Genomic DNA, 57876 nt, shown 5'->3' on the forward strand with positions numbered 1-57876 from the left:
TTCAAGGCAAATGGAGGAGTCCCTGGAGACACAAAAGGGACGTGGCTGAAGGACAGCAGAAGTGTAAAGCCACCAGAAACAAGCCGCAGCCTTCTGGAGGGACAATGGTCCTCAAGCGTTTTGGTGTCAGGACCCCTTGAAGCTTGTAAAACTTACTGAGGACTGCAAAGACCTTTTGTTATGTTAGTGCTATCCTGTTGAGAAATTACAACTGATAATTTTTTAAAATTATGTATCAACTTTTTAAAAAATAACAAAAATAAACATTTCATTTTAACATAAATACGTTTTTTGAATATAGCTATATTTTTGCAAACCAAAAAACTTTCCTGAAGACTGGCATTTGTTTACATTTTTGCAATTCTCTTTACTAGAATAAATAGAGTATCTTAATAGAAGAGAGCTGGATTCAGCCAGGTGCAGTGGCTCACTCCTGTAATCCCAGCACTTTGGGAGGCCCAGGTGGGTGGATCACCTGAGGTCAGAATTTCAAGACCAGTCTAGCCAACATGGCAAAACCCCATCTCTACTAAAAATACAAAAATTTGCCAGGCATGGCGGCGGGCACCTGTAATCCCAGCTACTTGGGAGGCTGAGGCAGAGAGAATTGCTGAAAACCCAGGAGGCGAGGTTGGGCGTGGTGGCTCACGTCTGTAATCCCACCACTTTGGGAGGCCGAGGCTGGCAAATCACCTGAGGTCAGGAGTTCGAGACCAGCCTGACCAACATGGTGAAACCCCATCTCTACTAAAAATACACAATTAGCCAGGCATGGTGGCACATGCCTGTAATTCCAGCTACTCTGGAGGCTAAGGCAGGAGAATCGCTTGAACCCAGAGGCAGAGGTTGCAGTGAGCTGAGATCACGCCACTGCACTCCAGCCTGGGCAATAGAGCAAAACTCCATCTCAAAAAAAAAAAAAAGAAAGAAAGAGAAGACAGCTGGATTCTCATATCTGCTTTTGTAGTCAATCCCTTGTGATATCACATATCATATCATGCAGCTTCTGGACAACTCCTGTGTATACTTGTAATAGAAGGAGAATGGGAACGCAATGTTGTAGTTTTATTACAAAATAGTTTTGACCTCATGGGCCCCCGGGACCACACTTTGAGAAGCACGGCTGCAAAGTTTAAGCTAAGAACTAACTCTGGCTCAGGGTCCTCCATCAGCTCATCTGATCCTTGGGCAGTGACAAACCCAAGGTAGGGGGCCCCAGGCAGGGAGGCTGCTCCAGACCACCAAGAGGTCGATGCCCACCTGCAACCTGGTGAAGGAAGAGTCTCTGTATTCCTGCCCTCCCACCCACCCTCACCATGTTCAGGCTGAGTGGCACTGCCGGTGGCCTTTGCTCCAGACTTCCCGGCAGAAATGGTAAAATCAAGTTTTTCTTTTTTCTTTTTTTTTTGAGACAGAGTCTCTGTCTGTTACCCAGGCTGGAGTGCAGTGGCGTGATCTCAGCTTACTGCAGCCTCCGCTCCCCGGGTTCAAGCAATTCTCCAGCCTCAGTCTCCTAAGTAGCTGGGATTACAGGCGCGCACCACCACACCTGGCTAATTTTTGTATTTTTACTAGAGATGGCATTTCACCATGTTGGCCAGGCTGGTCTCAAACTCCTGACTTCAGGTGATCCACCCGCCTCGGCCTCCCAAAGTGCTGGGATTACAGGCGTGAGCCACTGCGCCTGGCTGGAAGGTACATTTTCTTAGCTGAATGAGACGGTAATTAGTAAAGGGTGACATTGGCTAAACTAGAGCAGGTCCTGTTTCAATTTAGTCCCCAGCAGCAGAGCTGAACAGGAACTGAGTGCAGGCAGTTCCCGTGCACCACAGAGAACACCCCAGAGGGACAAGAGGACATGGCCTGGGATCAGGCTTCCCTCATGCGGCCAGCAGGTGAGGGAATGAATATTTACTGGATGATACTCTAACCCACCGCCAGACTGACATCTGCCAAGGAAAGTCACTCCAGACACCTGATCTAGTTCTTCATTTATAAATGTGAACAGTCAAGCAAGGATCACCAACCATTTTTGAAGAGTTATAAAACAAATAAAAGGACTTAAGATGAACAGATAAACAAAAAGGCTAAAGAAAACAGACAATTAATCAAACAGAAAACCTTTCAAGAACTATTTACTCATTTCTCACTACGAGCTGAGAAGATACTGCCTCCATCAAAAATAACAACTATGAGAGAGGAGCAAGCAAAGATCATGAGTATTTGGAAATTTAAAAAAAAAAAAAAAAAAGATTGTCAAAAAATAAAATCTCAAAAGGCTAGAAGAAAAATTCTAGCATACAGAGGGGGGAAAAGACAAAGGGATGCAGAGTAGGAGACAACACTGAAGAGAGACTAAAAAACAATTTCCGAGATCTGACACCAGTCTTGAGGGAATCCCAAAAAGAGAAAACAGAGAAAATAGATAAGGGGAGAAAATTTCCAAGATCTGAATAAAGACTCAAATATTCAGATTGCAAGGACCCAGGGAATGGTGAGCAGGATGGGTGAATGAGAATAAAATCCACATCCCTGACTCTGTGAGTTATCTGTGAATAGTCACTATTTCAGGGTTGGACTGACTTGATCAAAGGTTTTGGGAGCTCTTGGGGCAGAGGTTACTTACATCATAGTGTGTGGCCACCTGCCTCCTATTGGCTCCTTTTCCTTCTACATCAAGTGGAGGCCAAATCCCTCTCCAAGTATTATTATACAGAGATATTCAGCTCCCCTTGCTTAACCAGACCCTGTACTCAGTAGAAGAAAAGCCACTAAACAGGACCCTTTTAAAAAGCAAGGGTAATAAATAGAAAAATATATATAACAGGTGTGTAATAATCTTGTGTTTCCCTAAGGCAGTCTAAGTGGCTGTCTGTTCCTTCTAATCCAATGAAGGCAGGCAGTATTTGGTACCAGCAGTGGGGATGCACAGAACATACCCTCAGAAAGAACATGTAAGTGACTATGGCACCATGTTCTTTTGTGGGAGGGGGCTGAGCGAGCAGCGTCCCATGCAAGGGTGAAAGTTGATGGTTTGTGATGATGCAGTGTCTGAGTAAACCACCTGTGACTCTGGGGGATGGAGAAGCTATTCCCACCGAGGATGAAGCTTTGGAGAACTCTGTTGACATTCCTTAAGAACCATCCCAAGATAATGAGGAATGCAGTGAGGAAGGAATGGCTGCATTGCTACAAGAGAAAAGGGATGAATTCTGCTCCCAGCTTATTTACCTGGAAACAGATGTGAAAATATTACAATATCCAGCTACAAGAAACACTTTCTTCTCCTTACATCCCCTAGCCTCAAGATCCTGTTCCAATACAATTTTCTGATACACGCCCTTAGGGCTTCACCTTTGACTTGATGCTTCTCATCAAAATGTTTTCTTAAATAAATACACCTCCTTTTTTCTTTTTTTTCTTTTTTTGAGATGGAGTTTCATTCTTGTTGCCTAGGCTGGAGTGCAATGGTGTGATCTTGGCTCACTGCAACCTCTCCCTCCCAGGTTCAAGCGATTCTCCTGCCTCAGCCTCCCGAGTTGCTGAGATTACAGGCACCTGCCACCATGCCCGGCTAATTTTTGTATTTTTAGTAGAGACGGGATTTCACCATCTTGGCCAAGCTGGTCTTGAACTCCTGACCTCAGGTGATTCATCCACCTTGGCCTCCCAAAGTGCTGGGATTACAGGAGTGAGCCACCATGCCCAGCATACAGCTTCCTTTCTAAGAAGAATTCTGGAGAAACTACTTAGACAAGTTTTTTGGGGTGTTAAACACTGGAGGAGCAGATTTGGGGTATTGGTGGGAGAGAAGAACAATGTTTTGAGAACACCTAAGTGGAAGAGATAGCAAGTGAGCAGAGATGTCTGACTGAAAGGTAGGCCAGGCTTGCATAGGGCTGCATGTACTAGAAACCCAACTATAGTAGTTTAACCAGATAGGGGTTTCTATTAATAACATAAAAGAAGCCCAGGCCAGGCACGGTGGCTCACGCCTGTAATCCCAGCACTTTCAGGAGGCCTAGGTGGGCGAATTACTTGAGGTTAGGAGCTCCAGACCAGCCTGGAACTGGTGAAACGCCATCTCTCTAAAAATACAAAAATTAGCAGGGCATGATGGTGTGCGCCTGTAGTCCCAGCTACTCGGAAGGCTGAGGCAGGATAATCGCTTGAACCCAGGAGGCAGAGGTTGCAGTGAGCCAAGATGGCACCACTATACTCCAGCCTGGGTGACAGAGTGAGACTCCATTTCAAAACAAACAAACAAACAAACAGAAAAGAAGTCCAGGGGTGGCTGGGGCAGCTACTTACGGAAGTCATCAAGTCTTCAGCCTCTTTGTGGTTTTCTTCTGTCATACATGCTTTGCCTGTGACTTTCATCCTGGTGGTCGCTAAGCAGCTGTGACATCTCAAAGCATCACACCTGTGTCCCATGCAAGGAAAAATGGCAGATTACGACTGAAGCGCCCCTCCCCGCCTTTAAAACCGGGGAAATAGCTTTTCTGGAAGACCCAAGCACTAGACTTTGGCAGAGCTGAGCCACATGGCCACTCGTAAGTGCCCAAGACCCTGGGAGGTGAGCAATGCTAAATGTGCATGAGGACACTGTGAGCACAGCAGGCTCTGCTAGGAGGGAGAGATACTGGGGAAGGCAACCCACATGTGAAAGGCACGTGAATGGATAGCATCACACTGGGAAGAGAGGAGGAGCAAGCAGAGAAGAGGAATCAGAACTGAGTCCTGAAAATCTCCTGCATCTAGGGTAAAAGTAGAGAAGCAGTTGGAATATGGCCAAGGAATGAGCAGGAGGAGGGAAGAAGAGTAGGAGGAAATTGCCAAACAAAATAAAATTGGAGCTGGGTGCGGTGGTTCATGACTGAATCCCAGTGCTTTGGGAAGTTGAGGCTGGACGATCACTTGAGGCCAGGAGTTCCAGACCAGCCTGGGCAACATAGCAAGACCCTGTCTTGACAAAAATAAAAAAAAAAAAAATTAGCAAGGCATGGTGGTGCATGCATGTAGCCTCAGTTGAGGCAGGAGGATTGCTTGAGCCCAGCAATTCGAGGTTGCAGTGAACTGTGATCATGCCACTGCACTCCAGCCTGGGTGACAAAGCGAGACACTGTCTCTAAAAAAATTAATATTTAGGAACTGGATTTAGTAAGGAGAGACTTTATTCAAAAGGATTATTGCAAGGATGGGAAGGGGCAGGAAAGGGGACCATTGCAATAGGGGGAACCCCTGACTGTTAAGATCTTCCAGAGTCTCAAGATTAGGCAAACATGTTTTTTGGTTTTGTTTAATAGGGGAGTAAACACGACCAGAAAGAACAGATGTGGAGAAGTGGAATGGAAGGGCGGTAGGATCAGATAGATCAGAGGATGTTTGACTCTGGGGCCAACCTCTTCTCCAGAGGGGATGTCTGCCGGCTCAGGAAAGTTAGGGACCTGGGGAAAGGAAGGAAGTTTGGTTAATGAGCATTTGTTCCCATTAGTCAGTGGGGAAAAGCACCTCAGCTAATCATTTAGAAAACTAAGAATGGGAATTTGGAGGGTCTGTGTGTGTGTCCTTGTCATAATTAAACAAGGGAGACATCTAAGAGGCCTAAGTGCTCTGGGAAGATGGCTCTTTGCAGGAAGCTGTCTGCTAGAACACAAAGCATTGGGGGTTTTCTTAACCTTGGCTGTTTCCAGGAGCAAGCGCTGAGACAAAATCCAACATTTTCAGAACCAGCAGAGAGAGGGTCTCACGACAGCCTTGGAGACGAAAGTATTTCAAAATGGAGACCACCCATGGTTAGAGTAAGTCACGCTGGAGTAAAAAAGAAAAAATCAAAAAATGAAAGAAAAAAATCCAGTGTTTTAGTATGAGAACAATATGACAACTTAAAAAAAAATTATTTTGATAATTTCAAGCCTATAGAAAGGTTGCAGGAATAGTACAAATAATTCTTCCCGATTCCCCAAATACTTTACTATATTTGTTTCCCCATGTGTGTGTGTTCAGCCTCTCAGGTTTCTGTTCCCCTCCGAGTAGGCTCTGGAATACTGGAGGGTGGGGTAGGCAGAGGAGGGTGGCTCTGGGTGGCCAATTGGGGTCTCCTGGCTGTCCATCTCTGCTGGCACCTGTAGGCCCTGCTGGCAGACCTTGGAGCCTGATTTCTTGGTTTGGTTATAACAGGTGCTTGCAAGCCAGCCCGGCCTCCCCAGCTCTGACAGACCCTTGGCTCAGCCGACACCTCAAACCACTCCATTGCAGTCCAGAGAGGGACTGCTGGCTCTCCACTTGGGGACCTACCACCTGCCCCCTCAGGAATGGTGGGAAACTTCTGTCTTGTGCCGTGGCTAAGAGAAGATAACCCCTGCCTACCTTCCAACCCCACTGACTTCCCTTTGGAAGATCGTGCAGGATCAGGTGCTGTTGAGCCTGAGACCCGACTTTCTCCCTGAATCCCAAATGGGGAGCAAGGGGAGAAGGTCTTCCCTACCTCCTCTCTTCTCTCCATCCTTCCTATTCCCAGAACACCCCAGGGCCCAGGGTAAGCCATGCCCTTACTTCCTCTAAATCAGGGGTCCCCAACCCCCAGGCCATGGACCAGTACCAGTCTGTAGCCTATTAGGAACCAGGCTGCACGGCAGGTGGTAAGTGGTGGAGATGAGCATCACCACCTGAGCTCTGCCTCCTGTCAAATCAGTGGCATTAGATTCTCACAGGAGCTCGAACCCCATTGTGAACTGCACATGCCAGGGATCTAGATGGCACACTCCACATGAGAATCTAATGCCTGATGACCTGAGGTGGAGCAGTTTCAGCCCCAAATCATCCCCCCAACCCCTATCTGTGGAAAAATTGTCTACCATGACACCAGTCCCTGGTCCCTAAAGATTAGTGACCGCTGCCCTAAGTCATATCCTCCTCTCTCCAAGGATGGGGCCCCTTCCCTGCCTCCTGGGAGAAACTCTAAGGAGTCTTCCAGGTTTCAGTTTACAAACCTACCACTCTTATGAAATAACCCAAGTCCCTACGTCTCCTGCCCTGAGGTGATAAGGCTCTTCCTTGGCCTTCTTTAGGGGAAAATTAAAATGCATGGGTCATTTGCAAAGTAGTAGCTTGCTACAACTGTATTTTTCTTAGAGGCCTTCTCTCCAAGAATTAATGTTATCTTCCCCTTTTTTGGTCATTTTAAAAGTCATTCTCATGGGGCAATCTTTGACTTTAAAGTTTAAAACGTAATAAAATGTAACAAAAGAAAGATATCTGACCAGTCAGCACATGAACAGGTGCCCAACGTCATTAGTCAGCATTAGGGAAATGCAAATCAAAGCCACAAAGAGACACCACTTCACACACATGAATAGCTAAAATTAGACTATGTTTTTTTAGTTTTAGCCGAGATGGGGTCTTGCCATGATGCCTAGATTGGTCTGAAACTCCTGGGCTTAAGTCATTCTCAGGACTCAGCCTCCCAAAGTGCTGGGATTTTAAGATTATACTTTTTTTTTTTTTTTTTTTGACAGAGTTTCACTTCTGTCACACAGGCTGGAGTGCAATGGTGTGATCCTGTCTCACTGTAACCTCTGCTTCCCTGGTTCAAGTGATTCTTCTGTCTCAGCCTCCTGAGTAGCTGGGATTACAGGCACCCGCCACCACACCCAGCTAATTTTTGTACTGTTAGTAGAGACAGGGTTTCACTATATTGGCTAGGCTGGTCTTAAACTCCTGACCTCAGGTGATCCGCCCACCTCGGCCTCCCAAACTGCTGGGATTACAGGTGTGAGCCACCATGCCTAGCCTCTATTGGGTGTTTTGAGTGGCCTTGACAGAAGGATGGCAGCCCATGCTATCCATTACACACTGCACGGAGGACCTATTTCTACTAGTCAAGAGCACCTATTCTACAAACCACATACCATGGGTTAGTATACCAACTACTCCCTGCTTGATTTTGGGCAAGTCAGTGATCTCTGTGCCTTCGTTTCCTCATCTGTAAAATGGAAATTAGAATAGTAGTTACCTCCTATTGTTACAAGAATTGAAGGTAAACTCGTTTAGTGTGAGCCTAGCACAAGGTTGGCACTGGGTAAGGGTTTGCTACTGTCACTGTTACTCTCTAGAGAGTCCACAAGCACTGTCTCAAGGTCCTTCCTAAGGTGTCCAATGTTGCACACAGCAGCACAGCACTTCTGCTTATATCCAACTGGCCATTAGTCAGACGTACTGACAAGTATCTCCTGGCTGCCTCCAGGGAGCTCTTGTCCAATGTCCTCAAAGCTTCCCCACAACTTTCTGGCCATTCAGTCAGACTGGACCCTTCCTCCCTACCACTGTTCAAAGCTGTCCCAAAATCCACTGTCCCTCACACCACCTTTCCCAAGTAGCTAAAAGAAAGGTGGTGATTACAGGGCCCTACTTTATCAATGGGTGACCCCAGGTCCCTGCCTCCCCATTCAACTCACATAAGCATAAAACACATCACCAAATCACAAACTACAGGCATGCTTCTACTTTGGATAGTTTGATTGACTTGCAATCCACATAGACTGTGCTATCAGCCATGAAAAATGTCCACAGAGGGGGCAGGGAGGTGCACATGGATCTGCACCTCATCCTTGGCCACTGTAAGCTACTCGCAGGCGTTCTGTACAGAGCTGATGGTGGCAGCCGTGGGGGGCACAGGGTCTCCTAACCACTGACCGCTCTGACTGCTGGTCCAGCTCCATCACCCTCCCCTCATTTTAACCCCAGGATGGAGGTCTACCTTAATCCCCACTGCTCTCATCTGCTGCCTCTCAGGGCCCATTTCCACCATCTTTGAAGACATCAGCTTATGGTTCACATGATCCCTCATGATCCCATTTTCTCGTTTTTTTGATAACTTCATCATCTATGTTGTGAACCAAAAGACACACCATAACCACGTATCCCTTATCTTGTTTAGGTAGATATATGGTCACTTGAAATAAAGACATTTCCCCAGTCTCTCAGTCTCAGACAGGTATGGCCATGGGACTAATGGCCAACTGAATATAGGCAAAAGTGCTGTGTGCAACTTTGAGACGTGTATTTTAAGAAGAGGAAATGCATCATTTTCTAACCTCCTTTCACGTTAGATGGAGTGTGACTTGACAGACAGCAGTCAGCCTAGGTCATGAGGTGAAAGCCACTTACTGACCTTGAAAGAAAAAGAGGCGTCTGGCCCCTGATACCATGCACTGTTGCACCCTCTCCAAGCTGCCTGTGCCTGTGAGAGGATTCTAGCCCATCTTGTTTAAACCACAGCAGTGACCTAACCCTTATTGACTCCCACCACCATTCCACACTATTATACCTCTGTAGCTTTATACTATTTTAGGAGATCTGGTGTAGCTTCAGATTTACATACCCTCTGCCTCTAGAATCTCAGGAATAGATTTATTTAGGAGAGGCCCCATCTTCTCTTTTCACCACCTAAGTTTCTCTGCTTCAGTCACCTGGTGAGGCATTGGCCTGCGAGAGAGCAAGCTCTATTAACAGTAGAGAGCTCAGGAACCCATCCACCCAGTTACGGAAACTTGGTATATGTTAGGAGAGTTCTACAGACCAGCGAGAAAGGAGAGACTGTTGAGTAAACAGTGCTGGGACAACTGGTTACAAACAAAGAAAAACAAAGTTAGGTCCCTACTAAATACAATCATAAAAATACATTTCAGATGAACTTATGAAAAATCTTATTATGAGATTAAAAATTCAGAAAACTTTGAGGGTAGGGAAGGATCTCTTAAAACTATATGGCATAAGCCATATAGGCAAAACACTGATACATTTAACAACATTAACATTTAAAAATTACTTGGGTCCAGCAAAACACTCCTAAAGGCAGGGAAGAGAGACAAGCCACAATGTACCAGATATTTGCAATGCATATAATTAATCAAAGACTAGCATCTCTCCAGAATATATATTTTAAGAGGCTTAAATACCTTTAAGCCAAAAAATTCCAAGTGAAAAATGGGCAGAGGATATGAACAAGTAACAGAAGGAACCTCGGGCTGGGTGTGGTGGCTCACGCCTGTAATCCCAGCACCTTGGGAGGCTAAGGTGGACGGCTCATGAGGTCAGGAGATCGAGACCCTCCTGGCTAACACAGTGAAACCCTGTCTCTACTAAAAATACAAAAAAACTAGCCGGGCGTGGTAGCAGGCACCTGTAGTCCCAGCTAAGCTACTCGGGAGGCTGAGGCAGGAGAACGGTGTGAACCGGGGAAGTGGAGCTTGCAGTGAGCCAAGATCGCACCACTGCACTCTAGCCTGGGCAATAGAACAAGACTCTGTCCCAAAAAAAAAATAATAAAATAAAATAAAAAACAGTGAAGGAAACTTGTACAGTCAATACACATATGAAAAGATACTTATAAAACCTAAAGGAAATGCCACCCATTCAATCAGATAAGATAAAAAGTCTGATGACACCAAGTATTGCAGAGTTAGGGAACTCTCAGATTGCTGATGGGAGGATAAACAGACACATGCTTAGAGGGCAACTGGGAATGTCCAGTCAATTAGGGGAATTCCAATACCTCCTCGAATCTACACAATGTGATGGGATGCTCACTGCAGCACAGCTATAATACAGAAACACCGAAAAACCCCTACAGGTCCATCAATAGCATCTAAACAGTAGAACTCATACAATGGAACACTATACAATAGTTAAAATAACTGGGCTGGGCAGAGTGGCTCATGCCTGTAATCCCAGCACTTTGGGAGGCCAAGGTGGGTGGATCATCTGTGGTCAGGAGTTTGAGACCAGCATGGCCAACATAGTGAAACCCCGTCTCTAATAAAAATACAAAATTAGCCAGGCATGGTGGCGGGCACCTGTAATCGCAGCTACTCAGGAGACTGAGACACAAGAATCATGTGAACCCAGGAGGTGGAGATTGCAGTGAGCCGAGATCACGCCATTGCACTCCAGCCTGGATGACAAGAGCAAAACTCCATCTCAATAAATAAATAAATAAATAAATAAATAAATAAAAATAACTGAATTGGAGCTACATTTATACCTGCCTCCGGAATGCAATATTTAAAAAAATTATCAAATATGTACAATATAACATTTCTGTAAAGTTAAGAAAACATGCCAACATACAAAACAAAACTAAAACTAACCATAGATGGGAAGGACAGAAATCGACTTCAGGACAGGAGGCACAGGCAACAGGACTGGTGCCACATATGAACAGGACTTCAGAATGTGCATTTTATTTCTAAAGACAAATCTGGAGCAAATATGGAAAGATACTAGTTGACTGGTTACATGGGGGAGATACAGGTGTTTGAACACCAGTGCCCTGCTCTTGTTTGGCATGTTCGAATGCTATCTTTTACAAATTATCTCATTTTTCTTCTTTGTTGCTTGTGTTCTGGGTTCCCTCGTTTCCCAGTTCTCTGGGGACCACCAAGTAGCATCTCCTCTGGTGTCTTTGCTCTCTCCAATGCTCTTCCCTCGTCTTCTCACACGTCCTTGTTTTCTCAGTCTTAACACTTCACCCTAACCATCACTGGGCCCCTTCATTTCTTCCTCCCTCGCTGTCTACTTAAGGGCCCCCCACTTCTGCCTTTACCTCTCAATGTGGTCTCCACCCAGCACCCCCTGGCCAGGCCTGTGAAAGACCTCATCAAGCTTAATGATTCAAAACAACATCCAATCCCATCTTTGGAAACCCCACCCTAAAACTGCTCTTCTGAAGATAAACACTGCCATAATTGCCAAATTGAATGGGCTTTTCAGTTTTTCTTTCCCCATAACCTCCTGGGAGCTGTCACCATCAGGGACCATCCCTGTCTGCTTTACCTGCTCCCTGCTGTGGCTTCCGTGATGGCAATGCCCCCCATCCCGGGTCTCTGACCTGCACTACTAATCAGTGGGATTCCACCTGCCAGTGTTCGGCCTTCTCCGTCCTCCCTTCTTAGGGCACCACATTTTCCTCTGCCCTTCCTCAAACAGCCTGGGGGAAAGCAAGCTCCTGTCAAATGTCAAGATATACAATTCTCATTCCTCTCATAATAAAGATGCATTGCCCTGGCACTCATGCTATTCCTGGAACAGGGAGATGGGGCTACCAGTTTGAACCCCAAGGCACACTTGTGTCTTCTCAGCTGTCTGATATACGTAACACCTGCTTGATCTCAGCTCACTGCAGCCTCAGCCTCCTGGGCTTAAGTGATCCTCCCACCTCAGCCTCCAGAGTAGCTGAGACTACAAGCGCACACCACTATGATTGGCTTATTTTTAAATTTTGTTTCGTACAAAGTCTTGATATGTTGCCCAGGCTGGTATCAAACTCCTGGGCTCAAGTGATCCTTCCGCCTTGACCCCCCGAAGTATTGGGATGACAGGTGGCTCAGGAAGAGGCACTTCTGAGATTCTCTTTACAACCCATGATTGATGCACGGAGAAGGCAAAGCCCACCTGTCCACTCTCCTGCCACAGCGCCCAGGGCCACAGCCAGAGAAGGAAAGGAGAGTGGTTTCTGAGCTCAGGCCCTCACAGGCTTCTACAGAGGGTGAACACTTGCTGAAGGAACCACTGGATGTTTTGGCAACCACCTGGCAGTGTTCGTGCTGTCATGCACAACTGAGTCCAGGGACCTGCTTGGCACCCGCAGCCTTACAGCCCAGGGCTGGCAGATATCAGGCCTCCCCGCTCTCCTAACGCCTCTGCTTAGGAAACTTTCTAGTTAAAGAAATGTGTGCAGAGAGGTGAGGTCATTAAAAGCTCCTTCGAATGGGGCAAACTGCCTCCCTCCTGAGCTCACAGCACAGGTTATCCCAAAGGAGCCCAAGATGCAGGGAGAGGGGTCAATATTTACAATGGACCAAACTCCAAGATTCCAACAGGACTCATCCATTTATTGATATTACTATTAAGCCACTTCCCAGCAGTGTGACTGCCATAACAAGAACAGGACTCGGTTTCTAAAGGCAATAAAATAACAAGGACATCACGGACAAAGTATTGGAACACTCCTCGTAGGGAACTGGCTTTTCCTCTCCAGCCAGAGGACCCAGGTGCCAGGCGCCACTCCCGAGCACTCGGTCCTGGTCCCGAACAGAGGCACATCTTTATGTATCTCGGCCCTCATGCCGGATGCTTTCCCCGCCCTGATCTGATCTTCTCAGTTCATCTGGATAAACCCGCTGTGCTTCCTGTCCATGAAGTGAGGCGCTCCCCAAAGAGGGATCCAAAGTCTGGTGATGAAACAGCTGGCACCAAAGAGCTGGTTCTGCTTCCTCCTCACCAAGTAAATACGCACTTTATTTTTTTTAAGGAAAGAAAAGTCTTAAAAATATATGGCACTAGAGTGTAAAACTATACAACCGTATCCAGTGAAAATTCCAGGCAGCTTGCGGCCTGTGGCGCACCACGTCCCTCAGATGTAGAGCTGATGGGAGGCCAGGGTGTCCATGAATGGTCGCACCAGGTTGTCCGTGGAGAAGTAAAAGATGAGCCCAAACGTGATGGAGATGGGGAGGGCGGGCAACGCCTTCTTGAAGACAGCAAGCAGCAGGAGGGTCAGACACAAGCCCTGCAGGACACGGAGGGGAGGGTGAGCGTGGTGATCCCTGGCGTGGACGGGAGCTGTGAGTCATGGTCTAGTCCCTGGGCGCAGAAGCTTGTTCGAGGACCAGTCGGACAACGGCGCTAGACACCCCATTATCTTCCCCGGTCCTCCCACAGCTCTTGAGGTGTTGAGGGCAGAAGTTCTCCCCCCCGTTGGATCACCCCACCTGTTAGTGAGTGAACCAGAAGGCAGGCCTCCCGACTCCTGGCGCAGTGCTGTGCCCCCAGGTCGTGCTGCCTCCCCTGTCTGGCTAGAGTGGTCACATGGGATGGTAAGATGCCCTCAGGGAACATGTATTTATATGAGAGCTAGGTGGGCTCAACTGAAATGGCAGTGAGGTTCTCAGCAGCTGGCACCAAGGGAATCAGAGCTGCCAGCCAACCTGCCCCTGGGAAGCAGGTGTGGGGGCTGCCCATCCTCCCCTGACCTGGCTGATGCAGGCAGTGGTCCAGGTGAGTACAGGGAACCAGGGTGCCTTCTCTATCCTTGGGGGCAGCAGGGCTCAGGTCAGGCAGTCTGGTGGTGGAGCAGCCTAGGTCGATCATCCCCCATCCCTGATGTACTTGTGGGCAAAAGCAAAATCTTCTGGACACTAGAGCATCAACTTTAACCATGCCATGCCCAGGGTTTTCACCAAGGGGCAGACACCAAGCGCACAACTCAGACACTCCACCTCCTCTAACGTGACAGGGAAATCTCTGAGATGAAGTCACGGCAGGACATCTCCCCATTATGTGTATTTGGCCAGGTTAACTGACTATGGGGCCTGCACATTTCACTGCTGCAATTCACAGTAACAGGGCCAGCCCTAGTGCCCCAGATTCAGACCCTGTGGTGTCTCAGTGGCATGGAGGAGAGGAAAACACGGTCCTCACTAGCTTTGTGCCCACAGGCAAGGCCCTTAAGCAATTTTCTTTTCTGCAAATCTGATGTCATCACAACCACCTCAAGGGTATCATCACTGCACAAAGCTGTCAGCTGGGTCCCCGGCCTGGAGGCTGTATGCTCAGCCACGCTGAGGCCAGTGCTCTCCTCACCCTCCCCTGCACTGTCCTCCGCAGGCTGGAGCCCACCTAGGGGCGAGCACACCTCCTGTGAGCCTCGGTCTCAAGCTGACCCTTCCAGCCCCGCTCCCTGGTCTTGTCCCTCAGAGGGAAGAGAAGAAATGAAAAATCCCCAGGGATCCTGGGACCCGCCCCCACCACAATGAGGACTCTGGGGGCCCCACCACCAGGGGGCAGTCAGACACATCCCCAGCCACTCACAATGAGGATGGCCACGAAGCAGGCCAGCGTGGTATTCCAGTCCCCGCTGCCCGTGGCCGCCGCCTTGCCCACCAGCACACTGTAGAAGATGAAGTCCCCGAGGCCAAGCTTCACACCCCCTGTATGAGGAGAGACAGTGAACCCGTGCTGAGGAGGCGTGCACGGAATGGAAAAAGAAGAGAAACCCTGGTCCAGAAGGCCCAGCCAGTCTGCCCAGCCCAGCCCACCTGGCCTCTAGAAGCTGCCATGTGGACTGGGGACAAGGACAGCTGCCTCCCCAAATCAGTGGCCAGTGGGAAAGCAGGGGACACCTGTGAACTGGGTGACTTACAACCTGGGCAGAGAAAAGCGGGCAGTTCTGAAACTCAGGTAAAACCGGTGTTGGGCACTCAGTGAGTAAAGAACAAATAGGAATGCATGGCCTGGGGCTGGGCACTGCTGTACAATTTAGTATGAAGTCTGAATTACAAATTTTTACGGAATTTAATTTCAGTGCATTCAAAAGCACATATAACACCAAGACAGAGGTCCTCTGAAGACCCTTTCACCTTACGATAGGTAAATATAACTGGGAATTAGTCTACCCATTACTGATCAGAAAATTAGAGCTTCCAAAATGCTCTCGGGTTTGTTTTCTTTAGTGCAATGGTCCCTGACACTTATTTATAGGATAACTTTGCTCACTGTAGACAATAAAAATGGTTATGCAATAAACATAAACCATGGAGACCCACGTCCCCTGCCCTTCCAGCCCTGCAGGTGTCCCTCCCGCTCCTGGCCCCAGCGTCCATCCTTCCCCCACCAGGTCCAATCCATCAGCATCACTTCCTCTTGGATCCCAACTCCTCCCCTTTAGCTGGTTCCTTCTCAGAGCCTAACAAACAGGTTCCAGTCTTGCCATCCTAGAAAGACAGCTCTTCCTGTCCTGGGCCCTTGCTCCTGGCTTTCATGTGCTGGCTCCCCTTCCTTATCACTCCTTCTTCCATCAGGACTCTGAAAAAAAACCCTGCACTCATCTCCCAGTCACCTTGGAAACCTAGAGGCACCAGGTCCCATGTCCTGACCAATGCTCTCTGGTCCCCAGGGGACACCTGCAGTCCTCACACCACCTGCGGCACCCATCTGCCTCTGGCTACGCCTCAGGGTCCTCCAGTGCACCTTCCCTTCCTCTGTAAATGTCACCGACCCTGACCCTGCACCCTCCCTGGCTACTCTTCTCGGGCCTCATTTTGACAACATGTACATGCTGATGGCTCCAACGTGTCAAACCCTGAGCTCTTCCCTGGCTCTGGTGCCTGCTGGTATGTCCCTCCAGATGCCCTGCAGCCCCCACCCCCTCCCACATGGATGCTCTCCTGAGTAAGTGTGGTAAGCCACACCACCTTCCCGGTGGACCCCTCCACACCGTCCTTGGCCTAGTCCTGACAGTCATCCCTTCTCAGCCCATGGTGCTGCCTTGTTTCTCTACCCCCGGACAACAAGAGGGGGTAACGTGTCCTGCCCCCAAAGAGAGGACACAGGAAACACGTGCTGGGGGCCCTCTCACATGCTCTGTGTTTCTTCATTTGGCTGGTCCTGAGTTGCATCTCTTATAATAGAACTAATTTTGGCTGAGTGCTGTGGCTCAGACCTATAATGCCAGTACTCTGGGAGACCAAGGCATATGGATGGCTTGAGCCCAGGAGTTCGAGACCAGCCCGGGCAACAAGTCAAAACCTTGTCTCTATTAAAAATATAAAAATGAACCAAGTGTGGTAGCATGTGCCTGTATCCCAGCTACTCAGGAGGCTGAGGTAGGAGATCACTTGAACCCAGGAAGTCAAAGTTGCAGTGAGCCACGATCGTGCTACTGCACTCCAGCCTGGGCGACAGAGCGAGAACCTGTCTCCAAAACAAAATGACAACAATGACAAAAACAAACAAACAAACAAACAAAAACCAACCAAACAAAAAAAAAAAAACACTGCAATTTTAAGTGTAGTGCTTTCCTGAGTTCTGTGAGTCATTCTAGCAAGTTATTGAACCTAAGGGGATCATGCAGCCCTAAATTTGCAGCCAGTCAGAAGCACAAGTGGCATCTAGACCCTCCAGAGCTTGTGGCTGGTGTCTGGAGGGAGGCCGGTCCTGTGGGCCCCGTGGGATCTGTGCTAACTCCTGCTCTGCAGCACACCACTTGGCCTTGGAATAAACATCTCCCACAAGCCTGCCTGGGGGTGTGCACCTGCTCCTCCTTCCAGACCCACCGCAGAGCGATCTTAGCTTGCCCCTCCCGCGTCACTGGAGTCCTGTATGCCAGGCCACTGTTACCAGGTTGCTCCCATAAGGCACCTCTCAAGGCAGGGGCTGTTACGACACCGCAGCATCTCCCTGCTCCAGGCTGCCGCCTGGCACGCTGCAGTGGGCGGGCACTGGGTATTGGGCAGGCACTGGGTATTGGGCAGGCACCGTGTACTGACGCCAGGATGAACCCCTATCTCAGTGTGTCTCCAGGCCTGTCTGCAAGGCCCTCCCACACTTCTGCTCTCTGCATCCCGCTCCAGCTTCCTCTGACTCCTGAGTCTGCCTGTTAGGAAATGCTCCCCACCCTGTGCTCCTCTCCTCTAGGGACTGCTGTGACTCAACCTTCAGAGCTCAGCTCAGCAGTTATTTCCTCAGGTGACTTTCTCTAATTCCTGTCAACCAGGTCAAGAAGCCCCATGGCATGCTCTCCTGCCCCCATGGCCTGCTTCACAGTCCCTGGCTTCTGCAGTCTGCGTGATTACTGCCCACATCTCCTTAGTCTGCAGGTCCCACTAGGGCTGGGCCTCACCCAGCACAGCACGGGCACATGGTCCACACTCAATACACGCCAGACAACTACATGGGGTCTGCTGAGAAGACCTCAGCGCTGCAGATATCTCCTACTTCCACAGAGATGCCTCCGATGGGAAAAGGGGCCCCTCCCCTCACGCCCTCCTCCACCCAGGCTGCAGGGAGCCTCCACCCTCCGTCTTCACTCCTGCCCCGGGCTGAAGCAGGCCGTGTGAACATGGGCACCTTACTTTCCTCCTCTTCCTCCAGTTCCTCCCCTGGGTAGCCAGTCAGGGGAGGCTCAAAGACTTCTGGGTATGAAGGCTCCCCAAAACTGTCATAGGAGTCTTCTTCTGGGTGTCCAGGAAGAGAAGATGACCATCATTGCCATGAGGAGGGGACAACAAGGGAGACAGACAAGAGCTGGTCAGAGTGGTCCCTGGGAACAAAGCTCCAGGAAGGGGTCCCCTTGAGCACCAGTGCCTGATGCCAGGGCTTCCCCTCCCCTGCCCCACCCATGCCCAGCAGAACGAAGCAACAGAGGTTGGCAGAGGACCAAGGGTCCAACACTCGCTGAATCTTCAAGCCCCATGTGTCCGGCTGGTTTTCAAAGGACCTTTCCCTCTGCTCCTCCTGAACTCATGCCTCTCAGAGAGGCCAGGCCGGGCAGAGCTGGGTGCAGGTAGGGAGCTGCCCCCCAGTGATGAGAGGCTGTTAGCTCCCCTGGATACTCACCCATCTCCGGGTCATAGGGGAGCTGGAGGGCACCCTGAGAGGAGGGGTCCAGCTTCGCCATGCCGACCGTCCACACCATGGCGGCTGGGGGAGGGGAAAAGGTTCACGCCTCAGGCGGTGCTAACAGTGGCTGCCTGCAGGGCCTGGGGGACGTGACCAGTCTGCGTCCCAGAAAGCCTGCACAGGACCCTCCATCCCGCCATCCTGCAGGTATCTGTTCATGCTCCATTGTTAGGAGGCCGTTGTGGGAGGGGTCCGGAGTCACTCCCTCTTGACTCCTGCATTTGTCTATTCTGTTACTGTTTGTCTCCCCTCCTAGAGCGTAAGAAGAACCAGATCTATCAGAGCCAGGACCTCACTGTTCACGGGTGAATTCCCAGAGCCCTGGGACACTCACAACAGTCCTAGCACAGACTTTCCATACATGGTCTTTGCTCATCCTTGGAATGTGCCTGGAATGTGCTTTCCCGTGGGGCCGCGCTGCGGGTGATTCTCCTCTACTGCTCGATTCCTCAGCTGCATGGAGATACCTAGCACTCTGTAGCTGTTCCATAAACTCTTTCCCAGGCCACCCTGCAGAAACCACAGCTCCAGAAATTCAGGCCCTATTTAAGCTCTGCCATTAACAAACCGAGGGCATCACAATCCCAGGGCTGTGAGCTCCATGAGGCCTGGGACCCTGTGGTCTTCTTTCCTGCTGGGTCCCTCAGTGCCTAGCACAGTGCCTGTCACAAAGTAGGGACTTGATGTGCTTTTGCTGACTGCATGTGTAAGTCCAAATCTCTACACACTGACCCCGAGGCCAGGGGCCATCCCGTGTGCCTTCCCTTCAGTTAGGGTTAATGCCAATCAGCCACGCTGCTGTCAAGGAAGCCCAGGAGCTCCTTGCTCCCCGACCCCCTGCCCTGAAGAATCCCTCTCCAAAGTCCCTTCTCAAGAGCCTGGGGAGCTGAGGTGTGGCTGCGGGCTCACAGGAATGCAACCTGCACCACAGCATGCCACTGTGCCACTGGAGGATGAACGGGATGAAGTCAGGGGCTGCGCCACATCCTAGCAGACGCCTGCTTCCTGTCCTACGTTTCTAAGCTTCTTACTGTGGTAATAGCAAGATACTACCCTCCCTGGTTTCTGAAAGTGGAGATCCTCCAGGGATCACCAAGGCCAGCTCCTCCTCTTTGCTCAGGGAAAGGGTGAGCATCTCCTAGTCAACTCTGAAAGCCACGGCCAGGAAGCAGGCCCTTGTCCCCCCATAGGCTGCCTGCTGACCCTGAGTCAGGTAGAGGCACGGAGGGACCACTCACATGAGTATATCAGGGCAGGGAATATGGGCTCGTTTCTCTCCTGGGCAGTTTCTACCAGCATTCTCAGAGGCCCTTTGGGACACAGCACAGCCACGAGATCTGGGAAAACAGAGACATCCTTGTCAAGTTATCCCCAAACAGCCCCCTGAAGAAGAGCCAGCCCTGTAGCACAGGAGCCCTGGGTGGAGCTCTCAGAGCATGCCTTGCTTCTGGGCTGGCATCCCAAACTCTCAATCTCCAGTCACAACTTAGAGCAGGCCCTGGTGTGAGCCAGAGTAGGGCCTCACAGGCAACTGCAAGCATGGAGGAGCTGTGCACCCGAGACGTGGTGGCCAGGCTGGGGAATCCCACTTCTCTTAAGCCTCAAATTCCTTAACCTTAAAATGAAGTAACAATACTGGCAATGATAATCATGGTAGTATCAAATAGCAGCTAACATTTGTGGTTATGTATAGGCACTGTGCCCAAAAGACTGTCTTGATAAATCACTTACAGTGTGCCCAGTGCTTAACAGTGCACTTGCTCAATCAGCATATTGATAATAATGGAAAATGAGGGCCGGGCGCGGTGGCTCACGCCTGTAATCCCAGCACTTTGGGAGGCCGAGGTGGGCCGATCACAAGGTCAGGAGTTCGAGATCTGCCTGGCCAACATGGTGAAACCCCATCTCTACTAAAAATACAAAAATTAGCCCAGTGTGATGGCACACGCCTGTAATCCTATCTACTCGGGAGGCTGAGACAGGAGAATCGCTTGAACACGGGAGGCAGAGGTTGCAGTCAGCCGAGATGGCGCCACTGCACTCCAGCCTGGGCGACAGAGAGAGCAAGACTCCATCTCAAAAAAAAAAAAAAAAGAAAGAAAAAAAAAGGCAAATGAGGAGCTCAGTGACTACCGTGTTTTATCTAGATCACCAGGAGTGTTCCCGAAATAGTGGACCCCCCTATGTTTTACAAAGGTGACTCTCAGGAGGGAGCCCACCCAGGCCTCTGCAGGAAGGGAATCAAGTCCTTCAGCACCTGCCCTCCTTGTGCAGCACTGGGGACAATTTGGCTCCGGACATCGCCCCCGCTGCCCTCACCAGCTTTGCTGCCCGCCTACCGTACACAGAGATGGCGCCCAGGATGACCCACGCGGACCACTCTGGGAGGTACTTGATGAACACCAAGGCCATGAGTGCACTGATCATGATGAGGTAGGCCTGCTGCAGCACCAGGGGGCCCTTCCAGTGGATACACACCATGCCCACCGCCCCGAAGTTCCAGACAGTCAGCAAAAGGGTGGGGTAGTCCATGGCCACATTGTAGGTCTTCAGCACTTCCCTGCAGGAGCAAGGAGCCTGTGAGTGGGACTCAGTGGAGACATTACAGTCTAGCAGTTTACCACCATTCAGTCCCAACCTGGCCCTCCTTACTAACATTTCCTTCCCCAACCTTCACTGTCCTTACAATTTACCATTTGCGACATTTTCTAGAACAAGGTGGGGATGTTTGGAACAGGTCACAGAAAAGTGTATAGGCATGACCTGGAAGACCCTGTGCACATGAAAAGGTCCTTGGGAAGGTGTTTTCTCTTGTCCCTCCAGTCCCTTTGGGCCCCTGGGTCAGGATGATATCCCAAATCAAGGGGCAATAGAACAGATACTTTTTCCCACAAACCAGGAAGTACCCAGGCCTAGCCCAAAAATTAGAATGTAAATTTTGTGGAATTTCTATCCCCCTGGGGTTCACAGAGCGCCTTCTCCATGAAGGGTTTGTTTTAAATCAGGAACGAGACAGAAACGTGGGGTCCACCATGCAGCCCCACTTCTACTCCCCTGTGTCAAGGCCATGAGAGAGGGCCATGAAGGCCTGGATTCCAGAACGGCTGGCACTGGGGAACACTGGAGCTCGATGGTCACCTTTCCCTGCCCAGGTCCTCATGCCCATGTCCACTTGTGCCGCATGGAGAGGGGCTCCCAGTGCTGTTCGTCTACCACTTACCCAAGGTAGATATAGGTGAAGAGGAACAGCAGCATCAGCGAAGACATAATCAACCAGCCATGGATGAACTAGACAATAGAAATGGCACGATCACAAGGTATCCCCAAGTGCCACAAATCCTAAGGCCCCCAGGATCCTGGGACTGATACCGAAGCCTGAATGCTCTTTGTTAGGCTACTTCATGCCTACGTTGGAAGGGATCAGGTGGCCACCTTACAGATACAGAGGGCACAGAAATCCAAGGAGTTCCCCTCAGGTCACCTTGCAGTGTGTGCAGACAAGACTCCCTCAGGTCTGTTGGCATAGCCTTGCAGTCTCCCCCAACTCTACTCGTTCCGTTAGAAAGGTAAGGCTGGGTGTCTTCTACTTGCCAGGCACTGTTCTAGGTTCTGAAGCCAAGGCTAGCAAAGTCTCTGCCCATGGGCATTGTGTTCCAGTGTAAGGGGAGTTAGATGACATATAGACAAATTTATAGTATATTAGCAAGTAATGATGAGGGCCATGAAGAAAAAAATGTTAGCAGGATACAGTGACAGGAGACTCACTGGGGTGCTATTTTAGATAGGGTGGCCTCAACAGAGAACCCGGGAAGTCCCCTCCCACCCTTGGGACCTACAAACAGGTCCTCAGAAAGACCTGTTCCTGTCTCCTGGCCAAGCATCGGAGAGTGAAGGACAAGAGGGGGCTGATCCTAATCCAGTCCCTTAGCTGGCCATCAGCAGGACAGTGATATGACTTCCCATCAGCCTCACCCCTGAGGACCAACTCATCAGTCACCAGCTCAACCCACTGGGACCTCAGCTTGGCCCTGGTCTACCTGGAGTGAAAGCAGCCTCCACGGCCATGCTGTATGCACAGCCAAAAGGGGAAAGGGCTGCCTCTGGGACGTGCCGACCCTCTTCCTCCCAGCCACCACCTGGCCGCCCGGGCCACCATCATCTGCCTGTGTTGCGGAACCTCCAAGGAAGCCCTACTGGACAGATGGCTGAGCCCCTCTTCACAGCCTCTGGGACTGGCCACCAGACACCTACTGCCCTCAGTGGTGCCAGCACTTCACATCTGCCATGCAATTTCTAGCTTGACCTCATGCAATCTGTATCCTCTGCTCCAAACCAGCAGCCCTCCACCCTGCTTCCCACCATCTGCCAACCTCCCAGTGGCAATGTTCAAACCCTGCCTTGTCACAGTTACACAGGTAATTGTTACTTATTTTATTATTATTTTTTTTAGAGACAGGGACTTACTACATCGCCCAGGCTAGACTTGAACTCCTGGGGTCAGGCGATCCTCCCGCCTCAGTCTCCCGAGTAGTTGGGACCACAGGCATGCACCACCATGCCCAGCTGGTACTCATTACTTATTGATAAGCTTCAGCTCAGGACATGTCCTGCAGCCCCTCCCATGGCCTTCCCCCCTGCTGCCCCCACTGGAACGGGGCTCAGCTCCCTCCCTGCACTGCCCCTGTCCCATCCCTCTAGCCTGGGCACTCTGTACCACTATCTACCTGCTCCATGGATGGCAGCTGCCTGAACAAAAAATGTTGTGAGGCACCTGTGTGTAAACAGTTTTAAAATAGGTAATGCCCAGCTTAATCACCTTTCCATCTTTAGTGGTTCAACCCCTTCCCTGGGAGAAAAGCCTGAAGCCGCTGTCTAAAAGCTTATGGCATCTTTGGAGACAGGCAGTGCCCATAATTCTGGCCAGATGGGATCTGCCCTTCCACTACTCCCTGGGGCTACTTAGCAGCTATAGGCAGCTACAACCCAAAAGTCTCCCAGGGCTGGAAGACCTCAGCATGGCATCTGCACATCCTTGCACGAAAAGGAAAAGGAAAACTAAAAATAAATCTTCAGGGGAAGTATTGGGGTGAGAGGAGCCTAAAATAGAACTTCAGAAAGAGAAGCTAAACAAAATTAACTTCGAACTATGAGAAATGATGCTTGGAACACTGCAATGAGGAACTCAAGTGGGATAATGTGCAAATTTAAAAGAAAACAGGCTGGGTGCAATGACTCACACATGTAATCCCAGAACTTTGGGAGGCCAAGGTGGGAGGATCACTTGAGTCCAGGAATTTGAGACCAGCCTGGGCAACACTGTGAGATCTAGCCTCCACAAAAAAAAAATTTAAAAATTAGCCAAGTATGGTGGTGCACACCTGTAGTCCTAGCTACTTGAGAGGCTGGGCGGGAGAACTTCTTGAGCCCAGGAGGTTGAGGCTGCAGTGAGTCATGATCGAACCACTGCACTCCAGGCTGGGCAATGGAGTAAGACCACGTTTCAAGAAAAAGAAAATAAATAAAAATAAAAGACAACAGTATTAGGTCATCCATGGTGGGAGACAGGATGGGGTGGGAAGGAGTACAAAAACTCTGGGTCTATTTTCCTCTGATTTCTGTTTTTTAAAGGTGGCTGTTTCACAGGCTCTGCCACCATGGTGTGGGGCAGACAGGGAGAGAGACGGGTGGGTGGAGGGCAGGGCCAGGGGCTCACCTTGTAGCAGCGGTACTTGTAGAGCACCACCAAGAAGATGGTCATAACCACGATGACGCTGATCATGATGAGGGTGTTGAGAACAGAGTTGAGGAGGCGCTGGCCCACCGAGGGCGTGTCCTCAGTGAATGGCGTGTAGATGCTGAGGGAGGAGGCAAAGGGCTGACGCTCCCAGCCCTGCCTGCTCCTCAAGGCTCCCCACCTTGAGTGATTCTGGACCTGCTAGGGGAGGTGCCTGGGATGCCCATACCACCCACGTGCTGCCCTGATGGAGTGCAGGCACCACCCCCGTGAGCAGTTCCTGTCCTCCAGCTCATTTCCTGGCACCCTGACCACAGACCTGTGGCTCTCAGCCTGCCACCTGGGCCCAGTGCCGCAGTGAGGATGAGGGCTAGATGACCTCCCCACTGCCCTCCCCACCCCCACAGGGATTAAAGGCTCCCTAGGCGCTTCTCTCACCCATCCAATTCTCATTCCGCCACCCACCCACACCTCTCCACCAGCTCCACCCAGCCTAGCAGCCCTCCACCTGCTACTACCCTACCCCCACCCGCTGGAGCAACTGCTGCCCTTGCAGTTCATAAGCTCAGGAAGCAGAGACAGGAAGCAATTCACCCAAACCTCACTCTTCCCAGCCTGGACTGCTGCAAACAAACTGCTGGCTGCATTCTCTCCATGCTTCCACCTCTGCTGCGCTGAATCCCCCGCACACTGTAAGCTTCCTGAGGATGGGACTCTACTTTTTTAATTTTTTTAAAAAAATTTGAGACAGGGTCTCACTCTGTTGCCGAGGCTGGAGTACAGTGGCGCAATCATGGCTCACTGCAGCCTTGACTTCTGGGCTCCGGTGTTCTTCCACCTCAGCCTCCCAAGTAGCTGAGACTACAGATGTGTCTCACCACACCTGGCTAATTTTTGTATTTTTTGTAGAGACAGGGTCTCACCACATTTCCCAGGCTAGTCTCAAACTCCTGGGCTCAAATAATCCTCTCGCCTCAGTCTCCCGAAGTGCTGGGATTACAGGCATGAGACACTACACCTGGCCTTATTCCTTTCTTTAAAAGGAACAAAAAAACAAACCAACACGCACAAAATGAAACAAAAATTCCCGAAATTAAAAAAAACAATGTTTATAGAAGGTGCTTAGCAGTGAGCACCACAGAAAGGGGAGGGGGAAGAAGTGGAGGAAGCTTCTCATTTTTCGACGCTGCTGCCTCTGCATGTATTTTACTAAAATAAACTAAAGGCTTTATAAGTCTTTCTCACAAGGCTGGAAGTGAGCTGAGAAATATCTGGTCCAACCATCTTGTTTCACATTCAAGGAAGCAGAGACCCAGAGAGGAAGTGATTTGTTTGCGGTCACAAAGGAATGGGTGGCACAGCCGCGCGCAGGATCTAGGACTAGGAACAGGGAGCCCAGTGCTTTGCAGCAAGAGTTTGATTTCTGCGGCAGGATCCAGCTTGCTTGAGCACTCACCTGCAGCAGACACTCTTCAAAGCCTTTCACTCGTATTAACTCACTTAATTCTCCCAGTAACTGCGTTATTAACCCATTATACAGACAAGGAAACTGAGGCATAGGGACATTAACAGCATGCCCAAGTAGGTCACAATCCAGGAGGCAGTGAGCCAGGCCATGAACCTGGGCGGTTCTTCATCCCTGCTCTTTACCACTGCTGGTGTGGAGCAGTAGATGCAGTGACCAACACAGGCTGCTGCCCCCCGACAACTCAGCCCTCACCCCACCCTGTGCCCCCCAAGCCCCCAACTCACAGCTGTCCATTCTTCTCCGTGTAGAAGCGCACAGACTTGATGGTGGCTACCACCACGATCATGCACAGAGTGACCGGCACAAACAGCATGATCACGTGCTTTGCCCCGTACTTGAGGGTCAGCTCTTCCTCCAGGCCTGGAGGCCGCCCGGGAACCCCACTACACACGTAGCGGTCAGGGTCCTCCTCACCGTCCTCCTCGTTCTCCTGGCTTCTCTGTGGGAAACCACATCGTGAGGGCCACGGAATGTCCCCTACGGCAGCCTATCTGTGTAATGCATGGATTTTTGGAACCAGAAATGAGAAGTTTGAATGTTGTTTTCCAGATATAAGGAGCAGTCTATGAGCTGCTAGGGCATATGAAAAGTTTATGAGGACAAGAGTAGAGAAGATTTGGAGCTGGATGAGGCACCACAAATGAAGGAAGGTAGGCTGCTATGGTCTGCAGGCCCAAGACTAAATGGTTAATGAATTTGGAACACATCAAAAGATCTTTCCCCTTCCTAATACAGGGACTCAGGAGGTCACTCAATTCTGTTCACGTGGCCATGCTGATATGGGAGGAGACAGGCCAGGAGATAGAAGGAAAACAGAGACTAAACATTTTTGGTTGACAAATCACTAGCTAGAGGAGTCAGTGCAAAGGACACTCTCTTTGAGTGTGACTAAGATACTGGGAATTTGCAGAGGAAGAAATTACTTTGAATTTTCTGCCCCACAGAATCAAGCATGTAAATTTGCAGCTCTGAACTAGAGAGGCTAAACGGGCATTAAGCATCTGAGAAGACGCAGGCTCTGGTAAGATGGGCAGGCACAAATCAGGAGGTAGCAAGGGAGGGCAGGACACCTGCCAGACACTGGCACAAACCGATCTGTGAGAACTGTGGCAAGTCAGGGTCATGGGCTGCCTTGCTAATGAGGTGAACAGCTAAAGAAAAAGCCAAATGAAACAAAAACCAAAAATTAGCTTCAGTACCGGTTCTCTGCAGAGAGAGTCCCAATCTAGCCATTCAGCCAAGAAAGGAAAGGAAGACTATTCATGAACAGAAACTGAAACGACTAAAATGTACAAAACTTCCCAGAGATAACAAACTAACAAGAAAAGGCTGAGGAGTGGCTGAGCAGTGGCCTTGAGCTGGTGTGATTTCACTCAGAGCTTAGGGACGATGGTTCTGTTCTCAAGGAGAACATGGAGAAGTGAGCTCAAATTTCAGCAAGAGGGATTAAGACTGGCTGCAAGAAAACAATCCACACAGAGACATTTTTTAATTCTATAATGGGCAAAATAGAGAACAGGATTCAGGCAAATTCAGATGTTTTGCTCTGATCGGGAGAGAAAGGACAAAACTAAGTGGCTCTCCCAAGGATATTCTACTCTTTCTAACGTTATAATCTCCTCCCCTGGGGGCCGGATGATCACAGTGCAGCCCAAATATCCCCAGCTCAAAAGTCAACTGTGCATCAGGCAGACTCCTCTCAGTTACCATGTCTGGCCATCTGCCAAAAAATGCTTCCCCTGCTACCATCCTAAGCTTCTGCATTACCTGTCCTAGCACCCAGGCATCCAAATAAACTCTCCTACTACAGTGGAAACAGTGACCTGCATGAGAAAGGTAAACCTAAGGGGGCAGAGTGGACAGCATCCTTCAGCTCACTGCCAAGTCCATCTCCGGCTGTGAATGCGCAGAGTCCTATGAAGCCCTGCAGACGGAAGGTCTACCATGGCCAGCCACCCACCCTTTTGGCCAATCCTCATCATTACTTCCCTTCTCCCTCCCGCATCAGGGAATGAACATCTGGTTTTCATCTGTAAGGTATAGGAGCCCCAGGGACCTGTTTCAAGGCCCCCAGCTGCTGGTGGGACCTACCCACTGGGCAATGTTCTCTCCGTCCTCTGGTCCCTGCCTGCCCTCCTGGCAGGAGCGCGGTGTGGGGCTCTCGGCTGACATTAGGGATGTCCGCTCATCACACACTTCTTCCTCGCTGTCAGAGGCCATGAATGTGAGCATAGCCCTGCCTCCGGAAGTACCTGGAAAAAGGAGCACAAGGACCTTGTTCCACTTTCCTGTGAGACAAAGGCAGAGGAGGGCTCTGGGGGTGGCTGGAGGTGACCTGGAAACCTGGACACAAGTCCTGCTCCACAAGCGTCCAAGAGATGCCTGTCAATCAAACGACTGCCATAGAACAAAAGGCCTTGAAAGCTGCCATGGAGGCAGCAGTGGCCTTGCCTGGGGCTGGCCTGAGGTTACTCACATCCCGTGGGGCAAAACCCACAGCCATGAAAGTCAGGGCAGCTCCAAACTGTCAGTGTGCTCATTCGTTCAATCAGCAAACATCTGTGGTGCATCTGTTATGCACCAAAGATCATGCTGGGCTCTGAGGATATAAAGATGAGTAAGAAACACCCTTGTCCTAAAACAAAACAAAACAAAAAAATCATCTAATGTGACAAATCATACGATCCAGGTGTGTGATGGTAGGTGCAGAAGCACAAAAGTGGAATCAAATCTCAGAGATCAGGAATGTTTTCTAGAGAAGAGCCTATCTGATGGAGACTGGTTTTCCCAGGAGGAGGGAAGGGCAGAAGCACAGAAAATGTTCCAGTGAGGGCCTCACACTGTGGGGCGGGCAGTGGAGATGAGCAGGGTCTCAGGCACCATGTTAAGGAGACACACATCACCCTGAGGACAATCGTGACAGACAAGATCTGAACTGGGTTCATAAAAGTCAGTTTGGCCACTGGCCAGGGAGGGAAAGTGATCCCCAGAGATGACTGTGGCAGGTGAGGAGGACCGAGGACAGCAGCAGGATAGATGCAAGTGAGAGCAGAGTCCAGAAGAGGTCAGGAGGTCAAGGGCAGGACCTGACACAAGAGAGAAAACAGAGTCTAGAATGGCAGCCAGGTGGGGACTAAGACAGGGAAGACCGGAGAAGAGAGTCTCGGGAAAGACTGTGAATTTTACCCTTTGAGTGTCTATTGGATAAAATGGGGAAGCTGTCTGGGAGGCGTCTGAGGACCAGGTCTCCTGAGGTTAGAAGTGGAGACCTAAACCACGGGAGCAGGCGTGTGGGGTGGGGAAGTGCCACTGAGGGTGTGACCCAGGGGAAGGCCAAGGCCAAGGGGACCACAAGAGGGAAGCCTGCCCCCGCAAAACAGTGCTGACTGGGGTTTCTACACAGTAGTACCAAGTGGGGGACCCAGTGTACCAAAATCTACACATGCAGGATTCCGGGCTGGGAAGAGCTCCAAACAACGCCTGGCAAATCTGACTATTCTTGCCAACATCCCAGACGGGGACAGAGGCTGAGTTATCGCTGTCTAGAGACCCTCAGGGCTGAGCTTCACACCCTGGGCAAGGACAGCAGGTGTGCTCTCTGCTGAAAGTTCGTCTCCAAGTAAGTCGCCCCACAATATGTGTGATTTTTATTTTTATTTTTATTTTTAGAGACAGGGTCTCACTGGTCACTTAGACTGGAGTACAGTGGTGCAATCATAGCTCACTGCAGCCTCGAACTCCTGGGCTCAAGCAATTCTCCCGCCTCAGCCTCCTCAGTAGCTAGGGCTGCAGATGTACGCCACCACACTAGGCTAATTTTTAAAATATTTCGTAGAAATGAGGGTCTCACTTTGTTGCCCAGGCTAGTCTCAAACCCCTGGCCTCAAGTGATCCTCCTGCCTCAGCCTCCCAAAGCACTGGGATTACAGTGTGTGAACAACTACACCCAGTTATATGTGGTTTTTAAACAAAGCAGGCAGGTTCCTTCCAAGTCAGCCAATTTCAATCCCCTTAACAAGACTTGTGGCTGCCCTTCCTTCTGAAGACAGCGACCCTGGCTGTCGCCTGGATTATTCCCACAGGGACTTTAACTTCATCCCCAAACAAGAGGCACAGGCAAAACCTGCCTCTGCTCACCTCCATCACAGGGATTTCAACATGAACAAACTCCCCAGCCTGAAGCACCTTTTGTTTAGGATAGATAAGACAAGTAAAGGAGTAACAACAGCAGGAAGCAAAGCCAGCTAAAAGCCAGGAGGGAGGTGACAAGGACAATGCACCCGAGAGTTAGAAGGGGACAGAGTCTACCAGTTGTCAGGAATAGATGCCTCAGATCACAAGAAATTAGAAGGACATGAAGCTGCAAAGGTTAGGAATATTTCACCAGGCAGAGTTTGGAGGAGGGGGCTCATTCTGGAAAGAGGTAACCACTTAAGTAAACATATGAGTTAGGAACATAACATGGCCTATCCTGATAATATCAAGCAATTGGATGTGGCTGAAATGTGGGGACCTGGTAGGATGGGCCATCCAGGGAGGAGTTTGGTGCCTGATGGAGGTGTAAGAGCTTAATGCAGCAGAGGAGAGCCCCCAAAGGTTTCTGACCAGGAGAAAGATGTGAACTGAAGTGAACTTTACAAAAGCAGCCTTTACGAAAGAGGTGTGGGCCCTCCTCCCTCTTCACTCAGAGTCGCCTCAAACTAGGCCCCGGGGCCGCAGGGAAGTTCTGGGAATCAGCAAAACCCATACAAATGGAGCACAGCCTCACAACCCCAAAGAGCTGCAAGACGTTGGAAAGTTCTTGGCTTTAGTTCCTTCATCATCTATGGAAATGAGAGAAATTATCAGGCAGAAATGCAGGAGAAGGGCCGGGTATGGTGGCTCGGCTTACACCTGTAATCCCAATGGTTTGGGAGGCGGAGGCAGACGGATCGCTTGAGCCCAGGAGTTCAAGACCAGCCTGAGTAACATGGCAAAACCCCATCTCTACAGAAATAAATTAATTAATTAATTAAATTGAAGAGAAGAAACTTCAAGATCCTCCTTTGGCTCAGCCTCACTAGATAAATCCTAAACAGACTCCTGCCTGGAAGCAGGGTTTCCCTCACTATCCACTCTGGCAATAGGGAACTCACTGACTCAAAAAGGGGCACCAAAACAAAGAGCTGCTGCATTTTCTCAAGCTAAATCATAACATTCTGTCTGGAGCAGTGTGCTGGATGGGCTACGAGACTGTACAGGTGGCTCTCTTAATACCCCCTTTTCTAGCATGACAGTTTTGTTTTGGGTGTGAACGTACAGGGAAGCTACGATCTCCTCCCTCTGTTCTTCCTATGCCTCTCAAGCTCCTGTGACTTATCTCTGCTATGACTGGAGGAGCAGTTCTGGGAGTCCCTGTACCTAAAAAACCACAGGCTGCAGCCCCTAAGGACAGAGGGCAGGCTCACCCTTCAGACCCACAAGAGCTGTAGCATTCAGAAGATAGGCTCCCAAATAGCAACGCACAACAAAAATGGATAAGCAGAGAGCAAAGTTACCTGCTTAAAGGAGAAAGGGAGCTGATGGGTGGGTGAAGACGGAGAAGCAGGGGACCCAGGATCAAGTAGAATCAGGTCCTTCCAATTCCCTTCTCCATTCAGTTGCCAACCACTAATAAGACACTCCCTGGGGCTGGGTGCGGTGCTCACGTCTATAATCCCGCACTTTGGGAGGCTGAGGTGGGCAGATCACCCAAGGTTAGGAGTTCAAGACCAGCTAGCCAAGATGGGGAAACCCCGTCTCTAATAAAAATACAAAAATTAGCCGGGCATGGTGGCAGGTACCTATAATCCCAGCTACTGAGAAGGCTGTAGCAAGAGAATCGCTTGAACCCAGGAGGCAGAGGCTGCAGTGAGCTGAGATCGCACCACTGCACTCCAGCCTGGGCGACAGAGTTGAGACTCTGTCTCAAAAAAAAAAAAAAAAAAAAAAAAAAAAAGGCCATCCCTGGAAAGCAGTTCTGTGAGCAGAAGTTCCCTGACATGTGTGATAGTCATGCTGGGGAGGGTGGGGTTAAAGGACCATAGCCTTTCCATGTGACACTGTGCTAGACAGGAAAGAGGCACCTGGTGACCACTGCCATCGTCATCCACACTCGCCGACTGCCTGCCCTGTGCCCAGGCCTGGTCTCATCAAGAACTGACAGCTCTTCAGAAAGAAACAAGGGAAAACTACAAAATCTGCTTTCTCACCCACAAACGTCATTCATACACGCGGCCTCCTCACCAGAAAACAAGTGCTCCCTGAGCAGGCTGCTTCCCTCATTCCACTTTCAAACATTCCTCCAAGGCCTCCCCTCAAGCTGCCCACAACAATGAGGCCTGCCCACAACAATGAGGACCAAGACTTCAAGAAAGTAGGGAAGGAGGGAGCTGTCATTAAGGAATAATCAGGGAAGAGCTAGTCTCAGCTGTCACAGCAAGGGCACCCTCTAATCACAACCCTCCTAGCCTGGTGGGGTGGGGGTAACAGGTGGGAGGCACCAACTTAGGAAAGGCTGAATCCCTTAGGATCACTGTTTCTCAAAGGTGGCCCAGGCCACTGGGAGCTGGTGGAGATGGACCGGCACCTGCTGAGCCCTTACCTGGCACTAAACATCATGACCCCGGAGCAAGGCGCTACTATTCTTCCCCATGGCACCAATGAGGAAACAGAGGCTCAAAAAGTAATTAGCTCAAGGTTACCCTTGGATCTAGATAGTCTGTGTCTGGGCTCTTTACCACTCTGCTAGGCTGCTTATTAAAAATGCAGATCTCCAAGCTCCATCCTCACCCAGTGTCAGGGATCTGCATTCAGGATGGTCGGCCCCCAGGTGATTCTCAGCCAGTGTCTGACTTTTCCTGGCACTGCCTCTGCTTTATAATCACACGACCAGGCTGGGGCCCTAGCTCAGCAAGGTGAGTGTACTTCACCCACCCACCTTCGCCCCCCGACTGGTTGGCACTACTTGATTGCCAAATGGGACAATGAGACAATGAACACTTTCTCCTGGATATCTACAGTCTGGTCAGAGACCAACTAGGGAGGAAGAGGAGTGGAAAATGCAGACCAGCAGAGCGGCATGGGGAGAAGAGAACTCTTGGGCTGAAAAAGGCCTAAAACAATGCCTGCTGCGGAAGAGAGTGTGGAAAAACTGGGTCTCAGTCACTACCTGGACAAACTGCACTGGCCTTACTGAAAGGAGTAAGAATCAACACTTTAAACACAGCACACCTTTTGATCCTGAAATGCTACTTCTCAGAATTTGTCCTAAGAAAATATAAAGTATTTATACAAACATATGTGTTAACTGTAAAAAAAAAAAAAAAAAAAGTGAAACTGACCAAAATGTCTCTCTACTATGATGTATTTCCCTGATGGAGACTGTTACAGGACCACCAAAAATCTTATTTCAAATATTTAATAACCTGAACAATGACAAGATGTTAAATTTAACAGAACATAAAACTTTACAAACCTCATCATCTGAATGTCCTTATAAAATGTATGTATATGAAGGACTGGAAATATTACAAAACATTAAAGGTGATTATGTTTGCATGGTGGAACCGAGAGTGGTTATTTTCTTTATATTTTTCTGCATTTCCCTAAGTCTCTATAATAAACACAGACTGTATCTGTAGGGTTTTTTTTTTAGCCCATTAATTCTTTAAAGGAAAACAACGAGCATCAACATTTAGAGATTTTCCTCTACGTCTGCCCCTCCCAGATCCCCTCTCATTGGCCAGGAGTAGCAGATGGGAGCCAAAGCTGTGACGTTTTTTCATTTGTCCCTCAGCCCCTCTGATTTACCTAGCTCCTAAAGGAAAACAGAGCATCTGGGATGGACTTCTGCTTCCCTCTGAATTCCTAAGGGCCTGCTTTGCAAACCACCTAAGTCTGCTCTGAAGCCTGCTGGTGCTCTGAAATCCTTGGAGGGAAAAATTACCACCCAAATGTGTGCAGATAAACAACCTGCTAGATGTTTGTCCACATGAGGGTGCCGGTGACGCAAAGAACTCTCCCCAGAGGCTGACTCATGGGCAGGTGGGGGTGGAGCTGGGTGATGTCAAATCTCATCAACCACACAGCAACCAGCTTTCCCCATCTCCCACCCCCTGTACCCCGTTCTCTAGAAAAGTGGCAGGAAAATGCAGAGGGGCAGAAGAAAGTGTCCAGCGTACAGACTACGTTCTGGAAAGCCTTCTGACAAGGAAGTGCTGAGGCTGATAGCTGCTTTGGATTAGGATGCAAAATCAAACATCCAAAAAGCCACTGCACATTCCCATTAATCAGCTGAATAGGATCAAACTGCTGAATTAGCCAAACCAAGGGAGTCTGACCTAGAGAATCTCCCCAGCCACGCTTGTGTCAGCAGTTCCTGCAATTATTATGGAAACCCAATGACCCAATTTCCTTGACCTTCTTTTCATTACAGAGAAATGTAAATGCTTTGGCCTTAACATTTAAGGCCAATAGAACTAGGTAAGAAATGGATTTCAAAACGCTACAGCAAACCTCCATGGAAATCTGCCTCCATGGAGAAAATCCTAATGGAAAAAGCGGGTTCAAAAGCGGATTGGGAGTCACTGCACTTACCACAAACACTGGGGGCCGCAAAAAGGTTTGGATCCTGGACAACTGGTTCTTCTTCCCAGCAGGTTAGATGAACAATAACGATCCCTGGCTTTCAAAGAGGGAGGCGCTGGTTTTTAACACATCACTTTCTATGGTCACACAGCTCCGTCACATCACTCTTCTGATGTCTGAGAAGTCCCACAGTCCTCCCTTAAAATAAGGAAGAAATTTTTAAGGCCAGTTGATACCCGGACAAACGCCCATGGCTGCCCTGCTCACCTTTCTCCCCCTGGCCCTGGGTACCCGACTATGTATTTGGTCCAACTGACCATCCATCTGTCCATCCATCTCAGCCCATATAGTAACACATACCACTTGGGGATGGTTCTCCCTGGCCTAAGCCAGAGCTGGGGCCTGAGTCTCAAAGGGAAGTGAGGTACTGCCCTACCACCCTCCCAGACCACAGGCCCCAGAGGCCCTCTGATGGGGCCTCCTGAACTCTGGGCCAGGCTCTAGACTTACCTCTAACAGCCCTGTCCCACTCAGAAGTGCCTGGGGCCCAGGCAGAGTTCTCTCATTTCCTGAAGCAGCCAGGGAAAAGGGTGGTTTGTGGAGAAGTGGGAGAGGGAGCCCCTAGCATGACGCCCTAGAGTAGGCTCCAGAAACACATTTATTTTTAAACAAGCAGCAGCAAGTCAGTGGTCAAAAGCAGAGGCTTGGAGACTGACAGGGTTCGGATCGCCTGCCTGTGTGATTTGAACCACATATTCCCTGGCTGAGAGGCCTCAGACAGTCTAATCTGACACAGCTCATTTCCTCTGCTGTAAAAAGCAGAACAGGCATACCTTGCAAAATTACCGTAAAACCTAGAGATAACCTGTAAAGTGTCCAGCACACAGTAGGCATTCAATAAGTGGTAGTTATAAAGAAGATGAAACGGAGGAGGGACACAGTGAGAGAGGACACAGAAGCCTGTTGATGTGCCTCTTGGAAAGTGACGGATCTGCTGAACCACCAGACACATGAACTGGCTTCAAAGGCCAGGCCCCAGAGATCAAGTTTCCATTCCTGGCGCGGCCCCGGGCCCTATGGCCACGTAAACATATTATGAAATGAAAGGGCATATCCATAAGACAATGTCAGAGCTGGCAAGGACCTTAAAGGCCACCAATGCCACCTAGTCAGCTCCCTGTATTATAATTGAGGAAAACTGAAGCCTAGAGGGGCAAAAGTAATCAGTTAATGTCCCATGGCCAAAAGCCACAGTTACAACTCAAGTCTCCAAACTGCCCATCAAGGAGCTCTTCCCAGTCCACTCAGCACTTGTGAGAGTCACGTACCCAGTGGCCAGGGTTTGGTCATACAGGTAGCCCCACCACACATCACGTAGGCTTTCTGTGAGCACACTTACAAGGCACATGCCTTCACCATGGGCAGGTATGTGTCAAGAAATGCTCCCTAATCACCAGCTCATCTGCCACCTCAAAACTCTCAAGTCTCTCTCCTGCCACGACCCCAACTCCTGCCCCTATGGCTCACTCTGCTCTCTCTCTGCTACTTGCCCAGGTAGGTTTGGCTCCTTTGGAGGGAGTGCCCACATATGGGCATGGGGAGGACACAGGGCACTGCTTCTCTGGGATAAAAGGGAGGGTGGGAAAGCATCCTGCTGTGGGACTGGTAGGATAAATAATTCAAATGCTCTACACACCCACCAAATCTGCTTTTCCACGAGTACTCAACAAAAGGAAAATTCTGAAGGCATAACAGAAAAAACAGGATACAAAAGCTTCACCTACGGTTCCCTCCCTCTATTGTTTTAATAGATAAATATGCATATGTGAACAGTGTGGAAGGAAATGCATGTTAAGAGTGGTTATCTCAGCCAGGAGGAATGGCTCATGCTTGTAATACCAGCACTTTGGGAGGCCGAGGTGGGCGGATCACCCGAGGTCAGGAGTTTGAGACCAGCCTGGCCAACATAGTGAAACTCCGTCTCTAATAAAAACACAGAAATTAGCTGGGAGTGGTGGCGTGCGCCTGTAATCCCAGCTACCCAGGAGGCTGAGGCAGGAGCATTGCTGGAACCCGGGAAGCAGAGGCTGCAGTGAGCCAAGATCACACCACTGCACTCCAGCCTGGGAAACAAGAGCAAAACTCCATCTCAAGAGAAAAAAAAAAACCAAATTCCTGAGTTTTCTAGAATAAACGTGTATTACTTTTATTTAAAAAAGAGTCCAATAAGTTTCTGGTTAAGGTATAGCAGAACAGAGGGCACCCTTTGAATTGTTCTTCCCCTGTTCTAGAATTTTCACAAAGGTGAACAAGCAGCCCATTCTCCCAGTCAATGAAGAGGCTCTCAAGAAATGATCCCCCTCACTGACATGTGGTCTTTCCTGAGGACTGATGTGAAAACATTCCTTTTTTTTTTTTTTTTTGAGATGGAGTCTCACTCTTGTTGTCCAGGCTGGGGTGCAATGGCGCGATCTCGGCCAACTGCAGCCTCCGCCTCCCAGGTTCAAGCGATTCTCCTGCCTCAGCCTCCTGAGTAGCTGGGCATGTACCACCATACCCAGCTAATTTTGTATTTTTAGTAGAGATGGGGTTTCTCCATGTTGGTCAGGCTGGTCTCGAACTCCCGACCTCAGGTGATCTACCCACCTCAGCCTCCCAAAGTGCTGGGATTACAGGCGTGAGCCACAGTACCCAGCCTGAAATCATTCTTTTCTCCAGACATTAACATGATGCTCATCCTATCTCCAGGCTTGGAGCCCAGTGAAAAATGTTCGTCTCGGGGCCTCTCAGCCTCACCCCCCGCTTTTCTACAGCTGTGGCAGCTGGGAATAGAACAGGTGGGAATACTTGCGGAAACATTTGCTGTCTTATCAGTCCCCAACTAAACAGTGTCCAAAAGTCAAAGCAACAGCTGAAAACCTGCCAGAGATATTTTCATTAGACACACTGCATGTGACCTACACATACTGCTTTGGTTTCTGTAAAAAAATTTTGTTTGTCAGGAAGTTGCTCATGGGAACTCCACGAAACTTTCCCAGCAGTAGTGGAGAGACATGGGTAGGAGTTGAATGCAGGAACCTCCTGTGCAAAAACTCAAAAGATAAAGACGGTGTAGCCAGCTATGTTCAAATCCTGGTGCTTAAAGCACTGAAGCCACATAACTGGACTAGCTGCTTAACTCCCTGAACTTGTTTCCTCTTCTGTAAAAAGTAATAAACTATTTCAGTGCCATTGAAATTCTTAAGATCATAAATTCTAAGATTCTGTACAAGATGGCTTTTTATTGTATATGACCAACTCATAAACGAGATATGTGGCATTATCAACATCGATAACAGAGAAAGGCCAAAGTAGGCAAGAGGCAAACCCCCGTGGGGGGACGGTGAGCAGCCAGGGAGGGGAGACAGGTGTGACACTATGCACCACACCTCCAGGCACCCCAGCAGCAGCCCCTAGCCCTTGCTCCTCCTCCTCCTTGCTGCTCTTTCAAATAGACAGGAACAAGCCACTCACTTCCCACAAGTGAACAGGCTGGACTCAAGACTTGGCACATGGGCACTTCAACACCAAAGGGTACAGTTTTCCCCAAAAACCTGATACAACATCCATCCCACTTCAAAGCAACATCCCCCCAAGCCCTCACTCCAGCCTCTGCCCTGGAACCCAAGGCTCAACCTGGGCGTCCTGGGGACGCAGCTCTGAGCTGGGGCCAGGAACCAGGCCCCTTCTGCACCTGCACCAGTCACTGCCTGCCCACAACCACATTCAGCAGAGAAGAGCCTGAGGCTCACACACCTGAAGCAGCTTATCCCGAGCGTCCAATTACCGCCAAAGGTCTTGGCTGAAGGCCTTGGAGGCTCAGGTGTCTGCAGAATTGGCTACAGAGGCATCAGGGGCCTCCTTACTGGAAGATGGGGTCGGTCCTAATCAAGTTACTCCATAGAGTTTAGTCTGCAATCGTCTCTTTGGGATGCTCTCAGGTTCTCCATCTGCAAATAGGGATGCAGTTACTTCACTCAACACCGTTCATACCTAAGGGAATACTTATCAAGCCAATAAACACGGGTGAGGTCTGCTCGGGGGGATGTACAGCAGATCTAGAAGCCAGGACACTGGGGTCGAAGCCTGGCTCTGCTATATCCTACCTGGGCGACCTTGGGAAAAGTCACTTTAGCTCTGTGGCCTCAGCTTCTTCATCAGTAAAATTCGGAGTGGGGACTAGCTTCTGTCTCAGGTTCCTTCAGTTCCAGAAGCTTGCTTCTGGCTGCCTCCTCACAGCTGCAAATGCCTGATAAAACAGCCAAACACCGCTGCTAACAGAAACCGGCTCTAGGCTTGAGCCTGCGGCCCTGCGGCCCTGCCCTCACGTGCGGGCAGAGCCCCCGCGCGCCTCCTTTCTGGGGAAAGCATGCCCAGGGCCGGGTGCTGGAGGCCGGATGGACTCTGCGCAACGGAGGTCTCAGGCAAGAGAGAGGAAGAACAAAACGCCCCCGCCCTGCTACACGCCTCAGAGACCCACGTGCACGGCTCCTTTAAACGCACCGGCCCTTTAACAGCTCGCGCCGCGCCCACCCCCAGCTGGGGCTCGGGGGCAGGCGGGCGCGGGGAAGTGGAGACGCAGTGAGGCCAGAGGCCTGAGGGCAGCTTCCCGCGATCCTTCCACCACCCAGTTCCGGGCTGGCCCAGCAGCTGCCTGCCGGGCACTCTCCTCTCTCCGCCCCCGCGCTGGCCGCAGAAGCCAGAAGCACTGCGCACGCAGGGGCCGCAGCCCCACAGCCGGGGAAGGGACCGCAGCTAGGGGCGTGCGGAGGGCAGGGCCGGGCCCTCAGGGCGCAGCCCCACCTCGGACCCTCAACGCCGCGGGCGACAGGGCCCTGGCCTGGGCACCCCCAGCACCGCCTGCTCACCTGCTCCACCGCCGCGCTCCAGTGGAGTTTACGCAGCTGGCGGAGCGCCCAGCTGGACCCGGCGCCGGCCCAGGCCCCGCCCCGCGCCCGCCCAGGCCCCGCCCGGTGGGCGACGCCACGTTCTCTCGTTAACTGGCGCCCCACTTGGAGCCCCGGGCGCGCGGGGAGGGTGCCCTTCAAGCCGCTCGGATGACGGGATCATCCCGACGTCGAAACTGGGCAATGACCTTAGAAGGAGTGGAGGCCGGGCCTGTCATCTTCCTGTGGGCCTGGCAGCAGCGTGGGGCCGTAGAACATACGCTTCGAGGACACTCTTCCTTGTAGTTTTAGGTGCACATCCTCTCCTCCTCCCGGTTGTTCTCACATTAAAGGAGCACTAGTGGCCCGATGTGAGGTAACACCATGAGAATTTTCCTAGTCTGTTCCCTAGAGCGCTTCAGAGCCACCAGGAGCTCTGGATAAAATTGAACAGGGATGAAATTGCTGCCTGACCTGAGAATTGGCCTACGGGGTTGTGATTCCAGGATTTGGGGTCTGTGGGATAAGTTGAAATTGTCAATAATTTGTCGTTGTCTGAGTAGTTTTACTTTTTTTTTTTTAACTGAAGGTGAAATTCACACAACATAAAATTTACCATAAAGTGGTCATTTCGGTGGCATTTAGTGAATTCACAATGCTGTGCAACGACCACCTCTGACTAGTTTCAAAACATTTTCCTCATTCCAAAAGAAAAACCCCATACCCATTGAGAAGTTTCTTCCCATTGCCCTCTTCCCCCAGCCCCTGGCAATCACCAGTCTACTTCTGTCTCTATAGTTACTTATTTTAGATACTTCATATAAACGGAATCACAGTGTGTGGACTTTTGTGTCTATCTTTCACTTAGCATATTTTCAAGGTTCACCCTCAGGTAGCATGTAACAGACTTTATTCCTTTTTATGACTGCATAGTATTCGATTGTGTGTGTATCGTGTATGCCACAGTTTATTCATCTGTCTATGGACATTTGGGCTGTCTGCATCTTTTGGCTTTGTGAATAATGCTACTGTGAACATGCATGTACATGCGTTTGAGAATCCATTTTTATTTTGGGAGGGTACGTACACAGGGGTTGAATTGTTGGATCACATGGTAATTCAATTTTTTTTTTTTTTTTTTTTTTTTTTTGAGACGGTGTCTTGCTCTGTCGCCCAGGCTGGAGTGCAATGGCGTGATCTCAGCTCACTGCAAGCTCCGCCTCCGGGGTTCACACCATTCTCCTGCCTCAGCCTCCTGAATAGCTGGGACTACAGGCTCCCGCCGCCACGTCCGGCTATTTTTTTTTTTTTTTTAATAGAGACGGGGTTTCAACGTGTTAGCCAGAATGGTCTTGATTTCCTGACCTCGTGATCCACCTGCCTCAGCCTCCCAAAGTGCTGGGATTACAGGCGTTAGCCACCGTGCCTGGCCTTTTTGAGACAGAGCTTTGCTCTGTTGCCAGCCTGGAGTGCAGGGAGTAATCTTGGCTCACTGCAACCTCTGCCTCCCAGGTTCAAGCAATTCTCTTCCCTTGGCCTCCCGACTAGCTAGAGTTACAGATGTGTGCCACCACGTCTGGCTAATTTCTGTGTTTTTAGTAGAGACGGGGTTTCACCATGTTGGCCAGACTGGTCTTGAACTCTTGACCTCAAGTTATCTGCCTACCTTGGCCTTCCAGAGTACTGGGATTATAGGCATGAGCCACCGCGCCCAGCCTTCAGTGTTTAACTATTTGAGGAACTCCAAATGGTTTCCATGATGGCTGAACCATTTTATATTCCTACCAGCAATGTACAGGGTTCCAGTTTCTCCGCATCCTCACCAATGCTTGTTGTTTTCCATTTTATTGTTATCCCAGTAGGTATGCAGGGATACTTCATTCTGATTTTGGTTTACGTTTTCCTAATAACTAATGCTGTTAAGCATTCTCCTTTTCATGTACTTGTTGGCCATCTGTATATCTTCTTTGGAGACGTGTCTATTCAAGTCCTTTTCTGATTTTAAAATTGGGTTGTCTTTTTGTTGTTGAGTTGTAAGAGTTCTTTATATATTATGGATACTAGACCCTTATCAGATATATGCTTCACAAATATTTCTCTCCCATTCTGTAATTGTCGTTTTCACTTTCTGATGTCCTTTGATGCACTTAAAACTTTAATTTTGATGAAGTTCAGCTTAACTGTTTTTTCTTTTGTTGTTTGTGCATTTGGTGTCCTGTGTAAGATATCATTGTCAAATCCAAGGTTGTGAAGATTTACTCCTATGTTTTCTTCTAAGAGTTTTATAGTTTTAGCTCTTATATTTAGGTTGTTGATCCATTTTAAGGTAATTTTTGTATGTGGTGTGAGGTCAGGGTCCAAGTGCATTGTTTTGCATGTAGACTTCTAGTTGTCCCAGCACTATTCGTTGAAGACATTGTCCTTTTCCTATTAAATTGTCTTGGCTTCCTGTCAAAAATCAATTGGCCATAGATGTATGGGGCAAACCAAATAGTTTTAAAGAGCTGTTTAAATGAAGATTAACCCCAGATGGAACTGGGGCAGGCCAGCATTTTGGCTAAGAAAATAATGGTCCAGCCCGGGCTCGGTGGCTCACGCCTGTAATCCCAGCACTTTGGGAGGCCGAGGCAGGTGGGTCATGAGGTCAGAAGATTGAGACCATCCTGGCTAACGTGGTGAAACCCTGTCTCTACTAAAAATACAAAAAAAAAAAAAAAAAAGCTGGGTGTGGTGGTGTATGCCTGTAGTCCCAGTTACTCAGGAGGCTGAGGCAGGAGAATGGCATGACCCCGGGAGGTGGAGCTTGCAGTGAGCAGAGATAGCGCCATTGCACTCCAGCCTGGGCGACAGAACAAGACTCTGTCTAAAAAAAAAAGAAAAAAAGAAAAAAGAAAATAATGATCTTTGATAAATTTGAGAAATTAATTATACTTAACATAAAGAATTATAAAAATAATCAATTCTTAGAAAAGGAAGGACACCTGAGGGTCACAAACTCCAACTCTCTAACTGATGCATATATGCCCTTGCTACAGAATTGCTGGGAAATGACTCTCCAGCCTGGTTTGTTCTTGTTGTTTTGAAACAAGGTCTTGCTTTTTCGCCCAGGCTGGAGTGCAATGGCACGATCTCAGCTCACTGCAGCCTCTGCCTCCCAAGTTCAAGTGATTCTCCTGCCTCAGCCTCCCAAGTAGCTGGAATTACAGGTATGCACCAACCCGCCTGGCTAATTTTTGTAATTTTAGTAGAGATGGGGTTTCACCATGTTGACCAGGGTGGTCTCAAACTCCTGACCTCAAATGACCCTCCCACTTTGGCCTCCCAAAGTGCTAAGATTAGGTTACAGGTGTGAGCCACTGCACCCATCCCTGATTGGTGGTTGTTGTTGTGTTGTTGTTGTTGTTGTTGTTGTTATTTAGCTTTCAGTGTTGTATTTGATAGGCTGAATTTCCCCTAATGTGAAGAGGCTTCATTTGCGCTAATGTGAAGCATAATGACTCAATAAATGAGTTAAGAAGTTGTGATATAATGAAAATAAACATTTGTTCATTATCCCCGTTCCTGGCACAAGCTCCTAAAACCTTCGGAATCTCAGGTGTGATAAGTGTTGTTGGTATGCTAATGAGATGACTGGTGGCTGGGGAACCCTGAATAGCTTCAGGATGGGGGCTGGTGGCCAGAAAGACTAAGGCATGATCTAAACAAACAGAATACTGCAGCCCTTAATAAGCGTTAACAGGATCTGATTTCCAGAGTTACCACATTATAATATTCAAAATGCCCAGTTTTTGCTTTTTTCTTTCTATCAGCTTTTTCAGGATGAAGTGCCCAGTTTTTGGGGGTTATTATTATTATTATTATTATTGAGATGGAGACTGGAACTGTCGCCGGGGCTGGAGTGCAGTGGCGCGATCTCTGCTCACAGCAACCTCTGCCTCTCAAGTTCAAGCAATTCTCCTGCCTCAGCCTCCTGAGTTGCTGGGGTTATAGGCGCCCACCTCACACCCAGCTAATTTTTGTATTTTTAGTAGAGACAGGGTTTCATTATGTTGGCCACGCTGGTCTCAAACACCTGACCTCGTGATCCACCCGCCTCGGCATCCCAAAGTGCTGGGATTACAGGCATGAGCCACCATGCCAGGCCCGAAGTGCCCAGTTTTTACCCAAAAATAAATAAATAAATAAAATAGCATACCAAGAAAAAAGAAAAGTACAACCCATTCACAGGAAAAAGAAATTGACAGAAACCATCCCTGGGGAAGCCTAGACATTGAACTTGCTAGACAAAGACTTTTATTTAAATGTTTAAAAGTTTACTTAAATGTTTATTTAAATGGTCTTACATATGCTTAACTAAAGGAAACCATTGACAAATATCTAAAGGAAGCCAGGTAAACAATAAGTGTATAAACAGAATATCAACAAAGAGACAAATTATGAAAAATAAACCAAAGTTCTGGAGCTGAAAAGTACAATAGCTGAAATGAGAATTTTGAAAAGATGAATAGCACTGACAAATCTTTAGCTAGACTGAGAAAGAGGGAAGATGCAAATAACTAAAATCAGAAATGAAAGCAGCGACATCATTATGGACCTTACAGGAAAAAAGAAAAAAAGCATCATAAGACAATACTGTGAACAACTGTATACCAGCAAATTAGATAACCTAGATGAAATGAGCAAATTCCTGGAAAAACACAAATGACCAAAACTGACTCAGGAAGAAATAAACCTGAACAAACGTAGAAGAAGTTAAGAGATTGAATCCAATACGAGGTTGAATCAGTAAGGCCAGGCACAGCAGCTCACACCTGTAATCCCAGCACTTTGGGAGGCTGAGACGGGCGGATTACGAGGTCAGGAGATTAAGACCATCCTGGCTAACACGGTGAAATCCCGTCTCTACTAAAAATACAGAAAAAAAAAAAAAAACAAACCAAAACGCCGGGCATGGTGGCGGGCGCCTGTAGTCCCAGCTACTCGGGAGGCTGAGGCAGGAGAATGGCGTGAACGCAGGAGGCAGAGCTTGCGGTGAGCCGAGATTGCACCACTGCGCTCCAGCCTGGGCAACAGAGGGAGACTCTGTCTCCAAAAAAAAAAAAAAAAAAGGTTGAATCAGTAATCAAAAACCTCCCCTGAAGCAGGACCAGATGGCTTCAGCTTGGTGAATTCTACCAAACCTTTAAAGAAGAATTAACACCAATCCTCAAATTCTACTAAGGAATAGAAGAGGAGGGAATACTTCGCTGAACTATTTTTTCTCACAACACTTCTGACACTAAATGTGTGGGTTTTTTATTCCACACAAAAAACAACTCTCCAGACACCAAGTATGTGTCCTACAATTCAATTCAATTCTGATATTACGTACCTGAAGTTAGCAGAAGCTCCCCAGACGTAGTCATTAGGGGGTGTTTTTGGAAGTTTTATTACGTAGACATCATGGGTTAACATCATTGGCCATAAAATCATTGACCCAGGAGGTCAAGGAGTAGGGCTGAACGGTCCAGCCCTCTTTGCCTAGCAAGTTCAATGTCTAGGCTTCCTCACAGATGGCTTCTGTCAATTTCTTTTTCCTGTGAATGGGTTGTACTTTTCTTTTTTTCTTGGTGTGCCTTCACATTTTTTTTGCTAAAAACTGGATACTTCAACCTGAGGAAGCTGACTGAAAGAAAAAAACTGGGCATTTTGGATATTATAATATGATAACCCTGGAAATCAGATTCTTTGCCCTTTGCAAGATTTGCTGTTATTGCTTATTAAGGGTTGCAGTCTTGTTTGTTTAGTGACATTTCCATATGATTTTTGCAGACTGCATTCCTTATATGTAGACACTGAAGTCTCTGCTCTATTACCTCAGTGGTCAGCCACAGAGAGTTAACACAGATTTCCTTAAACACCTGGACTAAAAACACCTGGACCAAACACAAAAGAAAAATCTTCTGATCTTTGCAGATTGGCTCTGAGCTGAGGCATTCCTTAGACACTTAACCAAGCCACTCTTTCCATTTTCCGTAGACTTTAACTCCTGCTTGCGTGGAATGCAAAGATCAGCCACAGGTGCAAGCCTAGGGTCCTCTTAGATCTTTTCTGAGCGTGTGTGCAGCCCTGGACATGTGCATTGCAACCTGGGTTCCCTGGTACATGCAGTAGCCCTTCAATGACCTTCTTTTCTCAAGCATCTTCTTCCTCAGCCTCCTCCTTCCCAGACTTTTTGGTCTATGTGCTGCATGACCCATCTGCTGTCCCTTGCTCCAGACATCTATGGGGAGTTTATGTCTTTAAATGTTTTCAACAGGCTGGGTGCGGTGGCTCACACCTGTAATCCCAGCACTTTGGAAGGCCAAGGCAGGTGGATCACCTGAGATCAGGAGTTCAAGACCAGCCTGGCCAAAATGGTGAAACCCCATCTCTATTAAAAATACAAAAATTAGCCAGGCGTGGTGGCAGGTGCCTGTAATCCCAGCTACTTGGGAGGCTGAGGCTCGAGAATCGCCTGAACTTAGGAGGCGGAGGTTGCAGTGAGCCGAGATCGTGCCATTGCACCCCAACCTGGGCGACAAGAGCGAATCAAGAACAAAACAAAACAAAAATGCTTTCAACAGATGCCACCTGGGGAGGTGCACCAGCCTGAGGGATTGAAGCAAAGACAAACCTCTGCACCAGTCCTCAAGGGAACTGCTAGGCATGTCAAAATGCACAATCACAATTACTTGAGAAGAAAGTCCATATTGCTCACTCCAGCACCAGCAAGCTACATGAGGAATGTTTAGTCCTCTCCCTAAATCCTAGATACACGGACAACTGCCCATAAACCGCTGCACTCAGAAATCCCTGAGACTATTTTAGGTGAAGCCCTGTAACTAAGTTCCAGGTAATCAGATGAAAGGAGAAGAGGCATGTCTTTTTTGTCATTCTGCTTCCTTTCGAGAATATGGAGATGATAGCCAAAGCTCAGGTAGCCATCCTGGGCCATGAAGACCATGAGGACGGTGAAGCCACAAAATGGAAGGAGCTGTGTCCTCAATTGTGGAGCCACTAGCTTGGCATTGCCTAATTCCTTACTTGGTTTCACGGAGGGAAAACCACTTTTATCTTGTTTAAGCCATTGTAATTTTGTGATTCCCTCACATACAGTTAAATCAAAGTTTGCTTGACACACACGCCCTTTCCAGCTACATTCCTCCTACACTGTATGCCCCACTAGCTATGCTCAATGCCATGCACCTCTCTCTGCTTCCATTTCTTTGCACAGCATTTACAGCAAGTTATCAGGACGGTCTTCTTCACTTGTCTCTCTCACTACCCCTGAGTGTCTTGTCTCCATCTTGGATTCCTTATTTTAATTCTTGGAGGAACTTGGGGAGAGGAGGGCATTATTGCTTTTTTAGACATGGGAAAATGGAGGTTTACAAAGACAAAACTGCTTCCCAATTGTGCCTGGATAATGAGTAGCAGAACCAGATGCGGAACTCAAGTCCCTCTGGCCCAATGCAGTGGCTGGCCCTCTCTGCTCCACCTCGAAGGTCTCATGGCAGTGCATGCACTGGGCTGTGGCTGAGGGATCTTTGATGAATTCATTCCCTTTGCATTTTTCCTTTGAGGTCGTCAGCTGCTTTTCACATGCTGACTTGTGAGGGATGAGTAAGCTGCTTCCTGGGCCTGGCCTCAGTTCAGGAGGGATGGCCTCTACTTCGGGTTTTGGTGTTCAGAGCATGGTGTTTTCTTTTAACACACTCTAGGGGCCCAACACTGCTTAGCAGACAGCGTGGGGGAACGGAACCCATGTGAATGTTAGAACCAGATGGACCCAGGTCTGAAATCTGTCTCTTCCACTTATTTGTTGCATGAACCAGGGTGATTTCTTAACCTTGCTAGGCCCCTCAGTTTTCCCACCTGTGACAGGATAGAATGATTTCTCTCAGAGGTTTATAGAGAGAATTAAAGACAAACCAGTCAAAATGACAGGAGTATGGCAGGCACTCAACAAATGTCTTTCTTCTACTTCTCTCCTCATTTGAGGTAGGAGCTTTGTCTGGTTCTGTTTGACATTGAAATGATAGACTATATTATTGTTCACAAGTTTGGAAGCCTTGCTTCACATGGAAAAAAAAAAAAAAAAAGAAGAGTAGATGGAGCCAAGTGTGGTGACTCATGCCTGTAAGTCCCAGCTACTTGGGAGTCTGAGGTGGGAGGACCACTTGAGCTTAGGAGTTTGAGTCCAGCCTGGGCAACATAGTGAGCCCTCAGTCTCTAAAAAAAGAAGAGTAGATAAGTGCTAACAATATCTGACATAAAATTGCCATGGAGTGAGTCTGGAGTAGTTTCTTTTTGAGCCATGCAGAACCACATTCCATGTCACAATAGTCTCATCAGTACGGTTCCAGGGCAGGGTCAGTCTGACATGCATGAAACCCAGCCATAAGATAGGCACTAGGGACACATCCCCCATGTGTGACACTGGGGACAGAAGGGATGCTTAAAGGACAACTTAAAGCAGCTCTTTCTTTGCTAGAGCTTTTGCCAGTGTGTCTGGGAGTTGGCACCAGTCATCTGAAAGATTCAGGTCAACTCACCTAATGACACTTACCACCACATTTTTCCAGCATTTTCTCTGTATAATGGGATGATTTCATCTTTCTATGGTGGGTGTTTGTGTGATTTTGAAACACTCTTAGGATGGGTCTGCTCTTACCATTTCAAAAATTTAAGCCAGCAATCCTCAACCTTCTTGGCTTCATAACCTCTTTACTCTGTTAAAACTAATTCAGAACTCCAAAAGCTTTTGTTTATGAGGTTTATATTTATCAATACTTAACCATATGCTATGGTTTGGATGTGATTTGTCCCTGTGAAAACTCACCTTGAATTGCCAGTGTAGTGGAGTTGGGAGGTGGGGCATATCAGAGGTGAATAGCTCATTAAGATGGACTTATTGTGAGACTGGGCTAGTTCTTGCAGGACTGGACTAGTTACCATGATAGTGGGTTATATCATGCAAGGCTACTCCTTGTTTTTGGTCCCTTTTTCGCACATGCCTGATTCTCCTTCTGCTTGTCTACCATGTTATGGTGCAGCAGGAAGCCCTCACCAGAGGCCAGGCAGATGCAGGCGCCATGCTGCTTGGACTTCCCAGCTCCAGAATCATAAGCCAAAAAAACCTCTTTTCTTTATGAATTACCCAGTCTCAGGTATTCTGTTATAGAAACATTAAGTGGACCGAGATACCGTGTTAGAAAGCAAAACTGAGAATTTGTAAAAAATATTCACTCACTTAGAATAATGACAAACTCATTATGTGTTAACATATGACATTCTAATGAAAAATATATTTTGCAAACAAATTTAGTGGGAAGAATGGTACTGTTTCACATTCATGGTGAGCAGTTATGGCCCTCAATTGTGTCCACACCTTAATACTCTGAACCTATAAACATGTTACTTTACATGGCAAAAGGGATATTACAGATATGATTAGGGTTAATGATTTTGAGATGGGAGATGAGCTTTCATTATCCAGGTGGACCCAATCTAATCATCAACTCCTGAAAAATGGAAAACCTTTTCCACCTGGTCACAGGAAGACATGACACTGAAGAAGGCTCAGAGGGAGATGCATTGTTGCTGACCTTGAAGATTGAGGATGGCGTCAAGAGCTAAGGAATGAACAGCACCTCCAGAAGCTAGAAAAGGTAAGAAAACAGATTCTTCATTAGAGCCTCCAAAAGGGAACCCAGCTCTGTGATACCTTGATGTTAGCTCAGTAAGAACTCATGTCACACTGCTGACCTACAGAGCTGTATGAGAATACATCTGTGTTGTTAAGCCACTATGGTTTGTGGTAATTTTTTTTTTTTTTTTTTGGAGACGGAGTCTGGCTCTGTCGCCCAGGCTGGAGTGCAGTGGCACAATCTCGTCTCACTGCAAACTCTGCCTCCCGGGTTCATGCCATTCTCCTGCCTCAGCCTCCAGAGTAGCTGGGACTACAGGTGCCCGCCATCATGCCTGGCTAATTTTTTGTATTTTTTAGTAGAGACAGGGTTTCACCATGTTAGCCAGGATGGGTTTGTGGTAATTTTTAATGGCAGCAATAGAAAAACTAATACAAGGCCAGGCGCAGTGACTCACACCTGTAATCCTAGCACTTTGGGAGGCCTAGATGGGTGGATTGCTTGTGATCAGGAGTTCAAGACCAGCCTGGCCAACATGGTGAAACCTCGTCTCTACTAAAAATACAAAAATTAGCTGGGTGTGGTGGCGCATGCCTGCAATCCCAGCTACTCAGGAGGCTGAGGCAGGGCAATCACTTGAACCCAGGAGTCAGAGGTTACAGTGAGCTGAGATCACGCCATTGCACTCCAGCCTGGGTGACAGACAGAGACTCCATCTCAAAAAAAAAAAAAGGAAAAATTAATCCAACAGTTTTACAAATCTCTTCAGTGTCTGGCTAAACCAAAGACCGTTGGATTCTTGCACCTGCTTCTGCATTCAATCTGTTGCGGAGATGATGCTTTGGTTGAAGTGTATGAAGAAAATTTGGCCTTATATAGATTTATAGTTGAAAACCTTAGGAGTATTTTAATAGCCTTTTCAGATCATTGTGGATTATTCTTTGATATGATGCCAAATTTGACAATTGTAATTTCTTAAAGTTTAGTTGCAATGTAGAACATGAAAGCATATCAACAAACTTTTCATATCTGTTACATTAATATCCATTGGCCTGTCTTCCAATTTGATCTTTTACTCATGCATTATTTTGTAACATGATGTACTGGTCATTTGGAAAACACTGATTCACTAAGTTATGCAGGTCTTCCAACTGTTGACATATTTCATTATACAAGATAAAAAAGATCACATTCATTAATGTCAATCTTATCCAAAGATATAGAGAAGCTATAAACTCATAATGGCAGATACAAGTCTTTTCCAGAATTCTCATTTTCATTTGAAAGCTCAAATTTTATCATTGGCAACAAATAGCATGAGTTGTTTCCCTTGAAGTGACAGGCTCACTTTGTTCATTTTTCAGAAAACGTCTTCCAGATACACAAGTCTGAATCACTTCAGGTTGTCCGTCATATTTTCAAGATGGTGGTCTCTGCAAAAAGCAGTTAGTACAGCTTACGACTCACAAAATGACGTAAGTACTTTTCTTGGAAACCAAGATACTTCAAATTGTAGCAGAAATGCTTTATGCCTACGTCCCATGGCATCACACACAATATTAAAAACAGTACAGGATCGAGGGCAGAGATTAGATGGAATTAATAATTTTTACTGCTTTTTTTAGTACTTTCTCAACTGAGACTGTCATTTTAAAAAATCATCAATTTCACAGCAGTGAAGAATGCAGCATCGACTACTGTTTGGCATCACAGAGTTTGTTCATACTAAGGCGTTAGCAGTTTTACCCAACACTGATTTTGTTCCATCAGTGCACATATCAACATAGTAAAAATGAGTAATAACAAAGTCTTAATATTATTATGAAAACCATTTTGCCCACACAGACCCTGGGGGTCTGCAGATCACACTTTGAGAATTGTTTATTTATGCCATTTTATCTAAGGACATCTCCACCTTCATTCCGTATTTCAATGACATGTAGTGCATAGGCTTAGCATTTTGGTGTCTGTTTCTGTAAACCATTACAAAGATGTGCACACCCAGTTTATTGTCGTATTCTACCGAGATTTATGAAATTCACAGCATGTACTTTGTGGACAATTTGGCAAACGTTTTTCTTTAAAAATTGCTTGGCTTTCTCTGCATTTTCTTAGGTTCTGTGTACTAGTGTACATATATTGATTTATGAAGGGAAGTAGTAGCTATCAGATGGTTATTCCCACTTAGCCAGAAATTACTTTGTTGCTTTGTTGACAGTGAAGAGAAAAGAAGTAATGCATACATCTGGGAAATACTTTTAGTTTCATTACATTTTGTTTGCTTCTACATCTAAATTATAACATTGTATTATGAATGCTAATTAGCATGCATCATTTTTTCTGGCTTTACAGATTTTGTTTCTATGGTAAAGTGATACACATTTATTAAAGAAAACTTAGATATTCTAGGCCAGGTGCAGTGGCTTACACCTATAATCCAGCACTTTGGGAGGCCAAGGTGGGTGGATCACAATGTCAGTAGTTTGAGACCAGCCTGGCCAACATGGTGAAACCTCGTCTCTGCTAAGAATACACAATTACCCGGGCGTTCTGGCACATGCCTGTAGTCCCAGCTACTTGGGAGGCTGAAGCAGTAGAATCACTTGAGCCTGGGAGGCAGAGGTTGCAGTGAGCCAGGATTGCACCACTGTACTCCAGCCTGGGTGACAAAGCGAGATTCTGTCTCAAAATAAATAAATAAATAACTGGGCACGGTGGCTCACGCCTGTAATCCTAGCATTTTTGGAGGCTGAGGTGGGCGGATCACGAGATTAGGAATTTGAGCCCAGCCTGACCAACATGGCGAAACCCTTAAAATACAAAAATTACTTAAAATACAAAAATTAGCTGGGTATGGTGGCACATGCCAGTAATCCCAGCTACTCAGGAGGCTGAGGCAGGAGAACTGCTTGAACCCAGGAGGCGGAGGTCATAGTGAGTCGAGATCATGCCACTGCACTCCGGCCTGGGCAACAGAGTGAGACTTTGTCTCAAAAAAAAAAAAAAAAAGCAATAACAACAACTACAAAAAACTTAGATATTCTAAGCAGTATGAAAAAGAAGACAATAATAGTTTCATCTTCCAAAGATGACCAATGATAACATTTTGGTGCATTTCTTTCCAATCTTTATCAAAAATACAGTATGTAGAGCATTTTATAGCCTGCCTTTCCCCCTTGATATTGCATTTTATGCATGTATTATTGTGTAGTCTTCATAAACATTATTTGAAATAGTGGAAGAGGGCTGGGCACAGTGGCTCTCGCCTGTAATCCCAGCAGCAGGCAGATCACGAAGTCAAGGAGATTAAGACCATGCTGGCTAACATGGTGAAACCCTGTCTCTACTAAAAATACAAAAAATTAGCTGGGTGTGGCGGCGCGTACCTGTAGTCCCAGCTACTCAGGAGGCTGAGGCAGGAGAATTGCTTGAACCTAGGAGGCAGAGGTTGCAATGAACCGAGATTGTGCAACAGCACTTCAGCCTGGGTGACAGAGTGAGATTCCATCTCAAAAAAAAAAAAAAAGAAATATACACCACACTGTAACCATGTACTCACTGTTGTGCTTATTAAAGATTACTTCCAATTAAAAAAATTTTAGGCCGTAGATTTCTTTTCCGTATTTAGATTTCTTTTGTATAAATCTGCCAAAGTAAAATTACTGGGGTCTAGGAAAAACACTGTTTTTCTACTCAAAACACTTCTGACACCAATTGTATAGGGATTTTCCCCACACTTAAGCATTTCTTCAACTTTCTGTACACCAGTTGGGTGTCCTGACATTCAGTTCAACTCTGACACTACCTACCTGGAGTTAGTGCAGACCTCACAGGCCCCACAGACTGCCCCTACTTCAGAGCCAAGCATAAGACACAGTCCTCTGAAGCTTCTGACCAACTTGACTACAAATTTGGGGTTCCCACAGCCTCCTCCTCAGGTTTGAGAGTTTGTTGTAACAGCTCACAGAAGTCAGAGGAAACATTACTTATGTCTCCGGGTTTCGTAGAAAGGATTCGGATGTACAGTCAGATGAAGAGGTACCTAGGGCGAGGTGGGAAGGGTCCTGAGCACAGAAGCTTCTGTCCCCATGGAGTTGGGGTACACCGCTCTCCTGGCACATGGATGTGTTGAGCATCCTGGAAGCTCTCGGAACTCTGTAGATTAGGGATTTTGGTGTAGGCTTCAGTTCATAGGCATGATCCATCGTGCATTCAGTCTCCAGCCTCACTCTCCTCCCTGGAGGATGGGGGAATAGAGCTGAAAGTTCCAAGCTCCTAATTGTGGCTTGGTCTTTCTGGTGCCAGGTGCCCACCCAGAAGCCCACAAAGAGTCACCTCATTAGAACAAAAGATCCTTCTATCACCCAGAAAATTCTAAGGGTATTAGATATGTATTAGGAATTGGGGGCAGAAATCAATGTATTTTTTCTTATGTCGCATGGGGCTTCTGAAGTATATTCTCAAACTGCTTTTCAAAATACTTGAATTAAGGTTTACTCCTCCCCTACAGGAGGATGTGAGAGTGTCTCTATCCTAGCCATTATTAAATGTTTCAATTTTTGATAAAACTGTGCATTTGAAAGATTCATAAAAATCTCAGTGTTGTTTTAATTTCCATTGAATACTAGGAAATATGAATTTTTCCTATGTTTGTTTACCAGTTTCATGTTCTCCTTTGTGAAAGGCCCATCATGGCCCTCACCTGTGTATATTTTATTTTCTTGATGCTTTTCTTAACAATTTATGTTAACTTTTTTCTAATAAAGATGTTGGCCCCATTTCAGTATTTACTATAAATATTTTCTGAGCTAACACAAAGGATCAGATTAAACCAGATTTACACAAAACAGAGATTGTTCCAGTATTTATACATTTTAGGGAGACATGAGACATCAATCAATATATGTAAGAAGTACATTGGTTCGATCTGGAAAGGCAGGACAACTTGAAGGAAAGGCAGGAAGACTCAAAGTGGGGAAGGAGCTTCCTGGTCACAGATACGGTGAAACACAAACGGTTGCATTCTTTTGAGTTTCTGATAAGTCTTTCCAAAGGAGGTAATCAGAATATGTGTCTATCTCTGTATTCCAGTATTAAATTTTATGAATACTAATACCCGAGAGGCACAGGCAGCATAGCAGGAGGCCCGTCCTTCCTGCATCAGACACAGGCCCTCTGGCTCAGAGCAGTATACGAGGTCTCTAATGAGGTTTGCAAGTCCCCTCACACAGTGAGGAGCGTTTAGGTTGTGAAACATCTCCATTTGATATCTCAAGTGGTTGTATAACTCATGTGATCTTCTCCAGTCATAAATCCATAGATTCTAGGTTTCTTTGCCATCAGCAATTCTAAACTGAGACATCGTGAAAGAATTCCACTGATAAGCACTCTCCTCCTAGCAGATATCCAGTGAGCAGCATATTTACTGCAGGCCGAGATAGGCCTCCCCCTTCTTTCTTTCCCACAATCCCCCACGGTAAACAGGGGACAAGTGTGTCATGGGCCCCGCTGCTTTCATTCTGCCTTCTCTACTTTCCAAGGCAACTGTTTGCATTTTAATTTTTTTGAACTCTAGATGTTTTAAAAACTTTCATTATAATTAAGGGGATTTCTGGTTCCAGTAAAGGCAAAGTAGCTTATATCAGTCTGATCCTCTCACAGACAACAATGACAAAGTATGTTTAAAACATTATTTTAAGTCATTGAAAAGCAACCAAAAACCAGGCAGCAATCAGAGAGTATTTGAGGAAGGCATCTGCACTTTGTGAAATCTTCATTTTGTATGGCTTTCTCCTGACTAACCAGTCTGTGATAGCTTGGGGGCTGGCTAAAAGTCAAGTACAAAGCCAAAGTTACATTGGCTTTAGGTGCCGGAGGATGGAGTTTGAGGCCAGCAGAATAGCTGGAAATTGAGGCAGGCAATTCTGGAAAGGAGAAAAACGAAGAAGCCCAGGAGAGCGAGCCCCTCGAATGTGCATATAAATTCCCCCAAATCCATGCCTGATCCTTGAACTGTCCTAGAGATAAAGAAGGACATTGTATAGTGATAAAAGACATAATTCAGGCCGGGCGCGGTGGCTCAAGCCTGTAATCCCAGCACTTTGGGAGGCCGAGACGGGCGGATCCCGAGGTCAGGAGATCGAGACCATCCTGGCTAACACGGTGAAACCCCGTCTCTACTAAAAAATACAAAAAACTAGCCGGGCGAGGTGGCGGGAGCCTGTAGTCCCAGCTACTTGGGAGGCTGAGGCAGGAGAATGGCGTAAACCCGGGAGGCGGAGCTTGCAGTGAGCTGAGATCCGGCCACTGCACTCCAGCCTGGGCGACAGAGCCAGACTCCGTCTCAAAAAAAAAAAAAAATAAAGACATAATTCACTGGGAAGACACAACTATTCTAAATGTTTATGTACCTAATAAGAGCTTTCAAGCACAATAAACAAAAACTAAAAACTAAGGAGGGGAAGTTGAAAAATTGACAGCAGCGTTTAGAGAGTTTCACAGCCCTCTCTCAGGAATTGATAAAACAAGACTAAATATACACATACATACACACAACACAGTAAATGAGGATAGAGATTTGAACACCATCATGTTAGTCTCCCATAGCTGCTATAACAACTCACCCCAAATGTGATGACTTGACCCTGGAGGCTGCTGGGATGAAATCAAGGTGTCAGCAGGACAGTGCACCCTCCAGAGGCTCTAGGAGAGAATCCGTGTCTTTGCTTCTTCTAGTTTTTAGAGCTACGTTTTTTGACTTGGAGTCCCTTCCTCTATCTTCAACACGAGAAATGTAGAATCTTGCTTTAGTCCTCACATTGCTGCCTTCTCTGTAGTCAAGTCTCCCCTTGCCTTCCTCTTATAAAGATACTTGTGATTATATTTAGGGCCCAACTCAATAACCCATGACAATCTCATGTCAAGATCATTAATCACACACACAAAGATCCTTTTGCCATATAAGGTGATACCCACAGGTTCCAGTGATTAAGATCTGAATATCTTTGGGGGTCATTATTCAACCTACCACAGTCCACTTGGCCCTCAAACATTCACATCTGCAAACCCAGAAAATATGAGACAGGCCTCAGTTAATTCAGAAAGCTTATTTTGCCAAGGTCGAGGATGTGCCCATGACACAGCCTCAGGAAGTCCTGATAACATGTGCCCAGGGTGGTCGGGGCACAGCCTGGTTTGATACATTTTAGGGAGACATGAGACACCAATCAATATATGTAAGAAGTACATTGGTTGGATCTGGAAAGACAGAACAACTTGAAGCAAAGGCAGGAAGTCTCAAAGTAGGGAAGGAGCTTTCAGGTCACAGATACGGTGAAACACAAATGGTTGCATTCTTTTGAGTTTCTGATAGTCTTTCCAAAGGAGGTAATCAGAATATGCTTCTCTCTCTCTGAGCAGAGGGATGACTTTGAAGAGAATGGGAGGCAGATTTGCCCTGAGTGGTTCCCAACTTGAAGGAGCCCAAGATACTTTCCTTTCACATTTCCCCCCTTTTCTAAAATCTTTTGGAGAAAGCATTTTGCAAGGAAATGAGTCTCTCATCTCAGGTTTCATCTGATCTCTCATGGCTGGGATGGTTTATTCCTAGGCGAGCAGGTGCTGAAAGCTCATTTTTAGCAGGTTGTGAAGTCTGGTGTCCTGTGAAGAGAAAATCGGAGGAGGAAGGGAGAAAAACAACAAACAAAAGAACAATCCTGGAAAATTGGTATAGGCCACATTCCTCTGAAGTCCATACATCAGTGTGCAGGTATGAAAGTGGCTTATGTATGTAAATAGGTTGCTGTTATCTTCTTGCGAAATTTAAGTTTTTTAGTTTCAGTTCACAGGGCTTTAAGAAAGCACAGCTTAGTTTTCAGTGATTCCCAATTAGGAAAAACGGGATAAAAGAAGGAAAAAAAGAAAAAATAATTGAAAACATTATTTTGAAGACTTGTAGCCAAGAAAAAATTTAGAACTCAACCCAAACTGTAGAAATAATAAAAATTGAAAAACATTAGGCAGCACTAGAATCTAACAACAGGTGTACTATAGTTTTTGAAACATAATTCTTCTCTCTCCAGTTTCCCTTGCTGAAGACAAATCATGGTAGGACTGGTTTGCCTTATTATACTCGGCCTAATTATTTGTATACAGTGCAGCAAGAATAATTATTTTTTAATAGTTTTTTAAATTGGCTTTGATGGAACTTTGTGCCACAGAAGGAATCTCAGATAAGACTTTTTAAAAGCCAAGCCCAGCTATGGATTTGTGCATCAGATATCTATGAGCTGGGTGAATTTCCTCTCCTCTTGAGGTTCCATGATAAACCTGGGGCTTCTGGACTTGTTAGAAAGTGACATTCTTTACTTACCACAGGTCAGAAACCCTGTATAGGTACTGTGTACACAAAATATGAGGCCAGTTTTGCCAAGGAGTTATTGCCTCCATAGCCAAGTTTGATTCCTTAAAGGAAAGTACACTATTCCAGTCAAAGCCTTGGTAAAATAACAAGTTTCTCCAATTGTGTCCTGTTACAAATGAAAACAGATTCTTATTGCACTTATGCAAATAACTGTATTGCCATAAGTTACAAATACTCAGTTTCCAAATTCTGTAGATATCAGGTAGAGAGAAACAAGTGTGCTCCAAATTTTGTTCATGGGAATATACTAAGTTGATAAAAGCTGTTGATAGCTCCAAAGAAAAGTTTTAGACTCAGAAAAACAAAGGATCAACAAACTTTTTTTTACACTTTAAGTTCTAGGGTACATGTGCACAACGTGCAGTTTTGTTACATAGGTGTACGTGTGCCTTGTTGGTTTGCTGCACCCATCAACTCGTCATTTACATTAGGTATTTCTCCTAATACTATCCCTTCCCCAGCCCCCCAACCCCAACAGGCCCCGGTGTGTGATGTTCCCCACCCTGTGTCTAAGTGTTCTCATTGTTCAA

The 57876-nt window shown here is 47.6% G+C and overlaps 1 protein-coding gene across 6 annotated transcripts; it reads right to left on the minus strand.

Annotated features, from left to right (window-relative positions):
* Positions 1 to 12872: 12872 nt before the first annotated feature.
* Positions 12873 to 39326, minus strand: PSEN2 (presenilin 2). Of its 6 annotated transcripts, XM_009186268.3 has the most exons (14): positions 39236 to 39326; positions 38474 to 38616; positions 38124 to 38317; positions 34338 to 34526; positions 27813 to 27973; positions 25946 to 26160; positions 24173 to 24314; positions 21680 to 21747; positions 20799 to 21019; positions 19698 to 19796; positions 18397 to 18480; positions 17913 to 18014; positions 14872 to 14990; positions 12873 to 13570 (listed from the first exon to the last, which is right to left on the minus strand). In XM_009186268.3, exons 5-14 carry the CDS (start codon positions 27951 to 27953, stop codon positions 13415 to 13417), a joined length of 1347 nt encoding a protein of 448 aa, XP_009184532.1. In that variant the 5' UTR covers positions 27954 to 27973; positions 34338 to 34526; positions 38124 to 38317; positions 38474 to 38616; positions 39236 to 39326; the 3' UTR covers positions 12873 to 13414. The 6 variants fall into 6 exon arrangements, with proteins under 6 accessions (XP_009184532.1, XP_009184543.1, XP_003893076.1 ...); XM_009186279.3 differs by lacking the exon at positions 38124 to 38317 and having other exon boundaries at positions 17913 to 18011; XM_003893027.4 differs by lacking the exon at positions 38124 to 38317.
* Positions 39327 to 57876: the final 18550 nt, after the last annotated feature.

Source organism: Papio anubis, chromosome 1, assembly GCF_008728515.1.
Source record: "Papio anubis isolate 15944 chromosome 1, Panubis1.0, whole genome shotgun sequence".
In the NCBI taxonomy this organism is placed as follows: Eukaryota; Metazoa; Chordata; class Mammalia; order Primates; family Cercopithecidae; genus Papio; species Papio anubis.

Coding starts and splice junctions, on each gene's coding strand:
- PSEN2 (XM_003893027.4), bottom strand. CDS start 27,953: ATGCTCACATTCATGGCCTCTGACAGCGAGGAAGAAGTGTGTGATGAG. Junction 18,015..18,396: donor CCCCTATGACCCGGAGATGG/GTGAGTATCCAG, acceptor CTGGACACCCAG/AAGAAGACTCCTATGACAGT. Junction 14,991..17,912: donor ACTGGAGGAAGAGGAGGAAA/GTAAGGTGCCCA, acceptor CTCCTCATACAG/GGGGTGTGAAGCTTGGCCTC.